Here is a 60,948-nt window from a genome sequence, read left to right on the forward strand (position 1 = left end):
CACCAGTGCAAGGAGCTTATCTTTTTCTCTCTCTCTTCAAACATTTTCCCCTATCTTTTCTCTCTTTTAAAAAACATACAGCATAACGAATAACAAAGAGAGGGCTACACCATAATCTCATCATATATCATAACAAATATCCAAGAAGGGTTACAGCAAACATCCAAGAGAGGGCTCCCTCTCATACACCAAAAATTGTAGCTGAAATTCTCCAAATTGGAGTACTTTATAAACTGTAAAGACATTCTTCATCGTTTCTTTGATGAAGTGCTACCCTTCCCTTTGTCATCTCTATTCTTCTTCTTATCCTCCACCTCTTTTTTATTTTGCTCCTTAGCCCAAGGAGATTCCTTGGGCATATGGCCTTCCTCCTGGATCAAGCTCTACATCTCCTCAATAGAATCCTTCAGGATCTCTCGATCGGTCTTGTATATGTCCTCGTCGAGTAGCACCTCACCCTCAATGTGTGTGTTTAGACACAGATGCGCACCAAGGAGCGATGGTACATCTACCTCCCCATCCTTTATATCATAATATTATATGTGCAGATCCTGAAAGCATGCTACCATAGCTTTTTCACTAGGGGCCATGGGGAGTAGGAGAGAGAGAGAGAGAGAGAGAGAGAGAGAGAGAGCAAAGAGACGGGAGTGACTAGAAGTGAGTGACCTCAAGGAAGCCATGAGAGAGTGACTAGAAGTAGCAGAGTGGTGTGAGAAGAGATATAGTAGGGGAGTGGTGTGAGACAAAGAAGAGAGGAGGGGATACTTTAAAGATTGAGGGAGGATGAAGTGGAGAAGGGAAAGGCAAAGAATCAAACGTACAAAAGCTGAGGAGGATAAAGCGGATAGGATGATAGGGGACATGATTGGTGTAGACTGTGGAATAAAGGAGAGTGGATGCAATAAAGTTTCCTACAATTATCTTATATATTGGCTTGTGCGATATATATAATTTATTGAAAAGAAGTGAATGTGAATGTAGCATGTTTGTACCCTGAATTCTTTTACATATCTTGAATGAGTGCCCTGATATGATTTGTAATGTGTTTTATATGCCCGTAATTGGTTCTTTTTTTTCAAACATGTTCTAAATGGAACGCCCTCCTCCACAACAGTCTTTTGAAAATCCCAACCCAGTTCCCCATGTTGCTATCATTTGGGACATCCAAACTCTGCTATCACATGTAGCAGAGAAGATTGCACATGATACGGATTGGGTGAAGTATAACATCAAAGTGCATGCACATGGGTGGGGTCTTGATCGATCGTGTGTGGAGCGACATGGACTAAGGGAGGCACAAAACAACCTAGAGGATCTTTGTAAGCTTTGGAGAGACTCCTACAACTGACTATATAGCAAGGATGATACTATAAAAGACATAATGGTTTGTGTAGATGTCTTCTTGGACCGTGAGTACATAGTCCAAGAAGAGTATAATTATATATTAGAAGAAGTGGAAGATGAGGTCCCGAGTGACCCATCTAGCGGTGAGGAGGAGAAAAGTACTAGGCAAACTCTGGCAAATTATTATAATCAAATTGAAGATACATGTCATAGTAATTTTTAAATCCATGTGTACAATACACAGGCATTACAAATTTGGCAATCAAAATTGTGATCATATGGGTCAAGCTCAAAAAAAATGAAGCTTATGTTCAACAACATGCCTTCATTTCCTGAATGGGTTGGATTGCCACATCCTCGTTTACATTGAAACTATGCATTTTTGTCAAAATTGCTCCCATGGTAGGTCTCTCTATTGGATTAATCCTACATAGCAAGTTTCCACAATCAACCAAGAGCTTAACTGCAATGTCTCCCTTCACAGAGTTGTCATCAAGAGCTTCTGTAGCATCTATGAGAAAGCTGGCAATTTCCCTAAACAACCAACCAACGAAAAAACAATCTAACTCTAGTGCCCATGCGCCTCTGGGATTTGTACAAATAGAACATGCAAACTCTTGCAAATTGTTACATTCGAACTGAAGATACATGTCATAGTGCAAGCTTCTCCCTTGCTTCTCCTCTCCATTGATAGCCAAGGCTACATTACTCACCTTTGCATATAATTCCCATTGACCTATAGGATTCCCAACACTCGAGGGAAAAATTAAGAAACTATCACTTTAACATCTGACCATGCCATTCCATGACTGGCCTAGCTCATGTACATAAGGTCAAATACTTGAGATAGCATTTGATCGTGTAAAAATTTTGAGGTTGCATGGACACAGATTTCTTCGTCACTCAATCCTATCAAGTATTCGATCGTTGTCTTACAGACAATCATCAGAACCCTAGTCTTCAACTACTCTTGTGTTGCCATTAAGCATGGGTACATAGTGATCTAGTACATGCGACAATCATTTTGTAGGCACTCAAACTTCTTCAAAATAAAGAAAACCCAAAATACACATGCAAATTTGCAATGCTGGTGTAAATTAAACCTCACAAGCAACATGCAACATGCAACATTATTAATGTTTCTAAATAACTTTCACATAATTTTTGATCCTTAGAACAATAAACTACTAAATATGTTTTGCTTTCCAAGGAAATGGTATATTACATCAAGTAATTCGTCATGACATAATCCACTACTATACTATGTGATCTACAATTATAGAGCAAATTTCATAAAGTCACTATCGAGTGTCAATCTAACAACTGGTGGAGGCTAGAATAGGAAACATATAATAGCATCACATAACCAAGATGATCTAGATTAGCTTTGCCAATCACACATCCGGTTGGGAAGGGTTTTATCAGTATGAATCGATCAGCAAAATTAGGCTATCATCCGGATAAAGCCCAGCTCTACTGACACCTATGTACATAGAGAGATATGGTATATAAGAAGAGCGAAGTAGGGGGAACCGACTGGGAGATGTGAGCCATCACCCAGCTTTGATCTTTACTATTACAAACGACGTCAGGCAAATCCGACCGATCAAAGTAGATCATCTCCTGGCCTGACTGATACATAAACAGGCCCCTCTCTCTCTTCCCCCCCCTCTCTCTCTCTCTCTCTCTCTCTCTCTCTCTCTCTCTCTCTCCCCCTCTCCCTCTCCCTCTCCCTCTCCCTCTCTCTCTCTCTCTCTCTCTCTCTCTCTCTCTCTCTCTCTCTCTCTCTCTCTCTCTATCTATCTATCTATCTATCTCTTTCCCCCTATCTTTCCCTCTCTTTCGCTAATAGCCTATTGATAGTCAGCTAGGGGGCATTGAATCTGACTAGCCAAGGTGGGTCATCACCTGGCCCTACTGACTGACACCAAAGACTAAAGAAGAACTCACCCAAAGAGGAAATGCGGGAGAAAGCAATAGGTATGCGCAGCACAGTAGTGGCTCGAGAGGGGTCTTTTTATAAGATTTTACATCCACCACACGATACTTGCCCGAACCGCGCGGTGTGTCAATGGCCATGATTGCATATCACTTCAAATCAGACAATCCACGATGACACATGTGCCAATGTGCGGTATGGGTGCATCACCAAGCAATGTATCTTGGCACCCTAAAACAAACCATGTGGTATTGATGCAAGACCGTGTGAGGTTTCTCATACCGCTAGGTATGGTTATATACTGCATGGTGTTTGTATGACCTACCGTACGATAAGAGGACAAGCTGCATAGTAGGCTGTCGGTCAATAGCCAGTGTAAATAAACATGGTTTTTGGCATTTTGGGTGCTAGGCTGCATTTTTTTAAACAAAAAGTACGTATTTTAATTTTTTTAAATGTACTTTTTAGATCCCTGCACACCATTGCTTTAAGATGGCACGTATTGCAAAAAACCATCTACATCTATAAATTGACTAACTTGAGATGTGAGTATATCATCAGGCATGGATTCACAAGGCTGGGTTTGGTGGCGTGCAACTATATCATCCACCTAGATGTCCATACTTTTAGGCATTTGTCCACCTAGAGTGGCTATAACTCTCTCAACTCCTGGACCCTTGCATTTTCCAATTTGTTTGTTGGCATCACCCAAGAGGTGCTTTTGTGATCTTGTGCCAAAGACTGAGTACTCATGACAAAAGTTGCATTTCCACTTCTTATTAGGCAACAGCATAACATAATCCCAAGCCTTTGTTGGGTTTCTTCCTCGTTTCTCTGGAGCCATGGTTGCAATCAAGGCTGTAAGAGAAACATACAAAATTTTATATAAGTAATACATGCATTCACAAAAAAAATGCATGTTCTTGTTTCTACCATCTCCTTTAGCTTTTAGGATACATCACAATATTTGGATTCGTTTGTAGTTATATGTCCAAAAATCAATGTGCCTATTTGGCACACTAACTTAGAGTACTTCATGCAAGCTTGCTAGACCTCAAGAGAGAGAACTCATCCAACTATCTTGCCCCCTCTCGACATAATTGGAAGATTATAAACGTGGTAATCTACTTGTTAAATTAGGCATGGGATGGTAAATCTCCTTTTCCCATGTTCTTCCCTCTCTCTGGAGTAAGCATCTATCTGCACCATGATCATCCGCAACATCATACTCTATTGATGGATATCGGTATTTCACACACACTAGTGTAGTAGCTAGCATTACTTTTTGCAAAAGCACTTATAAACACTTTTAGTATTAATTTATAAGCTAGGAGATTTTGTTAACCTAATAACTTCCATATATGTTTTCTACATACTTATGGAGTTTGAGTTCTAATAAGGGCTACAAATTGCAATGTATGCAACATGATCATATCAAGTTTGTTTCACCTAATAATATATAGAACACAAGGATAGTAAGCCTACATATACTCCAATATCTCCACAGTGTGCACACATATATGCCATAATTTTGTGAGTTGCTACATGCCAAAAATTGCGAGCTCCACAATCAGCTAGACTTTGATCGAGATGCAAACGGTTGGCATAAGCAAGCCATAACCAGTCCAAAGTAAAATATTTACTCGTCATTCTAGAGTCTGAGTTTATAGAGTTTTACTAATATATAGTATAAATTTTTAACTACATGCGAGATGTTCTAGGTTGGCCTAAGCGAAACCCCCAACCGACACATGGTATAATATTATTCATCAACAAATGAGTTGTTCCACGTTGGCTTATGTGAACCTCCAACCAACTCATTGACTTTTTTTGGAAATGTAGTTATAGGCTATAGCTACATTCTTATAAACAAAAACATATGCTAAAATCAAGAATTTAAACATACACAAAATAACTCATGCCGCTACAATTAAAACCCTAAGCTTTTCCAAAATTGAATCACTTCGTGCAACTCGTAATGTCAACTTTTCCATTTTTCCAAAGCTTCATAGTACCTATGATATTTCATGCAACTGGATTGAAATCTTAAGTCATGCAACTAAATTAAAATCCTAGGCCATGCAACTAACAAACTCTTCACCTAATCCTAAGTCTTTCCAAAGATTCAACACAAGTACAACGTAAATACTTCATGCAAAAGATTAAAAGCATGTATTTTTTCAAACACTCCTACAATGTTACATGTAACTAACAATCTCTTTACCTAATAGTATGTAAATGCTAATTATTGAATTAGTATCTAAGTGCGAGTGGATTGTGACCGACAAAAGCGAGCCCACCACTGGCACTAGATACTATTTTGAGCTTACAAGGACTAACAAAACTTTTCTTTGTAGCTTTGTTTATCCTATTTCTTATGCTTTTTGTCTTTTTCGAGACTCCATGCTTTCTAGGAATCTTGATAACATGAATGGTACCTTTGTGGTACAGGTTTATATAAATTTAACAACACCACGTGGTATAGCTAAACACCACATGGTGTAACTAATTATATTGTGCGGTATGTTGGTACACTGAGCGGTATACATAACACCAGGAGGTATAAGACATTATCGAGCGGTGTTATCTAAAAATACCGAGTAGTATATTGATTTACTGGGTGGTAATATGAACTATAGCCAATCCCAGTTAAAATTTGCTACTGGACCATTTAAAAACGCCCCTGGGTTAAGTAAAAAACGTTCAAAAACATTTTAATACTACGTTTTAAAAATGAACATTTAAAACTATTGCAAATCCTTGGCTGCTATAGTAGTGGATTATGTCATGAGCTACAAATTACTTGATGTAATATACCATTGCCTTGGAAAGAAAAATGTATTTAGTAGTTTGTTATTCTAAGGATCGGAAGTTATGTGAAAGTTATTTAGAAATATTAATGATGTTGCATGTTTCATGTTGCTTGTGAGTGGTTTAATTTACACTAGCATTGTAAATTTGCATGTCTATTTTGGATGTTCTTTATTTTGAAGAAGTGTGAGTGCTTACAAAACAATTGTTGCATGCACTAGATCACTACATACCCATCCTTGATGGCAACACAAGAGCAATTGAAGAGTGAGTTTATGATGCTTGTCCGTATGATAACGATCGAACACTTGATAGGATTGAGTGACGAAGAAATTCGTGCCCATGCAACCTCAAAATTTTAACACGATCAAATGGTATCCCAAGTATTTGACCTTATGTACATGAGCTAGAATAGTTGTGGCTAAATGGCACAATCGGATGTTAAAGTGATAGTTGATCAATCTTTCCCTCGAGTGTTGGGAGATCCTATAGGTCAATGGGAATTATATGCAAAGGTGAGCAATGTAGCCTTAGCTGTCAATGGAGAGGAGAAACTTGCACTTTGGATGTCTGAATGGAAGGCATCACAGATTTCTAATCGTAGAAAAAATGTGAAGGAGAAAGGGTCTGTCAAAAAGACAACAGCTAGTTCCTTGGTCCATATGACCAAGATGGCTAGTGGGTTACAAGAAAATGTTGATTTAGCCCAAGATCAAGGGAGAGCACAGATAGAACTACGTACTGTATTTGCCAACATGTGCTCCCAGATAGTACACTTTCCTTTGCGAGCACTAACCTTGCGCGAACCAATGGGCAAGGCAGGAGAAAGCAAGTATTGTGAATATATGTTGTGGATGTCCCAGTTCTTAGGCCAACATTGTGGTATGCTGGCAAGAAGAGTAATCCATGCTAATCTAGCACTAAAGAATGAACTAGCAATTACAGTGGTCCATAGAGCTATCTATCGAGTATTGGGATACTCACACACCCAAGAGCTTTGGTTCATTACTTTGTTTTGCAATGGTAGAAGTGTACACAATACGCTGATGTGTCTCCCACAGCATTGCAAGACACATGTGAGATGGACACATCGAAGAGAAAAATCTCACTTTGACTAGAACACTCCACTCACCAAGTTGCAAGCAAGGTTATTCTACCACCATGGATTGTCAATTGCTTCTACTATGGCTAGTAGTTTGAGAGTAGTTCACGAACAAAGAAATGCACACACTGATCTATAAGCAACCAACTACATGCTAGACTTCACGGGGATGCCAAGTCTATCCGAGTTGGTATTATTGATTGGGGAAGAAGGACCGAAAGTAGATATTCGCAATACCTAGCTTATGCTTCTCCAAAGGCATTTTCTTGGTTAGCATCAAAATTATATGCCAATACAACTACACGTACAAATCCCATGGGTGCATGGGTACCAGAGTCAGATTGTTTTGCCGTTGGTTGGCCGTTTAGGAAAATTGCCAACTTTCTCATAGATGCTGCGGAATCTCTTGGTGACAACTTGGTGAAGGGAGAGATTGTAGTTAAGCTCTTGGTTGATTGTGGAAACTCGTTATGCAAGATTGATCTAAGGGAGAGACCTACCATGGGAGCAATTTTGACAAAAATGCATAGTTTCAATGTAAACGAGGATGTGGCAATGCTGTTGAACATAAGCTGCAACTTTTTTTAGCTTGACCCATATGACTGCAATTTTGATTGCCAAATTTGTAATGTCCTTGTATTGTACACATGGATTTAAAAATCACTATGACATGTATCTTTAGTTTGAATGTAACAATTTGCAAGAGTTTGCATGTTCTATTTGTACAATTTAATCGATCATGGTCAATCCACAATCAAAGTAGTTGGATAAATTCTTAGATCTTGTAATTTGCATGAGTATGTTATAATTAAATGTTTCAATAACACATTGCCTACTCAATTTTGGCATGGTTGTTAGATCTTCACTCACTCTGTCACTTGCCATGGCATCCTCATCACCAACGATCAACACAAGCTGCATATGAGTCCCAGCACATAATCCTGAGGGGAAAGCAAGAATGAAACATATGATGGACGTGGTTGATGCTACCCTCCTGCCAACAAGGAGAGATGAAATGCACGTAATTGCTAATGCAAACATCTTTCATGATCCAAAACGATTGGAAGATCGATCGGATCAACACCATGGTCTCAACAGATGATGTAGCAACTGTGTGGGATTGCGGTGATGCCTCACATGGACAGTGATCAAAATCTATCACCACCCAGCTATGATGGAGAATGCATATCATATTCATTACATGATCAAATCAAATAAGCCTCATAGCAGAGCCGTGCCACTCTACTTTGCAAAGATGTTGTATGTAAAGTGCATGCTTGACATGCTTGTAGACTTTGCCTCCTTGCCTCAAACACGTAGCAAAAGATCATCGTCACAACCAAGGATAGCTGCCACCATCGCTATCCCCGTTGTTGCATCACCACCTGCTAACATGGGAAGGCTCAACTTCAAGTGATTGAATTACATGCCAATTTGTTCCATCTGTGCTCATAGTTGTTATATCATACATAATGTACTCACATTAGCCATGTTTTGTATCTGTGTAGTTTATGTGAACAATCTCTAAACTATTTATGAACGTGCATGAAGCCACAGGAGATGAAGGTGTAGAGGGGGGTGATGGTGCAGAGGTCCACATCCTGCAATGCAAAGTGCAACAAGGGAAGATCTCACGTTTCCAAGCATCATAGTGCATGATGCTATGTCTGAATATTGACAGATGATAAGTGAGAATGAGCAGCTCCTTGATGGTAGGGGTACATTGTGCTAGTTATTTTGCTTATGCTATGCCTTGGGATCTTTTATTTGACCCAGCCAAGAATCTCATGAGTTTTTGTCATGTCTGGGTCACTCCAAGGCTTCGCTGATACCTCTTCTCCCACGAATTTCCTCCCTTGTAACCCTTTTAGGGAGAGTCTTGCATCTTCCCAAGCAGGATTTCTTGGTCATGAATAGGGACATCAAAATCTGCATTCTATGGAATATGGAGCAACATGTACCCTCATGTTTGGATATTGACTATGGCTTGGTGCATCCATTTCATATTCCTTTACATTTTGCATCCTTTCCAAATGCATGTTACAAGTGCAGGCAAATTGGTCACTTTATGCAGAGTTGCCCCTCACCCTCACATCAATCTCATGTTGTGAAGGGCACTTTATCTTTTCCTCATGCTTCTACTCCTCTCTGGTCTAATAATTTAGAGCAAGAAAAGCATTAAAAAGTATGGAGACAGGCGCAATCTCATGGCAAATCTTCAAACACAATATCACATTTGGTTCCTCTGTCAAATCCATTCTAGGCTCTCTCTTTCCAGGATAATCTTTTGCCTGAACCTCAGCCAATGGTGACCGGGATAGCTCCTCTTGATGTTTCTTCTTGTGGTGCTTCCACATCTTCTCATGTTGATGTTTTTGCCTCTTAGGAGCCCTCTTCCATTCATAAGTCTCTTTTGGTCTGCTTTGACTCTCAGGCAACCTCCCTGATTATTGAGTGACAGTCCATTGAGCTACAAGTGGATCTCTCTCCTTCAAATACAAGTGATGATAGTAATGAGGATCAGACTATGGAGTTGAGAGAAAAAGATATGCAAGTGGATCTCTCTCCTTCCAATCTAGTTGATGATGATATAGTGGAAAAGACTGTGGATTTGAGAGTGCAAGATACTCAGGATCTCCTTAAGATGCTTCTCCTCCCCCAAAAAGTACTTTTACAATTGAGGATATGCATCCTATGTAGCAACAGGTTTTTGATCTAGTGATTCAACGCTTCTGTCTTCCTGTTTATGTCAAGAGAAATCACAAAGGTTAAAAGAAATTGCATTTTATTGGTGGCACTACGACTTCACTCAATGCTTTTTTGCTACTACAACAGGGTATCACTTTGGAGGATATTGTCTTTATGTCACCACTTGAAGGCGTGTAAATTCATATTTTCCTCCTTTTGTTTTTGGAGTTTTTTGGTTATCTACATTCCCTAGTGACTTGTAAACATTTCCACTTTTCTAGTTTTTAGCTAGCGTTCTGGGTTTTCCCAGAGGCCTACTTGTAAACTTTTTACTTTTGTACTTCATGGTGGGTTTTCCCCTCTTCTAAGGTTTCCCATAGAGAAATATAATATTTCACTTATTTTTTTAAACAAAAAATGTGTGTGTGTGTGTGTGTGTAAAAAATAAAACCTTTTAACAACACAGCCCACGAAGCTCTAATAAGGGTGGATTTTTAAATTTTTATTATATGGATGTACATAAAATAAAGCTTGGTTCAAAAGTGTCAAATCCATCAAGTAGTCCTAGCTCTAAGGTCAAGGATCACTTACCTACCACCATCCAAACAAAACTTTTTGTTAGAACATCATAGCTTTGTGAGGGAAGACAAGTAATGCTTGTAAACCCTAGCCTATTATTGCTTATATCACAGAGCAATTTATACATGTAGAAGTTGTAACACATTCTCTTTCTACATAAGCCCACGTTGGCACATTGGTTCTTTCCTACTACTTTCATAGGAAGAGCTGGGTATTCTCAATATGCAGGGTTCCGAGGCTTTTTGTCACCTACAAATATATTGGGGTTGTCGGTTGTAGTATATGTGTAGCTTAGGACCTCGAGTCGTGTCCCGATGAGAGATGTAGGCTTAAGTGTTGTAAGCAAACAAAGTGCATGCATGTGTAAAAGGAACATGTATCATCATGATTGAAGTAATGAAGGCTTTCTCCTTCATTGGGGGTTGCAAGGTTTAGGAGGAGGTTCCAAGGTTTAGACAGCTTCTAGGGTTAGAGGGAGTTTCAAGGTTTAGAAGGAGGTTCCAGGGTTAGAAGGAGTTCCAAGGTTTAGAAGGAGGTTCCAGGGTTAGAAGGAGGATCCAAGGTTTAGGGTAGAGTACATGGTGGAGAACTCATCTCCCTCATAGATCATGGAGTTTAAGGGTTGAGGAACAAAGGGTTTAGGGGGAGCATAGGAGTAGGAGAGGAAGAAGGTGTAAGAGCATGGGGGAAAGAGGAGAGAGGAGGGAGGAGGAGGAGGGAGGAGGAGAGAGGAGGAGGAGGAGAAGGGAGGAGGAGGAGGAAGAGGGAGGAGGAGAAGGGAGGAGGAGGAGGAAGAGGGAGGAGGAGAAGGAGAGGAGGAGGGAGGAGGAGAGGGAGAGGATAGGTTGCAAGATTGGAGGAGAGGGGAGGAGGAGTTGCAAGGTTAGGACATGCTTTTGGACATGGAGTGCAAGGAAGCATGGACACTTGAGACAATTGCTTGGAATACCAAAGTAGAACTCAACACAATGCCCCAAAGAGTGCGGGCTTCATTCCATCATGGGGTATTTATACAAGTTAGAGAGTTCTCTCTCTGCATGTAGAATTTGTAACACATTCTCTCTCTACATGTAGAAGTCATATGTAGAAGTTGTAACACGAAGTTGTATGAAGTTGTAACACATTCTCTTTCTACATGTACAAGTTGTATGTAGAAGTTGTATGTAGAATTTGTAACACATTCTCTTTCTACATGTAGAAGTTGTAACACGTTCTCTTTTCTACATGTAGAAGTTGTATGTAGAAGTTGTAATAGGTTCTCTTTCTACATGTAGAAGTTGTAATACATTCTCTTTCTACATGTAGAAGTTGTAACACATTCTCTTTCTACATAAGTCCATGTTGGCATAGAGTCAACAAGGGTGCGTACATATTATGAGCAGTAACCCTTGAGCGGATTATCCGAGAAACACTCAATGGAGTTATACTTGAATGAATGTTTTTTTATGGAAAATCTTTTTTTTAAAACCTCAATCGACAACGCTCATATTAGCACATGTTTCTTTAATTGATTTTACAGTAAACCTCTAGGTATTTTTGCAACTTTGGAAGTTGCTAATTTATTGCACATAATAAAAATCTTACTAGGGATTAAAATAGAGGCAAGCTTATGCAAAGATAAGGTCTTATGGATAATTTTCTTACTTAGATGTCCAAATTGAGTGACATAAAAATAGCCGTATTGGTCTACTTTAACTTTAATCTTGCATGCATGTACCAAGGTACAAAGAGCCAAAGACATATACCCTTGGTTTGAATGCTCTCATGATGCAATTGTGTGTATTATATTTGCACATGCATTGTATTTTCTATAAGCCTCAACATGCCAACAAAATTAGGACTAGTGGCATTGTTCACTTTTAAGTAGATATGCTTATTAATACCTCCCTTCAAGCTTGTGAGATTACCAACAATTATTTATTTTCAGTCTTTCTAAGTTCTAACTCAATAGAGGGATGGATATATATTTTAACAATCAAAGATGTAAACTATGAATTCAAAATTTGTAAATTGTAAACTCTAAATTTAGAGTTCACAAACTACAAATTTATCTCTACATTAAGGTATGCGAATTTAGAATTTCCAAACTGTAAATTCAAACCTAAAAATTACAACTTGCAATACATTTCCAAAACAACTATGACATGTTCATATTATTAGGTCAAAGAACATTAAAATCACATGATTCAGAAGCCATAATCTATCAATCCATAAGAAGTTAGGTTTGCATAAGAAGGTAATGGCTATCCATCCATAAGAAACCAGGTCTACATGAGATGATAATGAAAACATGAGAAATTAAGTTTTGCATCAATCCATAAAAAGCCAGGACATGCTCTCTAGACCTCAACAGCCAAGTCATCTATGTAGTCTAGATGTCCATGATGCCTCTCCACCAACTCATAATCGAATGTGCTATCTCCTGCCATTTGGGTAGCCACATCTTCTGCATAGCAAGGCAGAACACTAAGCCCAATTAGTCAATATCTAACCATGCTTAAATTATACACATAGATCAAATAAATTACTCACTAATTAAGAGGTGCATCAAAGTCATAGTATGTCTCCTCATCATCTATCATGAGGACTGCTTGATTCACACTTGAAGGCCCTACCTCTCAGAAGTTGTCTCTAAGCATGCCTTCTAAGTATCCTGTGCAAATCTCTTTGTCATTGTCCACTGCCATGCATGGATGTTCTGAGTGAATTGTTGCTTTCATCCCAAGTGTTGTACCTGCACCAAGCTCAAGCACAGAGCCTCCAATCGGACACAACAACTCCATGAACATCAACATCATGGAGCTACTCTTCTCCAACCCACCACGCCACTATCCACCCTTTCCCTCTTTTATGCACCGTACACTTGAAGGCAAGTAATGAGTGATGAAATAATTGTCCATGCACACCTTAAGGGATTGGGAAACTTTATTTGCCCTATCAAGATAGTGATGTGCCTTCTTGCCAATCCTAGAGAACAATAGGATTTGAAAGGCGGTAATCTACATGAAACATAGATTGAAAAAGTTAATGCATAAATAGACATTATCAACTGTGATATATTGCTCACCTACAAGAAACCTCTAGTCTCATTTGTCTTGCCAAATGCTCAATGAATGAAGTGAACACATCACCAATGTCCATCCATAATCATCCATCACAGATGAAGCAATAGCAAGTGAGCATGAGATATGCTCCTCATTTAGAATGTTCCATCCAGGGATTCCACCCTTGATTCCACTCACTATAGATCTTGTAGGAAGGTCAATCAAGCAAAAATCCACACTCCATGCAGCATTTTTTCCATTGCATGACTTCTTCATGCCACCAAGTTCATGGTAGAAATTTCTTATGATTTGAAAAGCCCCATCATACTTGTATTGCTTAACTTATTTTCCAAGTGATACATAATCATACTCCCAAACTTTGTAGTTTTCTTGTGAGATACGAGTTGCAAATGATGAGAAAGTGGACAAAGGAAAATAAACCATATCCGTATTACACACTTTCTTGCTAAGAAGAGACTCCTCCAAAGGACCCTAAATTAAATTTGTAGGAAGCTTCTAATCACTTTGAAACATGAAAGAAAGAGTTATAAGAAAATAGACCTATGTTAGAAGTGCCCGTTGGTTTAGCTCTTCCACCTCGTTTGTTATTTGGAGTGACATGACTTGCCTTTTGCTTTTCTACTATTGCTTTTTGCTCCTCTTCAAGCCTCTTCTTTTGTGCCTCATCCATGTTGCCCGACGAACCCGAGTTTGACTTGCACTCACCTTTTAAATGGCGATCATAAGTTTCCTTCTCTTCCTCAATACATGTTCTAGCCTTCATCTTGATCCACCAAGGGCAGTGCTTCCTTTCCCACTCTGTAATCAATATATGACCATCCTTACTCTTATTCTCTCTAAAAATATGAGAGGTGTACATGCAATAAGTAGCAGGTGCAAGCATAGTCCAAGCCTTGCAAATGTATGGTACCACCTTAAGACTCTTATTTTTCGAAAGCCAAAACGCACCTATAAACCAATCGTCTGCTGGCATTTGTAAGATCAACTTGCTTGGATGGAACAACAGCAACTATCATCAATGAAGCAAAAGGCTCAAACAAAAAAGGCATGTGTCTCACTATAATGCCATCAAAGTATTCCTGAATAGGACTGTCTGGAAGTGTAGCTGCACCCTCAATGCTTGATGATTTCATCACTTGGTCAAGCAATCGCCCAGCATCTATCAACACATGGCCCATCCATACTTCTTTTGCAAGCCAAGGTATGAAACCATGGTCAGTCATAGGCATCCCATAACTCTCCTTTAGATTGTCATCTGCACCGAGAAGAGAAAGAATAAATAGTTGCTTTGCCTTGAAATAGGTTGCAATTGATACTTGGTAAAGCTTGTCCAAAGTGATCTTCATTGATGTATCCTCAAATGGTAAATTCCAAAGGATATTAAACCACTCCTTGCCATGGGAAGGATTGACTATTGAAAGCATCTGCCAAATAGTAAAGTTTTAGAAGAGACTTTGATACACACAATAAACCATATATTAAGGTTTTCAAAGTACAAACTAAAAATTTGCAAGTTGTAACTATAGATTTATGATTTTCAAATCATATATTATGGTTTATGAGTTGTAAAATTAGAATTTGAAAACTATAAATTCAAATTTGCAAACTATAAATTCAAATATCTGAGATATAAAACATAGAATTTTGTGGACTACAAATTCAAATTTGTGATCTATAAATACAAAATTTTGTAAATTGAAAACTTACCTGTGTAATTTTTCTTCGATTTGTTGCTCCCACAGTCTTTTTAATCTCATGAATCTTGGACTCTCTCTCATCCTTTGGCATGGAAGAATGCAATTTCTTGCATTGAGCCTCAAAATCGGATTTCCATTTCCCCTTTCAACATAAATAGATAATCTCATCATAATGTTATTGGAACACAAAGCAAAGTCACAAAAAAAGAAAATATATAAACTAAAGAACTAATACTTACAGCAAAGACCATCCTCCCAAGAATAGTTTGGGTGAGGGGATACCACACCCTTCGTCCACTTCCAACCTCTTTTTGTCTTGCCAACTCAATAGCTTTTTTCTCCTCCTCACTAAAATCCTGAGTAAAATATTGAGCATCACAAGATACAAGTGTGCTTGTGTGGTACAAATAATCCTTGAAATTAGTAACAACAATTGCATCTTCATTAAGTCTACAACCATTGACTTAAATGGATCAAAATTGGTTTCATTTACAAGCACTTACCATCTCAAGGATTATACAATTAATCCAACCCTCTTGCTCAATATAGTGAACATAAACAACAAGGCTTACAAGTTAAATCTTTGTAGAGCAGCAACAAGCTTAAGCTCATCCTTTGCTTCCGGTTCAATAATTTGAGCTTGCACTCTAATGTGTCTAGACTTGATATTTGTGTAAAGCTCTTCTATGCTTTCCATCCAAGATGCCGTACGATGATTTCCTTCCCACATGAAGAACATTTTGTTTGATAGAAAGCTCCATGGTGTGCCAATTATCTCTGATTCAAACTCATCATTAACTAAGCTCCAATTCTTGTCCCAACGTTCTCTTGTGACATCATCAACATCCTTGGAAAACCTCTGACTCTTGCTTCTTCCTTTTGCCACCTTTCCTTGTGATAGGACTAGACACATCATGTTTCTTTCTCTACACGTTTGAAGAACTCAATTACAAGATTTGCAAAAATGCAAAGGTGAAATGCAACTAGAAAAAGAAAAAGAAACCAAACTTACTGGAGGAATTTGTTGCACAACTTTCAATAAGCTCACCTGCACAAGAAGAAAAACAAATAAATGACACATTGAAACCATCTTTGAAATGATTAAATGAAAAATGACAGAGTGAAACCATCTTTCAAATGATTAAATAAAAATGCCATTCATAGTTTTGCCAATGGAAACATCTTTTAAATGATTGAAAAAAATGGAGTTCCTCAATACATTATTCTGATAATAGAATGCAAGTTAAGAATAAACATTTCATGTTATGGGTGAGGCTCCCTTCAACTATAACTAGCAGTGTGTGAAGAAGGCAAGATCATAGTTTCGCTGGCGAAACCATATCCAGAGGTATGAACTGATAGACATTACATGTGTGATCCACAAGATTTTGAAGAAGTTTGCACTATATAATAACTACGCTTTGGCTCTCAGTAGGCCTAAAAGGAACTGGGCAAGGGGAGGAGGAGCCAGAGAAACGAAACAGCAAAAGGGGGCACGAAACGTTGGATAGGAGGCATAGGGCAAAAGGCTCAGGATATAGTTTCTCTAGCGAAACCATATCACTATAGGAGTGAGAGACTCTGGTAGTATGTCATTTCTATGTTTAATGATGGAGCGGAGGTAGAGAAAAAAAGGCTCCAAACTAGTTTCGCCAGCAAAACTAGTTTTGAGGTATACGATTCGAGGCACAGGGCCTGGAGGAATGCATGGGTAGAGAACATCCCACCTGGGTTTGGTAATTTCGGGTTCATTACTGCGGTCTTCTCGGGGGCAAAGTTCTACACGCTCATGTATGGAAGCAGGATCTATGTTTCAACAACAAGACGATGAGCTGGAGAAGGGCAACGACGAACTTTGTGCAAATGGAACACAAAAAGCATTTGGTGAGGTTCTACTGGCAGAACAGAAATGCAAGGCAGTGTCCACTGCGAGGACCAGGAGATGGAGTCGCCAATGGATGCTCCATCAAAAACGAGCGTAGCAGTATGCTGCTCCACTCCAACTCCCCCCAGTGTCTTCTACTTATTGATGCATTTACCTTCTTTTCACTTTCGCTCTCTCAAGTGAGTGAGTGCGCATTACTTTCGCTTCTTCTTTTAACTCTCTCTTGCTCTCTTCCGGTCGTCTTTCTTTGCGCTTTTTGCTCTTCTCTAATTTTGTCGATTGCCAACATCAGGAAGACCGAGAACCATCTGATCACGGAAGGCGCGGCAGAGGGCTTCCACATGAAGATGACCATATTTGTTGTGCCATAGATCACCCAGAGCTGACCGGTGGTGTGGTTGCAAATGGTAATAGTGGTGGTGTGGTGGTAACAGCGCATGCCATTTTGACAGAGTTGGTGAACTGACAGAAGGTGGAATCCGAGGGATGGAACATAGAGGATCCAAGATGAGTGTTGAGGGTTCCTCTGTAGAGTTGTTGCTAATGAAGACCTTGAAAGTCCCTAAATCATAATAGGGGAGGGAGTCAATGATCCATTCTCGGTCAAGTGAGCTGGCGAGAGCAAAGGATGAAAGCCTATGTCGTCGTATGGCAGTTGCAGGAGTGGCAGACGCAGTAGTGGCCATGGCTTCGGAGTGTTTTTTACGTCAATAGGGACAATTATGCTAATAGTTCCCAGGATCACCACAGTGGCTCCTTGGAGTCAGACGAAGATGCAAAAGGGTTTTTTGGGCCTTTGAATCGGGGTCTGTTCTTTTGTGTGGCAAGAGCCTCGGCCATACTAGGAGAGGGTTTGATAAACTACTCTTCCTGATCAAGTATCATGGTGACGATTTCCTCCCATGTGATAGTGCTAAGGCGGCCAGAAGTGATAAGAGAGGAGTAAAAGGCAGAGAACCAACACGCAAGCGGGTAGTGTTATGGGGATCCAACAAACACTGAAGAAAATAGACAAAGAAACAGTCGTAAAAGTAGCTAGAAGTAGGTTAGAGTATAATGAGCAAGAATCTAAAATGGACCTGGTTGGTCATCGATAGCGCGAGAAAAACAGAGACCAAGAACGAAATGAAAGGCTAGAAACCAACAAAATTGCAATCTTTGAAATCGTCCGAGTCGGACATGTTAATCTTTTAACTGTTTCTTTAAGTTAGAAACTTGCAAAGAAACGTTGGTATGCTCATACATCAGTTTCAAATGTTCCCAGACACATTCTGTTTTTGCAAATCATCCATGTGCAGGAATAGCTCTAATCTCGCACTGAGATCCTTGGCTTTCCAATCGAGAATGGCTTGTGCATTGGCAAGATCTTCCGTCAGGTTTTAAGGAGCTTCTGTCAACGATGGCAAGTAATTCTTGTTTTTGAAAGAGGAGTTTCATCGTCATCCTCGGGACCATTGGAGCTGTTCCACTCTGAGATTTGCATACCAATGTCAACCAACTCACTTGTAGGGTCTAGGTATACTCTTCTATTTGTGGATGAAAGGAAGCAGGGAAGGATGTCAAGGTATTCTACACTAATCTAGGGGGGGAGTTCACCTCCACAGAGTTCAAGACTTTTACACTTTCTATAGGAAGCATGGGATCAAGTGTTACCTTACTTGTGCTTGCACATCTCAACAGAATAGGGTTGCTAAGCAAATGCACTAAATGGTCGAGGAATGGTCATAGAGATGGTATTGACCATGAACAGAGGGAGAGATCTCTCAAAGGCTTATTGGGGTTAAGTATTCAATGCTGCAGTTCACATCATCAATAGGATCGAGACCAAGGCCATTGCAAATATGATGCCATATGAAGCATACTATGGTAAGAAGCCCACTATCTTTCATCTAAGGATTTTTGGTTGTGATGCATTCATACATGTGCAAAAAGATAAGAGGTCAAAGCTAGTTCCAAGAGCAAGAAGTGTGTCTTTGTTAGGTACTATGAAGAATCTAAGGGGTATAACATCTTTGACCTAGTGAAGTAACATATATTGATCAATAGGGACGTGGACTTTGAGGAAGTAACATCCCGGGTAGAAGAAGAGGTCATCAAAGCTCCCAAAGTTTTGACACAGAGCGATGACTAAAGATCCCAAGGAACTAGAGGAAGAGTCATAAGCACCAAAGCCACCCTCAAAGTCAACTTTCGATGATAGGAGGTTACGACATGGCATCTGAAGACCTTGTATGATTCTTGGGTCACGAACATTCCTGAGTCAAGTTTTGGAGTTTGACGATCATGATGCAATGTGTCTACACCCTTAGCCAACTTCACCTTGGTGGCTTAGCTCCATGAGCCACATACATTTAAGGAGGCAAAATATATATACTAGAGTGGTAGGCTACCATGAAGGCAGAAATGGATGCCATTTTGAAAAATGACACTTGGGACTTGGTGGCCAAACCCTACAAGCAAAAGATAATAGGTACCAAGTAGGTGTAGGGCCAAGTTACTTGTTCATAACTTGCCCTACTTGGTACCAAGTTATGAACAAATGAACAATATCTTCCTTTGTCCCAGGCAACAAGCTTTGCACATACCATCTCCCTTACCAAAAATCAGACTCCTGTAGTTGGTCCAAACAGCTTTATGAAGTATTAGCCATAGGAGCATGGACATTTTTTTGGGAATATTTTTTTCCTAGATCAAAGAAAAGCTACCTTTCCACTTTCTCTCATTGTCTGAGAGCTTCCATCTAGTGTAGAGAGTGAGCACCACCTCTTCTATATCTTTAAATGGTGTGGGGATGGGTAATAGATAGGAGTTACCCACCTAGATAAATTCTTTGGAGTAGTTTTGCCACCATTCCAAGTAAGATCACCCTCCCAGAGTTGGAGTCTTTTCATAACCAGTTCTTGATCAACATTAATTAATTTGAATTCTCTTCTGATCTCTATCCAGGACTTCCATCTAAAATTATTCTTGTCCCACAAGTCACCCCATGTTTGCAACCCTTTCTTAGATAGATCCCAAGCTCTAGAAAAGTCCTCATCACATAATTGACTTTTTTTGAAAAAAACTGAAACCCAAAGTGAATCTAATGCCATGAAACTTTCCTTGCCAAAAAAAACCCAGTGACACTCGATTTGTTCAAAGGCACCCCAAAGTGTTTTCTAGAGTTGGTTTCCCTTGGTCATACACTACTCAAGGTTACCAGTAGCATAAATAAGAGGAAAACTATTCCACTTGGGTGCCTTGTAAGGTCTGACAAACTTCAAGTTTCTAAGAAGTAAGTTAGCAATCACTGTCAGGGGAAGTAAGCTAGTTTGTAGGTAGCTAATTGAATATTAACCACTCCCGATCCCCCTTCATTCCTAGGTCTCGTACAAAAATACTATCTTACCTTTGAGATTCTCCTTCTTGTATCAATTCCCACCTAGAGGAATGATTTCAGATTTTGATAAACTTTTCTAACCCTGTTTTAGAAGGGCACCAATAGGAGAGATAGAAAATGGAAATAGGGTAGATAAAATGATTAAGGACAACCCTTATGCCTACTAAATTACCCTGGAATCCTCTGTCTGTCTATTATCTTCTTGAACTTGTCTAGAAACCATTCCCATCTCTTACTTTGAAGCCCATAGGAATGCCCAGCAATCTGAAGATTTGTCCCAGTTGAATTTTTGTGCACCCCAACTGAGAGATCTCAACAATGGAAGCGGATTGGAAGAAGATGAGAGAGAGGGAGAGCCAAAAGAGAGAGCCACACACGTTTTGGTGGGTGCAGAACACCCTAATCTTCTATGTCATCCATATATATGTGTGTTTGAGTATTGTAAATAACCGAAGTTAAGGCACAATGGACTTTAACCCCCACAACCTCCCACTTAAAGGCCAATGTGCCTTTAAGGGAGAACAACCGACGAGCATACTATCCAATGCCCATCAATACATGACAATACTCAAACCACTGACTAGGTAGACTCTTCATCAGCATATATGTAGGGTTATCATTTATATGAAGCTTGACAAGCTCTATTTTCTTATCCTCAAGTACCTGCCTAATGAAATGGTACTTGACCTCAATGTGTTTGGTCTTTGCATGAAAGACTAGAGTATATGCAATGTCGGTACACCTGTTAAATCCCCAAATCTTCCACTAGCCGATCAAGCCATATAGCCTCCTTGCAACCCTCTGCGGCTGCAACATAATCAGCCCTACGGTAGACAAAGAAATGCACTTCTGTGCGCGAGACATCCACGACACTGCACCACCTACATTGCAACCTTTCTTGAATGGTGCAATTCATCTTTTCAGTGACAACTAGATTTTGCTCTAGAGTACAACAGGTTGTGAGCTCCCTCTTGATCCCATGTGTATCACAGAAGTGCTGAAAGTCATGAGAGAGATACAATCCACCATTGCTAGTCTATAGGCATTTAAGCGTTCTACCTGACTGGTTTTTAACCAAAGCTAGCCATTTCCAAAATACTTAGAACACATCACTCTTCCGAGATATAGCATGAGCCCACACTTTCCTAGTTGCATCATCAATGAATGTCACATAGTATTCAGCCCCACCTAATGACCATATAGGCATGGGACCACATCTGTGGAATCATCAAAAAGCGTCTTTTTCCTCCAAAACCACCTGCAGGCTTGCAAAAAACTACTTAGAGGACTATCCAAAGGATTCTACAAGGTCTCTGTACACCAAGATGCAAGCAAATTCACCCAATGGAGCTTCTCCTTCCTCCCATAGAGCTGCAGTAGCAGACTTCAGGCTCTAGGCACACATCAAGCTCAGCTAAAGCACCCGTGCTTTGATACCAACTAAGAGATCTCAACAATGGAAGTGGAATGGAAGAAGGTGAGAGAGAGGGAGAGCCAAAAGAGAGAGCCACACAAGTTTTGGTGGGTGTAGAACACCATAATCTTCTATGTCATCAACATATATGTGTGTTTGAGTATTGTACATAACTGGAGTTGAGGCACAGTGGCTTTTAATCCCCCAACTGATCTAAGAGTACCTATGATATTCCTGATAGTAGGGCATACCCTATTTTTGCATGGTTTATCTTGGACCCTAAAGCTAGACAGAATTGATCTAGACAATTCATTGCACATTGAATGTCTAGGTTAGAATTTCTAATGGTTAAGTTTGTATCATCTGCAAATTGTTGATTAACCACTTGATTGCCTGAAGGTAGCTGAATTCCCTTGACTAAGTTACTGGACACTTGATCCTTTATCAACCACCCCAAGGCATCAGCTACAATAGCAAATAGCAAGGGAGCCAGTGGACACCCTTGTCTAATGGATATGTTCAAAGAAATTTTTTGGCTCATTTCCCAATCGACACAAACTTTGGCAGAGGCATTGGAGAGAAGCAGAGCAACAAAGGAGGTGAACTTTCTAATTAGTCCCAAATACCTGAGGGACTGTAGTAGAAAATCCTAGTTTAGTTTTTCATATGCTTTGTCAAGATCAATTCTAATAAAGCAAACATCTTGATGAATTTCCTTAGCATGCGTGCAACCCTCCCATAGCTTTATAATTGCTTCTAAAATATATCTACCCTTGATAAATCCTTTTTGTTCGTGTAGAATCCAAGTGTCCATCTTGTTCCTCATCCTTAGGGCAAGGGCTTTGGCAAATATTTTATAAGAACATTTGAACATGGTCAAGGGTCTCCAATTTTTAAAGATAGATCTGTCACCTTCTTTTGGAATGAGCATGATAACTCCTCCATTTAAGTGCTGAGGAAGATAACCCTAATTAGAACTTTCTTGCCATACTGCAAGAAGGACAGGCCCAACAGTGTCCCAAATTTTTTTAATAAAATTTTATTGGCGGGAGCCCATCTTCTCCTGGGATTTTGCCATCAGCCATGGAAAAAAATGTCTCTTTGAGTTCTTGAAGGTAAAATTCATTTTCCAACTACATCGTCCAAATTTGACACCATACTCTTCCTGACTTGTTGACATCTCTTTCGAGCATCAAGTACTTGTTCATTAGCTATATCCACAGTGTTGAGTAGTTCTTGAAAGCGACCAACAATGAGCTCCATGTTTTCTTCATCTGACTTAGCAAATGACCCATCTTCCTTCTATAGAAGAGGGATTTCTTCCCGATTACTCTTTTTTCTAATAAGCTTAAAATTTTCCTTGGTTGGTTTGTCTATTTTGCCTACCCACCATTCCTTGAAATAGACCTTAGCATTTTGTATTTTGATCTGCTCTTGTATTATAATCTCTTTCTTTAATACTAGAAGTTGTTGCTGGGCATTAATGTCTTGTAGTCTTGATTTTTGTTCTAGATCTTCCAACTCCCCCTTCAGTTTGTCCGTTCTCCTAGCCTTGATGGCAGCTCTGCTTTTTTTGGCTTCTTTTAGAATTGATTGAACGCTTAACACAGCATTTTGCCACCCTTGAGAGCAAGTTTCTGCAGATGAGATAGCTATATTCCACTTTTTAATGACTTACTTCTGAACAGACCGAAGCTTAAATAAAGAAGGGTCAACTTTAAACCATGAGCTACCCTTCCTCCCATTTCCCATATCTAGCCAGGCAGAGACAAGTTTATGGTTTGATAAAGTAAGGGAAGAAAAAGTCTTTTTCTTGGCTTCCAAGTATTGATCGGGGGGGGATTGAGAAACATAAACTTTGTCCAGTCTTGCCTCTCTTCTGAGCTCTCCTATCTGGCAAAGGCCACAACGTCTACATCGGATTTAAAATGAAGGCAGCAAGTAGCAGAGACCATCTGATTCTACCACAGTGACCAACACATGGCAAGAATCATTACTGTCCACCACACACTCAACAGGTAGCATCCTACTGGCTTGCACTCCACTAACATAGATAGGTATCTGTCTCTATAAGAATATATGTGAGAAATGGATAGAAAGAGAGACAGATTGAGAAAAAGAGAGAGAGACAGAATGAGTTGTTGTTCTGCAAACTAGTTACTAAACTAACCAGTTCAGACAACATGATTAGAGAAGATGAACTAAAAAAAGAGGAAGCTATTATCTATGACAAGAACTAATTTAGAGAAGGTCAACTCAAAGATTACTTAAGGAACATCAGCAGGTGTTAGTAACAGTTGTGTGAGAAATACGAGCTCATTCCTTGGAACACATTGACGTACTCAGAATAGAATCATTTGGAAAAAATCCTCAATGGCACGAAAACCAGCACAAACAAAAGAGATTATTGGATTCAAAGGCAGCACAACAACAAATCAAAATAAACAAAGAAATCACCTGCACATTTCGCCGTGGCCATCTCACAAATAGTAGCCATCACAAACTCATCGTATATCTTTCAACTCCAAATACTTCAGAGCACTATAACTGAGATCTAGACGTGCACTTCCAAGGCGTAAACATGACCTTTTATAGGCAAGTAGGCACATCCAAAATCCACCAAAATAGCAAATACTTCAATAATTTACTCTTTGAAAAGAGCCCGTGCCTCTCTTTAATGCTCTAAACATCGCATGATATACAACCAATCAACACACAGTAGCATTACACTTTGGAAGACTCTGATCCTATCCTGCTGAACACCAACATCCGAGAACGCTAAACATCGCGTGATATACAACCAACCAACACACAGTAGCATTACATTGTAAAAGACTTTGCTATGATGTAATTAGGTAGGAATGTATCTCAAAGGGAGGGCTCCGCTTCAAAGCTAGTTTGTTTCATCAAAATATATTGGGATGGAAATCAATTATATCACCCATGCATGTTGTGGATGTTGTTTCTATTTTGGATTGAAACTAGATGTACATGATGATTTGAAGTGAGAGTTTTAAAAATATATGAAAGGTGATGTAGAGGAATAGTGTCTTTCACATTGGTTTTATTGTATGTCCCTACTGGTTCTATGGCTAGAAGAGCCACGTGGGATTCTCTAGTGGATATGGGTAGTGACTGTGTTATATTAGGGGACTTTAATATGGTTGAGGGGTCTCAGGATAGATGGCTACAAAAAGGTTCTGTGCTGAGGGGTCCTGAGCTTCAATTTTGGGAAGACCTCAAGGAAAGCTTGCAACTTGTGGACATTGGCTTCAATTTGCATTTAATGGAAATCCATATGTGATTTAAGTCTTGTTGAAAGTTGGATACACAATCATAAGACCCCTATTGCAGTCCCGCCTCTACCCTCTTCATGATTCTTGCTGTCCTTGTCTTTTTTTGTCCCTTTAGTTGAAACATTACTTTCATCAACACCTTCATGTGTCTGAGGTTTTTGTTTTTCTTTTGATAGACCACTTGGGTTTGGCTGGTTGCTTAGGAGGTTACTGAGGAGCCTCCTAAGAAGTCTTTGCTTTAACCCTTTGTAAGGGCCAATTTTCGACAGTGTGGGAGGATAATCCACAAAGGAAACAAGAATTAGGCACATTCTTGTAACCTAAAGGTTGCTCCATGAAGATGATCCATTTTTATTGACAATCACCAAAGTGTTAGGGAGCTCCTCAGCCACATCCATCTTGACATAGACTTGATGATGTGGGCATGGACCTACTGGTGGATTGAAGGTTCCTGGGCTAATGCTTCTTGCTACACTGGCAACTATACAAGCTCTTTACATTTTCCAATCTGTACGGACATGCCATTTCACTAAGTATCTACCATATTTTTGTTGCTTAGCCTGCTTCACATACACTTCTTTCTGGCTTTGATTGTCTTATTTATGAGGGGAGTGTGGAGAGGTTTAGGATGTTCCTTTTCCATTTCTAGCACTATCTTCAGTAGCTCCTGGTGATCCTCAATTACCTCCACTTTTGGTTCATTGGGTATTCGCATCGAGTAAGTCTTATGTCATTGAGATTCCTTTTCTCCCTCAATCATGGCTAGGTAGAGCTAATAGCACCACGTGTGAAGGGAGGAGCGAAGAGTCCTCCCTTAAAATCTTAGACGATGTCGTGTATGAGGGCCTTATAGCCTTCTTTGATGCTCCACCAAAAGCGATTGGCAGTTGAACAACATTGCTACGTTTTTCCTATAGCTCCTCTCCTCGTTTGGATTTGTTTTTAGGACTGAGTAAAGGAGGGAAGTGGACAAAAGTGAGAAGCTCCTAGTTTACATCAAAACTTGATCTCCAGATCTCCTTGTCATGATGAGCAAACGGTCTTATAGTTTAGAGAGCCCATAGAGAATCCATGCATGAAAGAGAGGGGTGTCACCTCAACAGTTAGATCACGGATAAGAAAGATAGTTGGAACTAAGTTGAGGGGAGTCTCTCTCCCTCTAGAATCCATCCCCATCCTCCCTATCTACTACAACTCCTTCTTACTATTAAACCTCCCAAAGGAGTTGAGAACCTCCATATGGTCTACAGAGTTTTAGGGAGGACATTGATTGCTTTGGCTGCCCATCATGGATGGTCCATATTCCACTTGGACGTGGAGTCCACATACTTGAACACAACCCTAGAGGAGGAGATATATGTTGATTAGCCAGCTAATTTTCAGGTTCCAAGGTCCATTTGAAAGGTATGCAGATAAAGATGGCACTATACAGGCTAAAATAGGCCCCAAGGGTGTGGTGTAAGTGCATCGATGTATTCTTCTTGAGGATTGGGTTGAATCAAAACCCATCATACGCAAACCTCTATCTCTTTTCAAAGGCGGGTCAAAGGCTGGTTTTGATCCTATATGTGGATGATTTGATCCTTAGCGTACCGACCACACGAGGAAGATCTCTTAGGTCAAGAAGCTACTCATGAATGAGTTCGAGATGACAAAATTAGGCACTTATTACTTGGGATTGAGGTCCAATAGAACAAGGACAACATCTTCATCTCACAAGAGAAATAACATTGAAGTTGTTCGAGATGGAGGAGCTGTTGGAAATGGAGGACTGCAAGGATGCTGTGACACCAATGGAGGTCAGGCAGAAGTTGAGCATTCATGAGTCTTCAAATCTGGTAGATGCCAACAAGTATCAATAGTTAGTGGTGGGCAGTTTGTTTTATCTTACCAACACATCTCCTTTGCCATTGGGCTATTGTGTCAGTTTTTGTGAAACCCAGGGAGAATCACTAGAAAGTAGGTCTACGAGTACTGAGGTATCTGAAGGGTACTTGCACACATGGGGTTACATAATCCACAAGGATTGAGTTTGGCAAATTCTATGACTCATATTGGGCAGTGATAGTGACACGACATGTTTAACTTTAAGGTATAGTTTTGTGCTTGCATCAGGGGACATTTCCTAGTTGAGCAAGAAACAACCCTCAGTCGCCCTCTTGTCTACAGAGGTGGAGTACCGAGCTACGTGCACTACACTATGTGAGACATTGTGGCTCAAGTGGATACTTGAGGATATGTATGTGATTTAGGAGGAGGCAACACTGGTTATGTGTGACAACTAGAGTGGCATAGCCATCGCGAAGAACCCAATGTTTCATGCATGGACAAAGTGCATCAAAGTCCATTACCACTTTGTATGGGATCTCATCATCGATGAAGTCCTAGAGATGATGTAATCTCTAACTACCATCAACCTTTCTGACGTTTTCACAAAGGCTCTCCCATAGGAGCAAATAGAGCACCTCATTTGATGCATGGGGATCGGCCCACAATGGCATCATTGACAGAGGGTGTTGCCCTTTGGAAATAGTTAGTGATTGGGGGACCCACGTCTTAAATGATGTTATTCAACACTTACTAAGAGAAGTTATGATTATCCATTATAAGAGCACTACTATCTACCCTCAAGTAAATGGGAAATCGACTAATAAAATTTTGTTTAATGTCCTAGCTAAACTAGTAGAAGCCAAATGCAGTGATAGGGAGCACAATCTCCATGTAGCATTATGGCATATCAAATCACTACCAAGGGCAACACCAATTATACCCCTTTCCAATTCGTGTATTCCATGATGCCTACAAAACATCGTGGTAGAATGAATGAATACAATACAAGAAAGGCTAAAAAATTTGGAGCAATTGAGTGAAACCCCTCTCCTAATCTACTATGTGATCTTAGTAAAAATTTGTAGAAAGAAGGCATGGCTCACCTACAATCTTAAGAAAGTGGACATCAAGGAGGGAAACCGAATGCTAGCATATGATGACCATGCCCATCAAGTTTTTGTACCAAACTTGGGTAGGATATAGAAAAGAGTTTTCATGGCTATATGTTTCTAGAGATTAAAAAAACGAAAGGCTAAAATTTGCATTATTGAGATAAAATTTTCTTTCCATCACATAGTAGTTGTGAGAAAACATCACTCATTGTACACCTGCAAGATACAATGTGTATGAATGATGGACATGTACTACCAAAACCATAATTGAGTATAGTCAATGTACTAGTTGGGCCTATGCTAGCTTTGATTCGATTATCAATGTGTCCGATTTTCTTTGCATGGTATCAATATTTTAATTTACTCCAAACACGCTTTGAAATGTTAATTTACTATAATTTACTCTAAACATTTATTGAAATGTTAATTTGATAAAACTAGGTTTTTGCCTTGGAAGATTCCTCAAACACTTTATTTTGAACAAGAAGATGTGATTACATAAAGATGATTGCAAAGGAATACATAATTTGTTCTCTTAACTATAACAAATCATCTATCCTTCTATTAACTATTATGGATCATCTTTTCATCTCTTAACATTAGCATAATTGATTTCTTTAATATCAATATTAAATATACGTGTAGAGACTTTCTAATAAAATCATTATACATATATTTCTACAAAATGTATTCACATAAAAAAGAAATTAATCCATGCTCTGTTTTCTAGAGTTTGGTTTCTATTATACTCTCACATATAACATAAATTTAAATCATTGCATCCACATTTATGGGGTACCTTCCTATAATGATTGAAGAGCTATATTATTGACTCCATTTTGAATTATTACTTTTGCAACAATTTTGCACATATAGTATGACTTCTAGTGAGAAGTACAACTTCTATAGTGCTTGAAAAGCTTGCAAAGGTGAATTTTAATATCTCGTTTGCCAGCAATTCTTTTTTATTACAATCCATGGTCAAATAAATGTTTAATTTATCTACATTTGGGACATTCTAAATTACTTATACCTAATTTGATGGTGGGATGGTGTGTCCAATGAAGCAACAACCAATGGTGTAGGAGACACAAAGGCATCGAGGCCATCTCTTTAAAGATTCATCTACACTTGAAAAAGCAAAGAGCATTTTCCTCCGATCCGTGGTTTGGTGGCAAGGACCTTAGCATCAATAGATATGGGGGGATTTGGACTTGTTCTAGCTTGGATCCCATTTAGAATATTAAGCTGTCAAACCTCTCTAAATGAAGACTTTGATGTGCCATGATCTATGTGTGAACAAGTCCATGTTACAATAAAATCACTAGAATATAAGTATTTTAATGTCTAAAATCTAAAAAATATATAATCCTTCACTTTTGTATTCTTGAAAAGAGAAAAAGGTATCTCCAACCTAGGAAAAATCATAGCATCATTAGCAAAGGATTTAAAAAATACTTGTATTTTTTAGATAAAATTTTCTTGGTCTTAACTTTTGTATCCAGGCAAAACTCATAATATCATTAGCAAAGAATTTTTAAAATATTTGTTATTTTTCATATAAAAGCTACATCTTTTGAATATACTTTATCTTTACAAGACTTTTCAAAGATCAAAGCTCACATAAGGGTCTTGTAAAGTGTAAAATAATTGCTATTTAGTATTTTTTTAATGCAAAGCAAAGAAAGGCAAAGTAACATCAATTAATGCAATTCAATATACTTTCTTTTCCCTTTGCTTCACTACTTTCTTTGACATGGTGCATGTGTTGAGGCTGAGGACTCGTGGGAGATACATTATCCATTTTACCTTTTGCTTTCCCATTTTGCAAATAGTATTCACTTTATTAGGCAGAGGCAAGTCAGGCTACAACACTGCCACTAGAGGCAGCTGATGCACTTTGCAGACACATGTACAAATTTGTGACATGTAGCATGCACCTGCAAATACTCCCCATTTGAGTTCAAAATACTTAGCTCCCATATTCACATTTTCAACCTTGATAGCAATAGAAGGTATAGTAGGCTTATCTATATCCCATGAAATGCAAAATTTATTCTGACTCTCTATTAAAAGAGGAGGGCAAACCAAGAGAGGTAGCAATGGATGGAAAATCTTGATGCATGTATTCTAAGAGGTTAACCACCTCCACCCACATGGGGAAACTATGTCATATAAGACCCTTATAATCTTTGATAGGAGACTCCGGTATTAGTGCAGGTTACTTATATGTATGCAAGCATATGTCACAGCTTGTAATCTTTTAGGTGATGCTACCATTGCACACCAAACCACATAAGAAACAATATTTATAATGGTTATATACTTTCATGCATGTAATCGCTTCGATCATGCTAACATCATATGACAAATAAGAATAATGGGAAAAACAATTTGGCGCTACAAGAATTCTTGCTTATGCAATCTGGATGATGCCTCGTTTATGCTAGCATCCCCTAAGTTATTGCACATGCAATCATGTAGGTGATGCTAGCATCACCTACATAAAGGAAGAAAAAGAAGTGTTGTAATCACAAGGTCAATGGTAGAATCAATCTAGTATCACACGAAAAAGAAAAGGTTTTGCGATCTCCAAGTCGATGCAAAGATAGTAAAAGCCCACACAAATCCATCCCACCCTCCAACATTTTATGTAAAAATAAAGTACAATTTTAGCGGCCTTGTACTCTCCTAAACAATGCTAGCATCACACCTAGGTCATGTAGAGCACAATTTTTATCTCTTGCGTGATAAAAAAAAGATGATGAAAAAGCTCATGGGTGAAGTAAAGATTAAAAAAAAGATTTTCAAGTGTTGTTTTTGCACTTTGTCGATGCTATCAGCAATGGGTGGGTTGATGCAACAAAAAGTTTTGTCAACTTGACCTTCAATGTTTCCATCAATGAAGTTAAAAAATAGCACTTGAAAATCATTTTTAAAAGTTTTCTTATCATTTGTGGGCATTTTCCTCTTCTTCTTTTTTGGTGTACTCTCTTAGGTGTGCCTGAGAGTACAAGGCAATAAGAATCATGCCCTACATAAAACTGGGTGATGCTACATGCTCCTCCTATCTTGCAATGTTAGCATTTTGGTCTTCTATATCATAGTTTGTAGCTATTGGATCAATGATAGCATTGCCCAACATCTTGCATTTATCCCATAATGCTTGCAAGAAGAAGTTCAAAATGACAAAGAGTTTCAAATCGTGGGGTGACTGTAGTTTCAAACTACACAAATAGTTTCAAAATAGTTTGAAACTAAAACATCGATGGCATCATTGTACAAGATTTTGCATTCGTGTGCTATAGAGCAAGGTGAAAGTAGTTTGTAAGTAGGCCAATACTAGCATTGCCAAGGAACTAGTTCTACTCTAGATAGCACTAGGATTGAGGACATTAAGGGTATTGGTTCCTTCGATGAGGAGAGAAAACGATGAAAGAAAATGCATTATATTTTTGTACAAAACTTTATGTTTCTTATGAAATTGGATACATACTATCTTGTTTGCCTTAGAATAAATTGAGGATCCCGAAAGCATTTGCAAAGCTTAGTATTTTACAAAATGTCAGTTTTTAAATGCAATTTCTAAGTTATCATACACAAAAAGTCTTCTTATCTTCAAGTTCAATTGTTTTTAAAGGCTTTTTGTGAAAAAAAGGGCTAATCTATAAGAGCCTTATTTTTTGGGAGCCTTTTCAAAATAATCCTTTTAGTTGCCATTTAAATGTAACATTGTTGTTTCAAATGTAATGCTATTTAATTTTGAGTGTTAATAGAGTTGCACTATCTCACTCCGATAAATGTGAGCAAATTATCTCATAAGGGATATGGGATCATGGAAAAATGATGCTAGAACATGTCTTTAGAATAAGAAGTCACTTTAACTTCACAATTCGAAGAATGTTTATGGTTTATTTATGCCCTTTGACAAAATTTTCAGACTTTTTAGTGTATTTTGTACACACACACACGCGCACACACACACACACACGTACGTGCGCGCATGTATGCGTGTGCACTCACGCACGCACACATGCACCCACATGCGCATGCAAGCACGTGCACACGCACGTACACACACGCGCACATGCACACACACACACATGCATGCACACATGCATTTTAGAGGGGGGGTTTAACTACCTCTTTAGTTCACATGTTATCCATATACTAACACACTATTCAAATCTAAATAAACAATCGTTTCATTGATTCTATCTCATAGTCCATGAAATCCAAATTATATTTACATGTGCTTTTTCCCAATAGATTCCAAGGTCAGATTAAACAAAAAAGTTAACAAGGATATTTGATTATCATCACTTCAAGTCCTTTCATATGTGATTCCTTTTTGACATTTGTATATATAATTTACAAATTGGTACATCCAAAAACTATCTTATAATTTAGAAAAAGGCTTGGAGAATAATTCATTAAAATAAATGATATCAATTGAAACACTTGAAAGGGATTTCTAAGTCACATGAGATCATACATTTAATTTTAACAAAGCACCCTCTTCTTTGAAATTCAATTTAGCCCTTCTTATTCAATAATGTTTTTTCAAAATGAGCTAAATCTCAATTGATCCTTTGCTTAAGCTCAAAGCGTGTTTCCTTTTTTCCCATTACAAACTTGGAAATTTGAATAGATCCTTCTTAAGCTCAAAACATGTTTCCTTTTTTCCCATTACAACCTTGGAAGTCTAAACAGATCCTCCTTAAACTCAAAGCATGTTTCCTTTTTTCCCATTACAACCTTAGAAAACTTAAATTAAAAAATAAGACAAGAACTAGGATTCACGCTATCACGAGGAGAGACTTCCAATCATTCTTAACTTTAAAGCAAAAATTTCAAACTATAAGATTTTTAGTCATCGTTGCAATGGACAATCTTTTGTGTGTCCATCATTGCAATAAACAAAGTCATGGTGTCCATCATTGCATGTATGACACCTATGATTTTACATGTATTCAATATGTGAAACAACTACTAAATGATTTACCTCTAATTTTCTCAAATTGAGAGGAACTAAAGAGGCACTTTACGTTTGGTGGGAGGAATAATTGACAAGAGACAATGAAGTGTCCCAAATTTTAAATATTCGTGTTTAATGCAGTCTTACATAATGTGGATTTAGAAAATAAGATGAATGGAACATGGTTTGATTCATGCACTAACATATACACATAGATCACTTATCATCTCTATGATTGTTCTTGTTTCACTCAACAAATAACACTCACTCACACAACGTATGACCTCTTTTGTCATGAAAAGGCATAATTTTCTATTCATGCGAAGTTCTTCTTTCTTACAAATCACATATATGTTACATACCTAGCCAATAATGGTGGGGGAGAGTTAGGCAAGGTAACTCATGCACTCTAAAGAAAAGGCTAGCTTGCCCCATCTAGGGAGATGGTTTTTATGTATATGGTAAGCAATGAATTAGCTCAAAGTCCATGGGAGGCTTGGCTTAGGACATGAGCATTAGGCTTCGAACGTTGTCCCCTCTAAAGAGCTTGCATCCACATATGTTGTGAGTGGTGAAGTGACAAAAGAAATGGGTGGCTTAACCTCGGCTTCACTTGGTGAATCATTAGATAACCCAAATGTACGCTCTAAAGAAAGGTTGCTGCTACCCCCTCTAAGGAGCCAATGTTCATGTATATGTTATTTCTAAGAAATAAATAGAAGAAGGCATGGTGATCGGATAAGGAGAGTCCAGAGTATGAGAGCTTATTTAATGGGTATATTGAGAATATGACAACTAAACAAAGATTAAAGTAGGAAAGGTATACAAATTGTGGAAGGAGCCCCTACAAGTGGTAGATTATCAAAGTTTTCTTGTCCTCCACATTAAATTGTGGAAATCATCATGGCAACCTACTACCCTCTACACGCTCCCTACCCCTTTTTCCCAAATGTGCTCATTAAATGACTTTATAATAATGTTGGCAAGTATGTGTAAAGATAGGAAAAAAAGGGTCAGGGTGATGGTCTCTCATATGGAGAGATATAGGAAAAAAGAATCAGGGTGATGGTCTCCCATATGGAAGGTGTCACAAATTTATTGTTCTTAGCTTCCCCTTGTCATCTCTTGCCGGTTCGTTGGTGATATTATTATTGCAACCTTAAAGATGTCTTGGCCAATTAAGCAGCACAAGATACCAATCTTGAAAGCATACAGAAGATTCCAAGGGGAAGCTTAAAATTACAACCATCTAGTATAATAATCGAAGATAGCATGTCATAGGGAGGTCATAGGGCCTACTTACTAATGTGCAAGAAGTATGATAGAGCATCAAACAATCGACAAGTTTCCACACCTCCCCCTTGGCCCCTTCAATACATAGAACCCTAATATATCATGTGCATTCAAGGGGTATTACGAAAATCCATTACCTATAATAGAAAGGGAAAATTCATGCTTTTATTTTTTACAAAAAGATAATTTTATAGTTGCACTTGCTATTTGTATCTCTTGAAATCCTCTCTCTCTCTCTCTGTTTGTCTCTGTCTCTGCTTTGTCTCTTCTTCTTTTTGGCATGCACTTTGGGTAGGTCTAATTGGAGGTTCTTCTTTAAGAATTCTCTAAGAAGCTCAGAATTTTCTTTGTTTGAAAGTTTTAAATTTTATGATTGGTCCAACTCCCCACTTTCTATTTCTTTTCCTTTAAATCATCCACCTCTTTTTCTCCGCGCGCCCTCCCCCCCTCTCTCTCTCTCTCCCCTTTATCTCCAATAGTCTTCCTACAAGATTTGGGCAGGCATTATGAACAGGCATTATGAATGATTAAATATCATTCACCTTTAAATTTGCCCAGGCAAGGTGCCACCTTGGAAGCGAGTTTACGTGGTCTTGCCGTTAGGACACGGCTATATATGTAACTTACGAAATGGTTCGTTGGAAACGAGGCCACTAGAAAATGACACGTGAAACTTTACGTGTGGTGTTGGCCACCCCGCATTCATTCCACCACCTTTTTCAATTACTCTCTTCGTTGCTTCCGCTGCCAACCTTCTCGCAGGCTCCACCCTTTCAGCTCCTTCTTTCACCCTTTCCGCTCGCAGCAGCTGACGAGCTCACTTTAAATCCAGATTCTTCATCTCGCAGCAGCTTACGAGCTCACGCTTGGTGTAGAACTTGGAAGCTCATGCCGCTTCGATCGGATGTTTCATAGTTGAAGGTAGGTTCATGTGGATTAAAGAATGGCAGGAGCTCCGACCAGCATATCCGAAATGGGTCGTCCACCTGCCTCATCAGAAGCACAGCGGCTCTTTCCTCGCCTGCTCTGCTTTGCCATTATCTCTCTTGTGTTAGACAAAGCCACAGCTGGCGAATATTTGGTTGGTGTGGGCAGTTACGATATCACTGGACCCGCTGCTAATGTAAACATGATGGGCTATGCTAATCCCTCACAAAACGCAGCGGGCCTTCACTTTAGGCTCCGGGCGCGCACTTTCATTGTTGCAGATCCAGACACAAGCGGCAATCGTTTTGTATTCGTGAATTTAGATGCATGTATGGCCTCAGACATCGTCACTCTTAAAGTATTGGATAGTTTGAAGGAAAGGTGCGTACCCCTTTTCTCTATGGCCAACATTTAGTACTTCCACAAACAATAACAATAACAATAACAATAAGCGGAGACGTATCAGTTAGTAGGAGACTATCGCAGTGAACCAGCCATCTCTTTGATATATGTTTTCCCCTTTTGAAATATGTAGTTCTTTTCTTTCTAACAACCAGGTTTGTTGTCCTGATGTTCTATGCGTGACGTTCTTCAAGCTCTGTAAAACCTGGATTCAGCTTATAGGATACAGAATTTGCCGGCAGGTATGGTGATATGTATACAGAGAGCAATGTGGCCATCAGTGGAACCCATACACATTCAGGACCCGGGGGATACTTGCAATACGTGCTGTACATTATAACATCGTTGGGATTCGTGAGTCAGTCCTTTTATGCGCTTGTGGATGGAATTGTGAGTAGCGTCGTTCAAGCTCATGAGAATTTAAGACCTGGATCAGTTTTAGTGAACATAGGTGAGGATGCAAACATATTCACTGATTTCTTATCCCACAGGGCAGCTTATGCTTCGGGTCCATAATATCATAACTGTTGTGTTATATATTACGTCGTTTCTTTCTCTCTCTTTCTTTTATGTGCCTTCTCTCTCTTACCCCCCCGGGCCCCCTCTCAAAGCTTCCCTTCAACTGCCTCCTTCCCCTTGATCTTTGATCTTCCCCATCTTACGCTTAGGTTCCCACATTTTTAATTTGCAGGATTGGATTTTGAAGATATTTACATCTGGAAGTTTTAAGTACAATTCCCCTTCAAAAACGTGTGTTTGTCTTTCAGGCGAGCTGCTAGAGGCAAACATAAATCGCAGCCCAAGTGCATATCTAAACAATCCAGCAGAAGAACGGGCAGGCTATCCATATGACACTGACAAGGATATGACGATACTCAAAATCGTTGATGATGCAATTGGTCCAATTGGGTCTTTCAGTTGGTTTTCTACCCATGGAACATCAATGAGTAGAAATAATACGCTGATCAGTGGTGATAACAAAGGTGCTGCGGCTCGCCTTATGGAGGATTGGTATAATGGTAATCCAGCTGTGCTTCCCAGGGTTCATGATGCCCAATCAACTGAGCATGCTTCTGATGTAACTATTTTGAAAAAACTCACGAGTACCTCAGGTAGGTGTCAAGAGTGTCTGTGTTTGCCCTTGTTTCTCTTTGAAGGGGGGTTGGAAAGACCGATGAGAGTGCGGGTATCTCCTCATTTTTGCTCTTTATATGGTTAACTGACAGACAAAAAAGAGTTAGAGAGCTCATCCAGGTTCCAGAGCACAGGTGGAAAGGCCGACACAAAGCTTTCTAGTGTGATGAGTCGAGTTCGAAGTGCAGTTTTGCAAACTGGCAAGCAGCCACTTGTAGCTGCCTTTTGCCAGTCAAATGTAGGGGACACAACTCCAAACGTCCTTGGAGCAGTTTGCATTGACACAGGCTTACCATGTGATTTCAATCACAGTACTTGCAATGGGAGAAGTGAGCTTTGCATTGGCCGTGGCCCTGCGTAAGCTTCAAATTTCTGAGACAGTGCCTCGTATATTCTCATACAGAAATCTTTGCTTCCCAATGATAGAGTGCAGTACTGGCTTGCTGACTTTGAGAATGGATTAACCTGCAGTTTTCCTGATGAATTTGCAAGCACAATTATTATTGGTGATCGCCAGTTCAAGAAGGCATCTGATTTGTTCAATAGTGCATCAGATAAACTGGTAGGAAAGGTAGATTACCGGCACACGTATGTGGACTTCTCAGCAATTGAGGTAACTTTACCTTCTGTATCATCAGAAGGGGGGATAGGAAGCACGGTCAATACCTGTCCTGCTGCAGTAGGGTTCAGCTTCGCTGCAGGAACAACAGATGGTCCAGGAGCATTTAATTTTGTTCAGGGTGACAATCAAGTTAGTAATACTTCTCTTTGCTTGTAGTGATCTACGAGTTTCAAACATTTGTATTGTGAAGCTAATGCACTCCAAATGCAGGGAAATGCGTTCTGGAGGATTGTCGGTGCCCTCTTAAGGCCACCAACACAGAAGCAAATTGATTGCCAGAAGCCAAAGCCAATACTTATTGACACGGGGGAAATGTCTCTGCCGTATGCTTGGGCTGTAAGCTCACCTCATCTTTACTAGATCTGCTCACCTCATCGTTACTAGATCTGCTCTTCCTGTGCCTGCACATTGCTCTTAGGTATGGGGTGTGCATGTGATACTGTGAAAGAAAGTAAAGCAACACATGAAATTTTGAATGCTTGATGGGATGATTGGGTCATAGAACTAAAGCAAGCACGTATTAGTATAATGGATCCTTGAGTTCCTGAGGATGCATCGGTGAAATATTATCAGCTAACGGCAAAGGGACCTCTACCACCTTGCGTTTCAGGCTAGAGAGGCTGTCCCTTACTATGGCATAATATCCAAGTGCTGCAGTCACACTTGGAATGAAAAATATCTTGCTGACTGATCTGGAGAGAAAAAAAGGTTTCTGTCTTCCTTTCTAATGTCACCTTGCTATTTGTGCTTGCATACACCACAGCAACCCTTTCTCCTCAGCCATTCTTCATTCCTCAAACTCCAACGCACCTGGTCATATGCATTTTGAATTCCCACTAAGAGGACATTGATATGCTGCAACTTGGCCATTCTATGGCCAGCCAAAAAACTTGTGCTGCAACTCCTTGGTCCAGTCTGTGTCTGGCTAATAGACTATGTAAATTGTTTTTGTCCTGTACAAACCTTATTCGGGTAATTTGACTTCTAGGAAACATGTCCATCCTTAATCTCAATGCAATAACCAAGTTGAATCTTTTACTTACTGCATCTTTTAGGCTTTACTTTAGTCATTTTATCGACGGTAAGTTTTTCATCTTGAGAACTTTAACGAGCATATCTTTTGCAGTAGATATAAAAGTGTTACGGATGGAGAACATGAAGGTATGTCAAAAACTTTCCTTGATGGACATCAGACGACCTGCAAATCCCCTTTATTGAGGCACCCCTGATATGGTACCTTGGTATATTTTCCAGAGATTTTCAGTATCAAGGTGTCAATTGGTTCTAGAGACCAATGTTTTGGCAGTTTATTGATATAGTCCAGCAAGTGATAGAGTGTTCCAATGTTTGCCTGCATTGTACTAAACATTTTCTTATTGTAATTTCATGGATAATGAGATATGATCTAATCCATTAATCCTTTCTTCTGGTGTCTCTTACACAAAGTAGTTCAGTTTGAAAGTTTGCCTCTGATTTTCTAAGTTTTGTTATCGGTTGCAGCCTTCTGTACTTCCCTTGCAAATTCTGAGAATTGGGAATTTTATCATACTATGTGTTCCTTCAGGTACATTTGTGATTACTCTATAAATTCTTACGTTTGATTTGAACAGTTCCTACTAAAACACATGCGACTTTTACTTAAGTGGTCTTTCTTGTCTCTTTCTCTCATCTTGTCTCTAAGCTGTGATCACTCTATGGCCTCCTATATGTGAAGTATTGGTTACTTTGACCTGTGAATAGTGCAAGATGACACTCTCATATTTGATCTATCTAGAGGTCACAGATGCCAAATTTCTTCATAATAGACTCATATGTAACCATAGTTTTAGCAGGTCAGCTTTAAGACCTCGGCCCTCCACGGATGTCCCCTTTCTCATTTCCCCATCCCTTGCCACCCTCCTGCCCCACTTCTCTCCCCTGTCAACCCTTGTAGAAAATGGGGTAGGGGCAGATTAGAGAAAGGGAATAGAAGAGCGGAAGGGGGGTAGGAGAAAGAAAGTGTATTAAAAGTCTTCGAAAGCCAAAGGGCCTATGAGATGGAAAGAAGCCTGATACAAATGAGCTGAAAGGGTGGAGCATGTATCCGGCATCATCACCCACAATGAATACTAATCAAATCACATCAGATCTAATACATGGGAAAAATCTGGATCCGTGGCCACGATAGACTCTCAAGGGGGGCCCGGCGGTGGATGAGGCTGTGCTAACAGGAAACCTGTGATAGAACTCTGTAACCTCCATCAGTCGTGTCCCCGATCTAGTGAGCATGAAGGGAAGATCCCCAAGCTCTCCGATCTTCTCACAAATTTGTGCACTAGCTCTCCGATCTTCTCACAAATTTGTTGGCTGATTTGCTGGTCCATCTGCTTCACTTGATCCTGTGTCATGCTCTGAAGCATCACGGACAAAGCATCCGCCCTTGTGCCATCAAGTCTGTGCATTGCAAAACTAGGAGATATTTGCAGCTGTAATTGCCTGACAATAACCAGATTTTTGTCCATACATCATCAATGGCTCTGAAGCATGGTTTCGCTGCGTGCTAGGGAGTGACATAACATGGCTGGACTGCATTAGAAGCATTGGCAGAAATGCATTCTCCTTAGTTGTTTGGCATTTGTTTTTTTTTTCCCGAAAAAACAGTGCTAATTATATTACTTCGAGAGCAAGATACAAAAGGTCAGCTTGTAGCTGACGGGCTGCGTACACAAATCGGACACAGTCCTAAAAGGTAACAAAAAAGTAAATCTCTCTCTCACGGAGGGATAAGGCGAGTGTGAATGAACAGCCATCGGGGTGGTGAGTAGCGCCACCGAAGGCCCTGCGAAGTCTGCTCGAAGAAGAGGCCCCGTGTGTCCCAAGCCCGGAGGAAGCATCTCCGCTTCTCCCGACCGGCCCGGGAATCTCCCTGAATCTGGTCCCACTGGCCTCTGAGGGTATGAATAATCTCGCTCCAAATATCAGTCATGATCTGGGCAGTCGATAAGGAGGTGCCACCGAGGATCTGCGCGCAACGCGAGGTCCAAATGTGCCACCCTGCGATGCTGCTAATAATCTCCCAGACTGGCTGCCTCTCCTGAACTCCTGTATCAGCCTTTGCTAGGTGCTGCGGGATACCCTCGAGCGGCCCCCACGTCCCCTGTGTGATAAGGAAAGTGAGGTCCTGCTGGCATGCCTCGAATAAGTGATGAAGACCAGGTGCGGTGCTGCACCAACAGAACGCGCCCCAAGTGATCAAACCTAGCTCCGGTGCTGCGCGAGTAAGAATCCCGAAAGTCCACCTCCACACTTCCTGGGTGCAAGTGCAGCTCCACAGGCAGTGTTTTGGTGACTCCTCATCCTCATGGCAGATCTGACAGCGTCCGTCCTGGCCTATCTGCCGCAACCAGCTCCCCACTGGAAGACCTTTGTGGGCAAGAAGCCACAGGAAGTAGGAGATCTTCCGCGGCCGCCAGCTCTCCCACAAGGCCTTCCAGAAGGCCTGCAGAAAGAACCTGGAAATACCCTGTGCATACCAGCTGGGCCGCTGGGTGGGGGGCGGCTCTGCATCCTCCCAAGAACTCGCCAGCCCAAAGTCGTGCTGTAGGCAAAGGAGGAGGTCGGCCCCTGTCCTGTCACAATCTCTGGCCATCTCCACTCTCTTGGGTCCCAATCAAGCTCTGACAAGGCCCGCCCCTCCCAGAGCCAGAGTCGCCAAAGCTGCAGCTGATCCTGCTCAATGCTAGGATCGGTACGCCAGACCTTCCCCAAGAGGCCTACGACCCGAACCCTCTGCCATGGGAGTAGGGGGTCGATGAGCTCATCCTCTCTCCTGAGTCGTCCATCCCCCATAACCGCGAAGAAGGAAATAGAGGAGTCGTCCATACGTCTTGCGACCACCAGTGGGATGCCACGGGGGGTGAACTGTCCCAGCCAACGGTCGTCACCAGGCATGAGGATCTGAAGCTCAGGTGGAACCAACCAATCAGTTGGGATCGTGCCGTCGATCTCCGTGCGTCTCGCCTGGGTTCCACGGGCACCTCTAGCTGCGTCTGCGAGATCAGCCGTCTCCAAATGTCTGTACGTGTCCCTCCAAACTCGAAGGGACCGGGCTGGCCCCCTCATCCAGCCATCCCACCTGATGTGTGATCTCTCCCCCAACTGAAGGCCCTCGGCATCTCTGACCTGATCATTCCAGATAAGCGGCTGGCGATCGATCTCCTCCTGACAGCGGGGAGGGGACTAAATGAGACTGAGGCGGAGCCGCCTCCAAACCATGAGGAGGCTACGAACGAGTGGGGAACGGGGCTGAGTGATCGGGGCGGAAGTGAAGATCCACCTGAGGGACGGGAGCCACTCTCCGCCTCGGCGCGGGACACAAGAACCGACCCCCTGCTGAAGTAACATCTTCCACGTCTGCCCCCCCGGGGTCAAACCGCGGATGACTAACTTGCCTAACAAGGCCTGACTCTGAAGCTCTGGATCGATGACCCCCAGGCCTCCCTCAGCCTGCGGAAGAATGACTGTCTGCCAAGCAACCCTGGCTCTGGTATCTCTGAGGCCATCCTCCCCGGACCAAAGGAAGTTCCGAACCAGCCTCCTAAGCTGTGCCACGCTGGATCTCGAGAAACACCAACAGGAAGCCACATACCAAGCCGTGGCTAGGAGGACCTGGTTGGCTAGCAGGGCACGACCTGCAAGGGAAAGCTTAGCAGTGCTCCAGAAAGCCAGCTTCCGTCGGATGGAATCTAGCACCGGGAGAAACTGCTGAGCTGGCGTGATATCCAGGCCGACCTGAAAACCAAGGTATCTAGCTCTCTGTCCCCGTGGGATCCACCTGAAACCCAAAAACCTCCCCCACTGAGAACACGCCTCGGGGTCTGTGAGAAAAGCAACTGATTTGTTCCAGTTGATTTTCGCACCAGCAGCGGAACAGAAGACCTCCAGGGCCATCCTCACCCTCTCCAGCATCATCTCATCGTCCTGGACATACAGGGCTGTGTCATCCGCGTACTCCGAGTCCAAGAGCTCCGTGTCCTCTCGGAGTGGAAGGCGAACACCCTTGATCCCTATAGACCTCGCTCGAAGGTAGTAAGTCATAGCCTTGGCGAAGAAGAGAAATAGGTAAGGAGCAAGGGGGCAGCCCTGACGCACTGATCTCTCCAAGCTAAAACGCTCACCCATCCTGCCGCCAATGATGACTCTGCTAGAAGCTGTCCTGTACAAAGCTGAAATACCCTGAATCCATCCTGCTGGGAAGCCTAGCCGCTCCAGAGTCCCCTCCAGAAAGGACCAGTCCACTCGATTGTAGGCCTTCTCAAAGTCGAGAAGTAGGATGGCTAGGTGTGATCCATTGTGCTGAGCCCACTCCGCCGCCTCTGAAAAGGTGAAGACATTATCCAGGATACTGCGATCCTGGACAAAGCCTGTCTGAGTGTCATGAATGAGGTCTGGGAGTAGAGGCCGAACTCTGGCACTGATCATCTTGGCAAGGATTTTGTAGGCAGTGGTAAGGAGAGTGATCGGGCACCACTGACGGATCTCCTGTCTATCTCCTCCCTTCGGGATGAGGCAAATCAGTCCCGAGGAGAGGCTCTCTGGCATATAACCGCTGCTGAAAATCCTCTGAAGAGCTGCTAGGAGGGGCTGATGGATCTGGTCCCAGAAGGAGGTGAAGAATGCCCGGGATAGCCCATCCTCACCTGGGCATTTCTGCCCATCGATGGCCATCAAGGCCTCCAACATCTCATCCGTGGTGAACGGTGCCAACAACGTCGCCTGCATGCTAGGCTGGACCAGGGATGGAGTGTGCCTCCATACCTCCTCACGGGAACATCGAGTACGAGGGGCAAGCGGCTCCTGCTGGAAAAGGGTCCTGTGGAAGTCGGTGGCCAACCCCAAGACCTCTCTCGGATCCGTAACGATGTGTCCCTCCGCTGTCCTGAGACTCCGAAGCTGATCACCTGCTGCTCTCTGGCCATGCGTCCTGAAGAACTCCCTGCACATCTGGTCACCCTTCCGAGCCCAGAAGGAGACAGAGGCGTGATAGGAAAACTCTGAGTGACGCTGGAGTGTCTTCTCAAGAAGGGCTCTGGCTCGAAGGGCCTGGATCTGAAGCTCCTCCGAGCCCGGGGATGCCTGCTGGAGTCACTAAATGGAGGCGAGGTCCCTCCGAAGAGCTCTCTCTCTACCCCACCATTCTTGTCGAACCTGTAGGGCTGCGAGCTGGCAGAACTGGCTGGACTCCTGCAAAGCCTGCGCCACCGAATCAACCAGATCCACGCACTCGCCCCAGTCTCTATCCCAAAGACTGCAAATACTGCTGCGCACGTCCTCCCTCGAGAAAATGGAGTCGGGAATCCGGCATGAGCGGGGGGGAAGGGCTTGAACTGTCGAGTCTAATGATAAGAGCACAGGCGCATGGTTGGAAAGTGTCATCCCTGGAACTATACCCGCCTGACCGCCTCTGCTGATGGCCCAATCACTAACATAAAATCTATCCAGCCTCTCCAGGAGTCTGCCTCCTTTCCTGCGGAAGCCCCACGAGAAGTCCAAGCTCCCGTGCCAACGCCGGAAGGACGGGTCTCGCCAACTGCCCTACCTCCTGTCGCAAAGATAAAAGAGTCCCAAGTGGATTGCTCTGCCTGAGACATACCTGTAAACTCCGGTCCTCTGCCCTGTTGGTCCTCCAAGGTCTCCAGATTGTTGAAGTCACCTCCAACAATCCAGGAATCCATGTCTGGGAGAATCCCTGTAAGTGTCCTCCAGAAGGTGGCTCTGCAACGGAGATCTGTGGGAGCATAAATGTTGAGGATTCCAACTCTGGAGCCCTCCAGTTCCAGGCCTACCCAAAGGGCACGGCCTGGTATCAACGTGCCATGACCGAAAACTCCCTGGGCTAGCTGCTCGCCCACGGAAGTACAGACACCACCACTCCTCCCCAGTGCACCGATCGAGGGCTCCCAATAAGTGTGAGAGCGTCCAAGGAGAATCTTCCCACATCTATGGGAGTGAGCCGCAGAAAGCTTGTGCTCTTGGAGCAGAAGTACATCTAAACGACCAATCACTGCTGGCTGAAGTTCCTGTCTCAAAATGAGCTTCCTAGGACCACGGGTGCCAGAAGAGTGAAACCCGTTCACATTCCAGGATACGAGGTGTAGGCTCATGGTGAGGACTGGGAGGCTGCGAACAACTGTCTGCTCGCGGTCGAAGTTGAAGAAGAAGCTGACAATTCGGAGTGGAGGTGCTGACGCTTATGGGACGGTTTGGAGGGGGAAGCGGGGTCGTCCTGCCCGTCCTTCAACACCTTCAGCAAAGGCGAGAGGCCTTTGGTACCATGAACGAAAGCTTTCTCGAGCCAGCTCGAGATCTCTGAGGTGGACATCCCGTAGAAGGCACAGTTTTTGAGGAGTCGAGGCTTTGACATCTTGGGGGAAAGGCCAAGACAGGGGGCCTGAGGATCACAATCAGTCTGAAGCGTTTGGCGGCGCAACGCCACTGCAGGCGCACGTCACCCTCGGACCACTGAGTCTCGAGAAGCTGCCCACCGGACGGGCCTATCCAGGAGCAAACCTGAGCATGCGTCTGCTCCCTGAGAGCCTCCCAGATCGAGTCGTCTGTCCAGGTCTCGGTGCCGTCGCTAAGGAACGTGAAAGCAAAGCTAGGGCCATCCCTAGGGGCCAAGGCGGCTATCTTCCCATCCGCCCCTTTGCGGAGTAGGAAGATACTGATGTCGAGGCAAGCAGGGAAGGTCCCGAGGTCGGCCACATCCAAGTAGTCCCAGGGGCTAGATCTATAAAAGTCGCGGGGGAGCTCTCTCTCCTGAAGCTGAGGCCCGTCAGAGTCTGCCACTGAGGGGCTAGCGGACAGAGAAGCCTGCTCCGGTGGTGGTGTAGACTCAGGGTGTCTTGCCAGCGGAGGGGGAGGGGGAGGAGGCTGGGGAATAGGCAACTCAGACTCCTCAGGGGCGACTAGCGGAGGAGGAGGAGGAGGGGGAGCGGGGGCTGCCCTCGGCTGAGGAACCGTCGGTGCAGGAGAGCTGAAAGAGGCGGGGGGGAGAGGGATGGGGATGCATCTGCTCTGCAGGAGAGCTGAAAGAGGCGGGGGGGAGAGGGATGGGGATGCATCTGGAACTGGGGCTGAGAAGGAGGGGGAGGATACTGAGGAGGAAGAGGAGGGGGCTGAAGCTGCGGGTCGGGAGAGCGGGTGAGGAGGGGAGGCGGGAACGGACGCGGGGGAGAGGCGGAGCGGGGCGGGAGGACGGACGGGGGGCGGGGTGAAAGGGTGGGACGGAAGGGGCGGGGTGGAGCGAAGGGGCGGGGGCGGAGGGCGGGAAGGGAAGGCGGGGGTGGAGCGGAAGGGCGGAGAGGCGGGAGGGGGCGGGGGCGGTAAGGCGAGGGGCGGGGGGGGCGAAACGGGAGGCGGGGGGAGCGGAGTGGTGGCGGGGCGGGGTGGAGCGGAGGGGCGAGGGGGGGAGGGGATGGAGCGGCAAGGGGGTGGGCGTAGCGAGGGGGGGCGGAGTGAGGCGGGGGTGAGGCGGGGTGTGAGGGGTGAGGGCGGAGAGGCAGCGGTGAGGGGGGGGTGAGGTGGAGGTGCGAGGGGGTGAGCGGAGGTGCGAGGGGGGGGTGAGGTCGGAGGGCAGGGGTGAGGCGGAGGTGAGGCGGGGGTTGCGAGGGAGGGCGCGGCGGCAGCGGCGGGTGAGGGGAGGTGAGGGCGGAGAGGTAGGGGCGGGAGAGGTCGAGGCGAGGAGGAGGGGCTAAGGGAGGTAGAGGTACGGAAGGGGAGGGGGAGGCTCGCAGGAGCAGCTCAGTTCAGGGAGTCGCTTATGCAGCCCATATTTGGCATTTGTTTTAATAGGCCTGCTTGTGTTTGTCATAACTGCTCTAGGCATCATAGCTTCAACAGTAGTTGGCTGCTCTATGGCATTTGTATCTCCACTTTCAGCATAAATTGTCATCTCATTGGCTTGTGTTGCTGTCCAAGCCCTGTCTAGAACCCTTTTTGCATTTGTCTCCTATCCATGCTATGCATAAATCTCGGCATCAAAGCTCTACATTGACTATCATGCACGGGCTGCATAGGCCTTTGTGCTGCAGACAATTACATTTCCACGGCCTGCAATCCACTAGGCTAGCTCCCTGCAGGAAGGACCCGATCTGACAGAACTTGTTGCTCCCAAATGTCAGCTCAAGGTTATGGTCCATGACGAGGCTGAAATTGTGTTCAAATGTTGATGGAGAGGCTTGAGGAAAAGGGCGATGAAGAGGCTTAGAAATGGAGCCCAAATGAGCTCAAACGTGGCTGTGAAAGGCCCTGAGAAAGGGTTGTGAAAAGCTGCCTTTCTTGCCCTTTTTCTTGGGGGGTGGGGGGTGGTCCCTATGTTGCCAAGGACAGTTAGTACACTAACCTAAGACACGTAGGACAATTAAGACAATAAGTTAGCCTAGCCTACTAACCCAGGCTAGAACTTAACCTAGCATAGTTAAGTTAACCCAAATAGCCTAACCAAGCTAATTGACTGAACCTGACCCAAGCTAAGTTCACCCCACTAACCTAACCAAACCTAACTTACTAAACCTAGCCTAACAAACCCACAATTAAACTAACCTGAGAATTAATAATTCCCAAACTAATGTTTGCAGAGGGCTGTGGTGTGGTAGAAATGTGCTGTGTCGTGGGCGCCGGCTATGGCGACATAGCGAAGGCGGGAGCGGTGTTGGCATTCCAATGCACTGGTGAGAGGATGAGGTTGGAGATGATGGTGAGGAGGGTCAATAGCTAGTAGACTGGCTTCGCCCTCTCTTGAAGTCCGTGCCCCATGCCTTGTAATCCTTTTGCGCCCTCTCGTCCGGCACTAAGCCTCTTGATCTACTTGTGTTGACTAGTTTCTGGGCTCATGTGATAGGCAGGAGGATTGTTACTTGTTACTCCACCCGTTTGCTCTGCCCTTGCTTTATTTCAACCCAGTAATGGAGGTCAATGCCCTAAGGTGCGATTGTTGGAGCCAAGAAACAACGTTTGGTACTAGGAGTACTGTCATGTGCACGGATTGTATCTGACGTGTGCTTAGGCGCACATGACTAGCTTTGATAGCTTGGGGAGGCTAGTAGCTAGGCATGCGATTCTCAGGTTGGGTTACAAGGGCAATGGATGTTGGAATGGTCACCTCCCCATCTGTAAGCCCCCATATGAGGAGAGCGTGGGGGAGGGAGACCTTGGGCAGGATGTGCCCCAAAAGAAGAGAGGAGGGTCCCTGGCTGATTTGCAGGAGCATAAGGCGGAGCAGAGGACAGCAGTAGGGACCCAAGAGAAAAGGCCATGAGCTCACGGATGACATCAGCAACAGTACGGAGCTGAGGCGCACACGTGTGGGCAGATCAGGGAGCCAAGAAATAGCGCAGCATAGTGGGGGTCTATGGGCAGGTATACAGCCTGCAGCAGGGTCTCCAGCAGCAGCAAAGGGGAGCCTAGCAGCAGCCCAAAAAGGGCTTGGCTAGGGCCCTTATATAGGGCTGGTTGGGCTGAGCCAACCAGGTCTGTCCAGTCGGCCCATTTAGGGCTGGCTGGTTGGTCCATTTGAAAGGGCCTTGAGCCCTATAAAAGGAGAGGCCCTGGGCCTCATTTCATCATCCAGCATAGCCAGCAGTTCCAGGGCAGAAAGGAGCAGCAGGAAGCCTACTCTCTGGGCCTATCTACAGGAGGTGAGAGAGTGCAACAAGTGCTGCAGACTTAGCCAAGAAGAGGCTGGACCTTGGCTGTCTTCTAGGGCAGCAAGGTGCTGAGATCATCATCTTCTGGAGCAGCCATTCACAAGCAGGTTGGAGCAGTGGAATGGTTATCTTGGAGCCTATATTCAGGAAGACCAAGGGGACCTGTGTGCTGCAGACAAAGCTTGGCAAGGGCTGCCCACCTAGGCTGGTGCAAAGACAGTAAGGTGGAGAAGAACACACTGGACGGAAAGTCTACAGACGCTTGAGGTGGAGCACGCGGGCTCGAGTCTAGAGATAGCCAGCAGATAGGAGAACTACCTTGTGGTAAGATCAGAAGACCACACCATTGGTGGGACTCTGGATCTATCTCTTTTGTATTGTGTCCATAGCTTTGGACGGATGTAATCGGTTAGACCCAATTGGGTGACCGACCCAGTCCACCCAAAACGGTCGACTGGAGGTCGGTCCCGAAATAGGCCACTGACCACATGATAGAACCATGGCGCAGAATAGAGCAACTAACCTACGGTCTCCGTTCGCCCAGGGCTCCAAATGGGTCCCGCAACCCGAGAGTGGGCTGCCTCGGGAAATGCTCCGTCTACCCTCAGTGCGGTCAGTCATGGGATGCCTTCCCGCACTTGCATGTAGCCTAGTTGGTAGTGTGCCAACTCTATCTGAAGCCGTCCAGCCATCAGGCCACACATGGCCCCCATCTAGTGTCCAAACCAGGACCTACCGGATAACCGAGCTACTCAAATGCCGTCTTCTCATATGGGGGGCTTACAAGTAGAGTTAGCTGGTTCCCGCGTAGTTACACGAGAGTGGAGCATTGATATCTAACACCCCTCCTCAATGTCCACCTGCCAAGTGAACTTACTTTTTCGGCCCAATGCCAAGTTGATGAAGATGTCTCTCCAGCAAGTATCTTCCAAGAGCCTTCGTGAAGATGTCTGCAGCATTCTTTGTAGTCGAACAGTACACCAAGTCGACCTCTCCATCCATGATGAGCTCGCGTACAAAGTGATATTGAATCTTAATGTGTTTTGTGCGAGCGTGGAACACAGGGTTCTTTGCAATTGCCATGCAACTCTGATTGTCACATGATAACTACATAGGCTTGTTCTGCATTGCACCCATGTCCCTTAAAATCCTCCTCAACTACATTGCCTCACAAGAAGCAAAACATGCTGATTTGTACCTAGCCTCGGTAGAAGAAAGAGCAACTGTAGGTTGCTTCTTGCTGACCCATGATATAGCTCTAGATCCAAGTGAGAAACAGTAACCTGTCATTGATCTCCTGCTGTCCACGTCTCCTATCCAATCCGATTCACAGAATCCAATCAAGGTGTTGCCCTTGGTATAGGTGATGCCATAATTAAGTGTGCCTTTGATGTATTTCAGCACCCGCATCCCTGTCCTCCAATGATTCTCTCGGGGCTTATTGGAAAACCTGCTTAGTACACCAGTCACAAAACTGATGTCCGGTCGTGTGTTGCACAAGTAAATCAAACTGCCCATAAGTCTTCTGTACTTCGCTTCGTCCACTAGTGGTGATGAATCCTCATTTGAGAGCTTCACGTCAACCTCCATAGGGGTGCCAACTGTCTTGCACTCAGCCATGCCAGATGCCTTCAGTATCTCTCCAGCATACTTCAGCTCTGAGATGAAGATCTATTTTGGCTCTTGTCAAACTTCAATCCCCAAACAAAAATGCATCAGTCCGAGGTTTGTCATTTCAAACTCTCATCCTAGCAACTGCTTTGTCCGCGGGATCTTTTCTTCATGGTTCCCTGTTATGACAAGGTCGTCCACATGAGGGACCACGATCATACATCTACCTCCTTCTCTGTATATATACAAATTTGCATCAGATGGGCTCCTCCTGAATCCGTTTTGCAGAAAGTAGGCATCAATCCGTTGGTACCACGCTCTTGGGGCTTGTTTCAGTTCGCAAAGTGCTTTCTTCAGTTTAAAGACTTTACCTTCTGAACCGGGGATCACAAAATCTGGTGGTTGTTCCACGTATACCTCCTCCTTGAGATCTGCATTGAGAAAGGCGGATATTACATCCATCTGAAACACGGGCTAACTTTCCTGTGCTGCTAAAGCTAAAACACTGCGAATTGTGGTTAGTCGAGCTGTGGAAGCAAAAGTATCATGATAATTAAAACCATGTACCTGTGCGAATCCTTTTGCCACAAGCCGAGCCTTGTACTTATTCAACGTGCCGTCGGACTTGTACTTGGTCTTGTACATCCACTTGGTACCGATTACCTTGCGTTTTGGTGGTCGATCCACGAGGTCCCAAGTGTTGTTCTTCATTATGGAGCCATACTCCAACTGCATAGCCTCCATTCACCTATCATCACCCTGTGCCTCTTCAAGACACTTGGGCTCTTCAGCACGGATCACCTCTGCATCAAAGCGTAGTGACCAAGTGTTCCTGCGTCCTTCTTTGCTCCTCTAATCTCTTGGACCGGTGGTGTTCGGATGGTTCTCCTCAATGACTGGAGGTTCTCTGTCGTCTAAAAGCTACTTTATCCATTTCGAGAATGGTTGTTATCGTTGTGGTTCTGCAGGCTCTTCTTTCTCTTCTTTATCTTGAATCCTCCCAAGCATCGTTGGGGGAGTTCGATCTGCTATTGGTGGTTGTATTGGATGGATATCCTGGTCCTGGTTGTCCGGGAAGGAAGCATCCTCCTCCAATTGATGCGGTTGTTCTAAGAAGACCACATCGTGACTTACTACTACCTTCTTGGTAACATGATTATAGAGATGGTAACCCTTTGTCTCTTCACTGTAGCTCAAGAAAATACACTTCCGGCTCTTCGGTTTTCATTTTATCCTGTTAGCATCAGGGACATGCACAAAACAGTCACATCCAAAAACTTTGAAATGCGCAGCTGAAGGTTTCTTACCAAAAAAGGCCTGCAGTGGAGTTATCGTGCTCACAATCTTCGTGTAGCTACGATTCAGAATGTAAACTGCTGTGTTACATGCTTCAATCCAGAAAGTCTTTGGCAAATCTTTCCCTTTCATCATACTCCTTCGCATTTCGCAGATGACGCGCATATTGCACTCTGCTACATTTTGTTGTGTATGTGGCGGGGGTTTCTGCCTCTTGATCCCGTGACTTTTGCAGTAACTTTCGAATTCACTTGATGTGAACTCTCCACCTCTGTCTGATCTCAACTTCTTCACCTTTCTCCCCGTTTCTTTCTCGACCATTACATGCCATTCTTTGAACTTACTAAAAGCCTCATCTTTAGTCTTCAAGAAGTATATCCATATCCTTCTACTATAGTCGTCGATCAGCGTCATGAAGTAGTAGGAACCACCCAAAGCTTTCGTCTCCATGTTTCCGCAGAGGTCCGTATGAATGAGCTCTAGAGGAGCCTTTGTCCTGTTGGCCTCTTTAGGAAAGGGTTGCCGATGCTGCTTGCCCATCATGTAAGCTTCACATACATCGGGCAGATCTGATTTTTGGTAGGTCTGCAATTATTCCACTTTTATGCATCTCCTTTAAAGAACTAAGGTTTAGATGACCAAACCTCTCATGCCACAGCTTAGTGTTGCTCACATCAGCTCGAGCATTGAAAGCTGAGAGTTTGTAGATGTTGTTGCGCCGTGTATCTTTACCAACGACCTTCCCTTGAAGATCCAAAATCTGTGTACCATTCTTATCGAAGTAAACTTTGAGGTCCCGATCCGTGATTGCAAAAACGGACAACAAGTTCCTCTTGATATCTGGCACATAAAGAACATCGGACAACTATTTTACAACTCCATCTGACTTGAGAGCAATCGTACCTTTTCTTTTTGTTGGACATTTTGCATCATTGCCAACTGCTACCAGGATGTCATTCCCTACCGGATGTAGAGAGGTATACCAATCCTTCCAATTGGTCATGTGGCGCGATGCACCACTGTCAATAATCCAAGGCTCATCCACAGGTACATGAACTGCTTCCGTGCAAATCTCTTTAATTGCTATGAACAGCTCTATTGGTATTGCTTGCGTGCTGTTGCTGAACTCTTTCTTTACTCCGTTCTTCTCATCTGCAATCTTCTTCCGGCACTCATTCCGCTTGTGCCCTGTCTTGTTGCAATAGAAGCACTTGATCTTCTTCTTTCTCTTTTTATCATCAGAAGAAGATGGGTTACCAGAGTCCTTATCCTTACCTTTTTTTGATTCAACAGAGAAAGCCGAATCTTCTCCAGTCCTCGTCTTTTGATGCATCCTCTCCTTTAGAAGCATTGCGTTGAAATCCTCAAAGTTGAGGGACGGATTTTTGTTCTACGTATTCAGTGCCGTAACAAGACCATCGTACTTTGATGGGAGAATTTATATGCACCTTCGTGCTAGATTCTCGCTGGTGATGGTGATGCCAATGAGTCATCTGATCGTGCAGATTTTTCACCCTGGTGATGAACTTCTTTGCCGTTTCAAACTCAGACAGTTTCTTGTTCGCGAGTTGAGTCTCTAGATTATGAATCCACGTCTGATTCGTGATCTCGTACTGATTTTTCAAGACCATCCATGTCTCCTCCGCTGCGGCGACATGTTGAATTAACGCCATGACAGAATCACTTACACTGCAGACAATAGAACACAACGCATCTGCATTTTTTCTTGTCCACGCGAGAATCTCATCCGCAGTTGGTACTATCTGTTGTCTTGCATTGGTTGGATTCGGTCTCGCAACCGGCTTCATGTCTACCCCAGTAGCAGTATCTCAAAGCTCGTATGCGCTAAGGATGGTCTTCATCTTGATCTTTTAGAGTGGATAGTTAGTGCCGTCCAACTTTCTGCTTTCGCCGAACGGTGGGATTTGCAGTCTTGCGGGCTGGGCCATCTCTCACAATCTGCTTGCAAACAGAAACACACTACCAAATCTTCTTGCTAGAGTCCTAGCTCTGATACCATGTAAGAAAACAATACAACGTTTGTGCTCAACAGAGAACAGGATCTCGTATGCAAGAGAGAAAAGCAGATAGCATGAAGAATAAAAAATTTGATTATTGTAAAACTGATACAATAGATGGCGCTGTCTCCCAGCCGTGCGCTCCTATGTGAGAAGCTTTGATGGCATGCTGGAAACAGTAGAGGACGTCTGATTTGTGGTCTCGAACTGATTTTTCAAGATCGTCCATGCCTCCTCTGCTGTGGCGACATGTTGAATTAACGCCATGATAGAATCACTTACACTGCAGACACAGTGCATCTGCATTTTTTCTTGTCCATGCGAGAATCTCATCCGCAGTTGGTACTATCTGTTGTCTTGCATTGGTTGGATTCGCTCTCGCAACCGGCTTTATGTCCACCCCAGTAGTAGTATCTCAAAGCTCGTATGCGCTTAGGATGGTCTTCATCTTGATCTTTCAGAGTGGATAGTTAGTGCCGTCCAACTTTCTGCTTTCGCCGAACGGTGGGATTCGCAGTCTTGCGGACTGGGTCATCTCTCACAATCTGCTCACAAACAGAAACACACTACCAAATCTTCTTGCTAGAGTCCAAGCTCTGATACCATGTAAGGAAACAATACAACGTCTGTGCTCAACAGATAACAGGATCTCGTATGCAAGAGAGAAAAGCAGATAGTATGGAGAATAAAAAATTTGATTATTGTAAAACTGATACAATAGATGGCGCTGTCTCCCAGCCGTGCGCTCCTATGTGAGAAGCTTCGATGGCATGCTGGAAACAGTAGAGGACGGAGGCTGGATGCTAAGGAATCAGGGTTGCTGTAGCTAATGATGATGATGGGCTTCACGGGCTTGCTCTTATATAGCCACCAGTCGTAGTCGGTTAGACTCAATTGGGTGATTGACCCAGTCCGTCAAAAACGGCCGACAGGAGGTCGGTCGCGAAATAGGCCACCCACCACATGATAGAATCATGGCGCAAAATAGAGCAACTAACCTACGGTTATCGTTCGGCCCAGAGCCATCCGGGATAATCTGGGGCTCCAAACGGGCCCCGTAACCCGAGAGTGGGCTGCCTCAAGAAATGCTCTGTCTACCCTCAGTTCGGTCAGTCATGGGATGCCTTCCCGCACTTGCATGTAGCCTAGTTGGCAGTGTACCAACTCTATCTGAAGCCGTCCAACCATCAGGCCACACATGGCCCCCATCTGGTGTCCAAACTAGGACCTACCGGATAACCGAGCTACTCAAATGCCTTCTCCTCATATGGGGGGCTTACAAGTAGAGTTAGTTGGTTCCCACGTAGTTACACGAGAGTGGAGCATTGATATTGAACATGATATACATCCGTCCGAGGGACCTCTTGTAAATGCGATTGAAGTTCGAAATATATTACAAACAACTTCTTATGATGTGTTTCAATGTGTTTTGATTCCATTTTCTTCATTAGTTGTATCTATGTCTGATGCAAATGATTTAAGTGTGGTTGAATATATTGAATTAAAGAAGTTGTTGAATGATCTTGGTTCTCAGCCTGTAAGTATACTGCCTTATAGGATGAGCCAGTTAGAGGAGGACGAGCTAGCTCAGCAAGTTCAAGAATACTTGAGGTATGTACGATCGAGCAAATCACCTTGGGGTGCTCCCGTTCTTCTAAGGAAGAAGAAGGATGGAACCTGGAGATTGTGTGTGGATTATAAAAGATTGAATAAAATCACGGTTAAGAATAAGTATCCTCTCCCTCGTGCTGATGACTTAATAGACATATTGGCTGTAGTGAAGTTTTTCACTAAGATTGACTTATGGACTAGCTACCACCGGATTCGTATTTATGTTAAACATATAGAAAGGACAGCCTTTTGGACTAGGTATGGTCATTACGAGTTTCTCGTATTACCTTTTGGATTGACCAATGCTCCCGCAACCTTCCAACAAATGATGAATGACTTGTTTCGAGAGTTCTTGGGTAAGTTTGTTGTTGTATTCTTGGATGATATCTTAGTATACAGCAAGACTCTAGAGGATCATATTGCTCATCTTAGGATTCTCTTAATTCTATTAAGATAGAATAAGTTGTATGCTAAGATTGATAAATGTGATTTCGTCATGAAACAGATCATTATCTTTCATGTCAGTAGACTGAAAGTAGTGCTAGGTGTTGAGGATCATGTAGTTACTCCTCAGGAACTTATAGAGGTTGAAGATTTAACCTTTATACCACACGAGCCTGAGAGTATTCTTGGCTTTCGTAAACGTCAAGTTAGAAATAGGATGATTACGGAATACAAGATTAATGGAAGGATCGTGTCGAGGAGGACTCTACATGGAGACATTTCAAAGAGAGTTTCTGAACTTTCTTTTGAACTCAGGAGTGAGTTCTTAGAGGAAGGGGAGTATGTCATGTGCACGGATTGTATCGGACGTGTGCTTAGGTACACATGACTAGCTTTGATAGCCTGAGGAGGCTAGTGGCTAGGCAAGCGATTCTCAGGTGGTTGCAAGGGCGACAGATGAGTTAGGGTTCCAGCTATTTTTAGCGGTACTGGGCCAAAGCCTATATAAGGGGCCCAAGGGTTCAGTTTTCATTCATACAAGTCAGAGTAGGTCTATCTCTTCCTTTTGCTGGTCCGGCTCTTGGATCGTGTTGCGGAGGCGCACCTGCTTTCTAGCGTACCCCGGATTCCCAGCACAGTCCTGAGTCCCCATGGGCGCCTTCTGGTGGTATGGGATGCCAGGAGGTTGTGGACTGGTTGCATGTTGATGTCCGTGCCAGAGCCCAGCCTGAAGCTCGGGGGGATGCTCGGATTCTACTGGTCCTAGACCCGTGAGCATCATGGCTGGGTGGTGAGCGTGCCTGCGCCTAGCTCCAGATTTCCAAGAGCGATCAGAGCAATCAAATTGCATTTCGTAAGGTTGCATTGCTTTGTGTTTGCAGTTGGCTACACCATAGGTGTCTGTAGTTGGGGCCAGAACGCAAATAGTTGATCGATGACGCTTGGCTGTTGCATGGAGTGCTTGTTTGAAGTGCTGCCTGGCTTGTCAACTGAGCTTGCGGTCGCTGTATTGCGTCTGTGTTTTGCTGCTGTTCACGCTGCGTCACTCATAGCTTTCTTGTTGTGTGGTGCTGCTAGTTTGTTTGTTGTGACCGGGACTAGGATGAAGGCGAAGATGGAGGAGCAATGGTGCCAAGAGTGCTTCTTGATACCGATGTAGAAAAGGGGGTATGGGCACATTAGAGAAAGGGGACAGAAGAGTGGAAGGGGGAGAGAGGAAGGGAAGGGAGGGAGATGTGGTAGGAGAGAGAGTGGAAGAGGTGGGAAGAGAGAGAGAGAGAGAGAGAGAGAGAGAGAGAGAGAGCAAGCAAGCAGGAGGAAAGAAGAGGGAGAGTAGATAGGATTAGATGTCACATCAAAAGTCCTCTTGTACATGAGAGGACGGTACTTATATAGTACCTCCTTATCCCTTTGGAACCCTCTATCTTGCAAACCCCCCAAGTACTAATTATCCGAACCCCCACTAATCTGACCAACTTTGGGCCTTCATTACAACCCTCACCTACTCACTGCCCCATTGTACAACCCTTGATCTTCCTCTTCTGCGTTGGCATTCATCTGCGTGTTATAGCTCCGCTAGGGGCGCCTTCCCTTCTGCCCAGTCTTGCTGTTTTTTCAGCTTACAAAGGGACCCCTTTAGCCATGAGCTCCCCTACCACTCTCCCTCATTTCTCGTGCAAGATTTCATTCAGCCTGCCACTTGTCCATCTTACCTAAGCTCCCCCCATGAAGCCCTCCCATTTCTCAAGTTCTCTCTTTCATTTTTGTTATTTTTGCCACCCCTTCTTTTTCCTCTAACAAATCCTCTCATCCCTTTCTTTTTCTTTTTGCCACCCCATCCCCTTCTCCCTTCTTCTTTCTTCTTTGCTGCTGATATGGCTTCTAGGTTATGAGCAGCCTTTTCCCCATCTTTTTCCCATTTCCTATTCTGAAAATTTTCTTTGATTTTCTATGCACTCTGCCTTGGTCTTTCTGGAAAGCCAAGAAACATTATTCTAACAAGTAGACCATGGAAACAAGATTCATGAGGTAAAATGAGATGGTGGAAATGATAGACATCTGTTTGCTACAAGTGTAACTGAATGTTAAGCTTGCATAACCAAAGCTCCTGGCTCGTGGATCCCTTCAACACTTGAGTATGAAGTTAGTTTCTGTATTTATGAATATTGTAGGGAAAAATTCTTATACATTCTAGGGTTTGGCATCCTGCTTTCCATTGACTGTCATTTTTTCTAGCCTGTTCTGTTTAGGCTTTAAAGAATGGGTCCTTTATCCAATGTGGATTATACTTAGTGCTAAAATCTTCATGTGATCATCGATTTATCTTAATAGAAATTTGAATCTTGGATTGTCGCAGAGTTCACGACTATGGCCGGAAGACGCTTAAGAGAGGCTGTGAAAGAGACTTTGATTGCAAAAGGCAGTGGAGAGTTCAGTAACAACACAATTGTTATAATTGCAGGACTTACAAACTCATATTCTCAATATGTTACTACTTTTGAAGAATATCAGGCTCAACGATATGAGGTACTTTGTTTCAAGCATCTCTCATCAGTAATATACTGTGTGTTTATTGCTAATCTATATCAGTTCAGGAGTTCATCAGAAATTTGCTCCATCATCAAATGTGATAATATTTTTTATATGTACTTCAAATGATAGAATCGTTGTATTTTACATATGCTTCGTTACAAATATTTTCTGTATTCCTTTCTCCATATTTTGATAGGATGAGTTGATAGCATCCAAAAGGGGATATATTCTCCATTTTGTGGGCCCCAGCAAGCTTTCTCACATCCAATGCTTGGCATTTTATTCTCAGAAAACCCTTCACATTCTCTTGCCTGAATTTGTAAACATTGCAAAAAGCAAGTGAGATAATATGTCCTGATAGTCTTGTTTGTTGTGAAATGATGCTCGCTTGAACAGGGGGCTTCAACACTTTATGGACCTCACACATTGAGTGCCTACATCCAAGAGTTCACCAAACTTGCAACAGCTATGGCAGAAGGACAAAGCGTTGAAGCAGGTCCACCTCCTCCAAATCTTCTTGCAAACCAGCTTGAACTCCTCCCAGGTGTTGTGTATGATGCTACTCCAAGCAATATAAAATTTGGAGATGTGGTTCAAGATGTTCCTTCAAACATGTCTCTCAAGGCGGGGGATGTTGTAGCTGCAACTTTCTGGTCTGCATGCCCCCGAAATGATTTATTCACAGAGAAGACATTCTCTCTTGTTGAACAACTTGATACAAATGGACTATGGAACCCTGTTTATGATGATGATGATCTGTCGACCCGGTTCGTGTGGACCCGTCTGGCAGAGCTGAGTCCATACAGTCAAGCAACAATAAGATGGGAAATTCCTGACAGTGCTTCCCTGGGAACTTACAGACTGTGCCACTTTGGTGCTGCAAAGCCGTTTGTTGGCAATCTCCAGTATTTTAATGGCACATCCAGTGCCTTTGTGGTATCTTAGCTGAGAAACATAGTTTTGTTATCTCAGTGAAATTAGAGTTGCTGTGTTTATTTCCATTCTGTTTATGTCTCATGACGTCTCTAGTTGAGGCTTGCATGCTTCAGAGACACCCATGCACAAACCAGCGCCTGCCCCCCCCCCTTCTTCTGTGCACTAGGGTGTGTGCGTGCGCGTGCACGCACACACACGCACACGTGTGTGCATGCCAGCATGCATATGTGTGAGTGCATGTGTGTGCGTTGGAGAGAGAGAGAGAGAGAGAGAGATTCATGGCACAGAAACCCAGAACCAATACCAGATTGCAACTTGCAAGGAGTGCCTATGTATGGCATCCGAAACAACCAAAGATGGAATACCCAATGCAACTACAAAAACTTGAGAGTCCTTAAAATGATGAATGAGGCTTAAACATGACTTAAAGAAGCAAAATGTGTTAGGAAGACATCTACTCCATATCAAGTTTTTATTTGAAATAATGGAGTAAACTGGTTCTATTCTGATAGAGTCCCTACTTCTCGTTCTTCCTTGGTTAACCTTTGAGGCAACAATCACATCATCTGTCACATACCGAGGATGTGCTGAGTGTGGCCCATGTAGGTGTGTCACACTCAGAGTAGAAGAGGCTGTAACATACTCCATCTACATCGACACCACAGGTACATGAGAGTAGCTCTAGGGAGCCTCTACATGCAACCACTCCATCCGCATTGGCATCCATGGCTATTGGGCTCAGAGGAGAAGAGGCTGTAGCATACTCCATCTTCTTTGACATCACAAGCACATGAGAGTAGCTTAGTGATCCTCTACATGCATCCACTCCGTCCGCATTGGCATCCATGGCTATTGGGCTTTCCACTATGCCATCAATTCCTCAACAGCCTCCTACCAAGAGGCCACGTGGGTCAGTAGTTGGCACTTTGAGATTCACTCCTATACAGGCTGCTTGGGCACCGCACCTAAAGCAAGAGGCTGAAATTGAAGAGGTGTAATTTTTCTATTCTTGCAATATTCCCTTGAATGTTGCAACTCCTGCGCACAAGAAGTTTAACCATGCACTTGTAGCTACCAGTAGAGCATGAGCATCATCCCTTGCACCTGCTAGTTATGACTCTCCGGAGTCTGCACCACACATCTGAAGAAGCAAGTGGGATTGATTAAGAAAGAAATGGAAGGACTCGAGGAGGCTTGGGGTTGGTATGGATGCACCGAGCCTCCGATGGATGGAGTGAGAAAAAGAGGAGACATATGGTTCGCATCTTGGTCACTTATTGTGTGAAAAACATCTTCTTGAGGGTGGTTGATGCTTCGTATGTAGGCCATCAGATCATAGGGGAGTGGATATGGGGTCACATTGAGGCGGCCTTTAAGGTGGTTGGTGAAGACAATATGGTGCAAGTCATCACCAACAATGGCTCCAATTGCAAGAGGATGGGAACTCTCTTCGAGGAGAAATATCCCAATGATTGTATCAACCTCTTGTGCTTCACACTCTCTTGATTTGATGATGGAGGACATTGGGAAGTCGACATGAAATCCTCGTGTGGTTGAGCAAGCAACATAGCTACTGAGTTTTATTATCCGTAAGCCACATGCCCTAGCCCTATTTAGAAGGGAGTGTAATTGAGAGCTTGTGGGATTGTCGAAAACACGATTTGGCTACATCTTTTAGATTCTTAGCAAGTATGCTTCAATTTGTAAAATTATTAATATTATTTTGGAATTTGGATCTAGTTACTCATCACTAGAAAATCCATATTTCAAATTATTTTCTATTATTTACTTACACAGGCTCAATTTTCATTGGTTGGTTTAGACCAAATAGAGCCTTTGTCACATGGCCTAGTTTAGATTGGCTAGACTGGAGTGGTCAAGATTGCCTATTGGACATAGTGTTGAGGGGATTGTTTTCGACCATCATTTTTGGTAGGAATCCCTTTGCATTCTGGTGTCCATAGAGCCCTTTTACTTTGTGCTCTCTTCGACCATGAGGGTTGTACAATGGGAATTTTATATGAGTCCATGCAAAAGCTTTGAAAGGCAATAGAGGATGCTCGATCCTCGATTGAGGTGTACATAAATGATAAATGTTTTTTAACTTGCAACTTATAAGTTATAATACCAAGTTTTCTTAGCTATAACACTTTCGAAGTTGGTTCTTGAATCCTAATTCTTGAATCCTATAATCTATTTTGAAATCTTGATGTATCATGTGATCACTAAGAGGTCACATGGTATGATGGTTGTAATTATTAGTTTAATTATTTATATTATCTTTTTTGTATCAAAATAGCATTGAAGAGGACATCATA

At 42.9% G+C, this 60,948-nt stretch overlaps 1 protein-coding gene across 1 annotated transcript; it reads left to right on the forward strand.

The window, feature by feature from the left end:
• Window positions 1-35,299: 35,299 nt before the first annotated feature.
• LOC147898152 (neutral ceramidase 2-like) lies at window positions 35,300-58,639 on the forward strand. Its single transcript, XM_087378941.1, has 9 exons — window positions 35,300-35,720; window positions 35,984-36,192; window positions 36,509-36,853; window positions 36,968-37,232; window positions 37,347-37,626; window positions 37,708-37,833; window positions 38,998-39,061; window positions 57,519-57,688; window positions 58,091-58,639. Exons 1-9 carry the CDS (start codon window positions 35,356-35,358, stop codon window positions 58,637-58,639), a joined length of 2,373 nt encoding a protein of 790 aa, XP_087235067.1. The 5' UTR covers window positions 35,300-35,355.
• Window positions 58,640-60,948: the final 2,309 nt, after the last annotated feature.

Source organism: Dipteris shenzhenensis, chromosome 9 (assembly GCF_047967505.1).
Source record: "Dipteris shenzhenensis isolate YYH24624 ecotype China chromosome 9, Dip_SZ_1.0, whole genome shotgun sequence".
Lineage (NCBI taxonomy): Eukaryota > Viridiplantae > Streptophyta > Polypodiopsida > Gleicheniales > Dipteridaceae > Dipteris > Dipteris shenzhenensis.

Bases quoted from the DNA above. Each gene is read 5' to 3' on its own strand.
- LOC147898152 (XM_087378941.1), top strand. From the start codon at position 35,356: ATGGCAGGAGCTCCGACCAGCATATCCGAAATGGGTCGTCCACCTGCC. The intron at 35,721-35,983 runs GTGCGTACCCCT...ATTTGCCGGCAG, and splicing joins TTGGATAGTTTGAAGGAAAG to GTATGGTGATATGTATACAG. The intron at 57,689-58,090 runs GTACTTTGTTTC...TCGCTTGAACAG, and splicing joins ATCAGGCTCAACGATATGAG to GGGGCTTCAACACTTTATGG.